This window comes from Triticum aestivum, chromosome 1D (genome assembly GCF_018294505.1).
Source record: "Triticum aestivum cultivar Chinese Spring chromosome 1D, IWGSC CS RefSeq v2.1, whole genome shotgun sequence".
In the NCBI taxonomy this organism is placed as follows: domain Eukaryota; kingdom Viridiplantae; phylum Streptophyta; class Magnoliopsida; order Poales; family Poaceae; genus Triticum; species Triticum aestivum.
Window position 1 is genome coordinate 8,089,306 of NC_057796.1, and position 72,089 is coordinate 8,161,394.

General features: G+C 44.8%; 2 protein-coding genes and 2 pseudogenes across 2 annotated transcripts; all 4 read left to right on the forward strand.

The window, feature by feature from the left end:
- The first annotated feature begins 10,572 nt into the window (after positions 1-10,572).
- On the forward strand, positions 10,573-14,112 carry LOC123156797 (disease resistance protein RPM1-like; annotated as a pseudogene).
- A 3,403-nt stretch (positions 14,113-17,515) lies between these two features.
- Positions 17,516-27,771, forward strand: LOC123156805 (trimethyltridecatetraene synthase). The gene is made up of 5 exons (XM_044574990.1): positions 17,516-17,614; positions 19,896-20,048; positions 22,561-23,174; positions 27,049-27,313; positions 27,397-27,771. The coding sequence occupies exons 1-5, from the start codon at positions 17,516-17,518 to the stop codon at positions 27,769-27,771; spliced, it is 1,506 nt and encodes a 501-aa protein (XP_044430925.1).
- A 12,148-nt stretch (positions 27,772-39,919) lies between these two features.
- Positions 39,920-40,698, forward strand: LOC123156813 (probable glutathione S-transferase GSTU6; annotated as a pseudogene).
- Positions 40,699-47,673: 6,975 nt separating this feature from the next.
- On the forward strand, positions 47,674-49,619 carry LOC123162397 (uncharacterized). The gene has a single exon (XM_044580185.1). It carries the CDS (start codon positions 48,069-48,071, stop codon positions 49,548-49,550), a length of 1,482 nt encoding a protein of 493 aa, XP_044436120.1. The 5' UTR covers positions 47,674-48,068; the 3' UTR covers positions 49,551-49,619.
- Positions 49,620-72,089: the final 22,470 nt, after the last annotated feature.

The window sequence follows — 72,089 nt, forward strand, 5'->3', positions numbered from 1 at the left end:
AAGAAGAAGAAAAACTACTACTTATGTCTTTGTGATACCTGGCAGAGCACGGTCCTCAAGGGGGATATGAGAAGCTCTGCAACAATGCCAATATATGTGTTCTTCGGCAGGCTGAACTTTGTTCATGAGAGCATGACCATATGATGCTGGAAACTCAACCTAAAATGATGTTGCTGTAAACTGAAACTGTATTTAAATGAACCCGTGATGAAATCGTCTTATGGTTAAGTAAACCGCTTGCTATTTCAAGCAGTTTATCAAAGAGCACCTTAATTATTTACCTCCGAATAGATGGCAACATGTGTGGTTGTTGTGTTGCTTTGTCATGTCACCTTGCCCTCATGGATGGTTTCACCAAGAGAAAACCAGAAAAAAGAGCAAGAAATAAATACAACAAATGGAACGACAAGGGCCCTCGGCTATCAGTGTTGTATGTGCATGCGTTGGTGTGATTTGATGTGATCGATCCTGCAGGGCCAAATTCCAACATCATCGATCAATTTATACTGTTGCAGCTTCTCTGACCCATAGCAAGGTGCAAAGTAGCAACATGCTAGGAAACACGAAGACCAACAAGAGAAAAATGGAACATGAGAACATTTGAAAACAACGTGATTTGCCAACTTTGATAGCCCACTCCATTAGAGAATTCTTGGTGGTCTGACAGGCGGGCTCGGGGTCGCTAGAGCTTCAGCATATCAGCCATTCCTGTCGAATAAAACTTAAAGTAGGGAGCCAATGAAAGTGAGAAGTAGTTGGTTGCCATGGCCGAATAGATGGCAGACACACATCCCCCTCTGTGCTAGCCGATGATTGACCTGCCAAAGACAGTGGAATACACGATTGGGCCCTCCAAACTTAACTGTATATAGGTAGTCATAGATCAGCAGGAGTTGGATCTTGGCTTAGCTTGAATGCCAAGTTAGCTCCCTCGTCTGAAGATGTAATCCCTCTCACAATGTACTCTTAGATGCATGTGTTTTGAGGTGCGCACAGAAGTTAAAATCCAATGGAAAGGCCTGTAATTCAGAGGATTGATTTGTTAGAACATGTAAAATGTACCACAGTAGTGAGTGGACCAGCCAATAAGAAAGGATAGACAACAAACACTTGTAAATATGCAAACATGAAGTTGTGGCATTATAGAAAATAGAAACCTCTAAAATAAGCAACAGTTTAGGCACGTAGCAACTAAATTTACAAGCATACAACCAGTTTGATGGACCAGGGGAAGTTTCTGCTGTATTACGGTTGGTCTTCATTTAGCGAGTCGGTGCTTTTTGTGATAAATATATTGATTAGTTCAGTTAGATGGTGGTTCGAAAGTTCCATGATGCACCTCCAAAAATGTCACTGCTGAATCTTGGCTTAGTTTTCCAATGCTTTCACACCGACTAGAAGGGAACACGTGTCTTTGTACACCAAGCTTTTTGTACCGCGTATGCAAGGGCAACATGAGCAGTGATGATGGTTGCGGTGTCTCCAGCATAAGGTTAGGGAAGGGAAATCAACTGAAGCCAAATAGTGTTTTCAGGGAACTGATAGATAGCCAGTCCCGGTTGGCTGCGATGTCACCCTTGCATTCTGGGTCACCCTTGCATTCTGGGTCACCCTTGCATTTTGGGTCTGGGTATTCATACTAGCACTGGAGCACATCTTCGGTTGCTTCACCAACTTTGCTCATAGCAGAGACCGATTAATAGCAAGATCGATGGTGAACTTCTAGAAGGACAAGTGGATGCATGGGGTTGCTGTTGGGGAACCTAGTAATTTCAAAAAAATTCCTACGCACACGCAAGATCATGGTGATGCATAGCAACGAGAGGGGAGAGTGTCGTCCACGTACCCTCGTAGACCGTAAGCGGAAGCGTTATGACAACGCGGTTGATGTAGTCATACGTCTTCACGATCGACCGATCCTAGTACCGAACGTACGACACCTCCGCGATCTGCACATGTTCAGCTCGGTGACGTCCCACAAACTCACGATCCAGTAGAGCTTCGAGGGAGAGTTCCGTCAGCACGACGGCGTGATGACGGTGATGATGAAGCTACCAACGCAGGGCTTCGCTTAAGCACCGCTATGATATGACCGAGGTGGATTATGGTGGAGGGGGGCACCGCACACGGCTAAAAAATCAATGGTCAACTTGTGTGTCTATGGGGTGCCCCCCTCCCCCGTATATAAAGGAGTGGAGGAGGGGGAGGGCCGGCCCTCCTATGGCGCACCCTGGAGGAGTACTACTCCCACTGGGAGTAGGATTCCCCCCTTCCCTAGTTGGACTAGGAGAGAAGGAAGGGGGAGAGAGGTAGGAAGGAAAGGGGGGCGCTGCCCCCCTCCTAGTCCAATTCGGACCAGAGGGGAAGGGGGCGCGCGGCCTGCCCTGGCCACCTCTCTCTCTCTCTCTCTCTCCACTATGGCCCAATAAGGCCCATACACTTACTGGGGGGTTCCGGTAACCTCCCGGTACTCCGGTAAATTTCCTGAATTCACCCGCAACTATTCCGATGTCCAAATATAGGCTTCCAATATATCGATCTTTATGTCTCGACCATTTCGAGACTCCTCGTCATGTCCGTGATCATATCCAAGACTCCGAACTACCTTCGGTACATCAAAACACATAAACTCATAATACCGATCGTCACCGAATGTTAAGCGTGCGGACCCTACGGGTTCGAGAGCTATGTAGACATGACCGAGACTCATCTCCGGTCAATAACCAATAGCGCAACCTGGATGCTCATATTGGTTCCTACATATTCTACGAAGTTCTTTATCGGTCAAACCGCATAACAACATACATTGTTCCCTTTTTCATCGGTATGTTACTTGCCTGAGATTCCATCGTCGGTATCTCAATACCTAGTTCAATCTCGTTACTGGCAAGTCTCTTTACTCGCTCCGTAATGCATTATCCCGCAACTAACTCATTAGTTACATTGCTCGCAAGGCTTATAGTGATGTGCATTACCGCGAGGGCCCAGAGATACCTCTCCGACAATCGGAGTGACAAATCCAAATCTTGATCTATGCCAACTCAACAAGTACCATCGGAGACACCTGTAGAGCACCTTATAATCACCCAGTTACGTTGTGACGTTTGGTGGCACACAAAGTGTTCCTCCGGTATTCGGGAGTTGCATAATCTCATAGTCATAGGAACATGTATAAGTCATGAAGAAAGCAATAGAAATATACTAAACGATCAAATGCTAAGCTAACGGAATGGGTCAAGTCAATCACATCATTCTCTAATGATGTGATCCCCTTAATCAAGTGACAACTCATGTCTATAGCTAGGAAACTTAACCATCTTTGATTCAACGAGCTAGTCAAGTAGAGGCATACTAGTGACACTTTGTTTGTCTATGTATTCACACATGTACTAAGTTTCCGGTTAATACAATTCTAGCATGAATAATAAACATTTATCATGATATAAAGAAATATAAATAATAACTTTATTATTGCCTTTAGGGCATATTTCCTTCAGTTGCACCCATTGCGGTGGCTCCAATGTTGCAAAGCTGGCCTGGAGGAAAAACCTCAAGGTGGCTGATGCTCTGGCCGACAACAAGTGGATGAAGGGGCTACAAAGGATAGGCAACGAAGAGCAAGTTCTGCAATTTGTTAACTTGTGGGAGCAGATCCAAGAAGTGTAGCTTTCTCAGGAAAGTGATAGCAATTTGTGGCTTTTTAACTCCAAAGGAATAAACACGGCCAAAGATGCTTATGATGCCCAATTCATAGGGCGAATTAACAAAACACTTCTGGAGAAAACTTGGAAAGTCAAAGCTGAGAACAAGATAAAATTCTATCTTTGGTTGCTGCTCCAGAACCGAAACTGGACCACAAACGGATTATCCACTAGAGGATGGCCTTGCAATCCGACCTGCTCCTTCTGTGATCAAGCCCCTGAGACTGCGATGCACATCCTTCTGGGCTGCCCCTACTCTAAAGAGGTCTGGGCAGAGGCTAGCTCCATCCACCCTCAGCTGATGGACGTGGCCCTTTTTTCCAATTCAGTCAAAAGATGGTGGCGCAAGCTGCATTTGATCGCTCCCAAAGATATCAGGAAGGAGCAGATTACGTTTGCTGCATATGTAGCTTGGCATCTATGGAATGAAAGGAACAGGAGGGTGTTCCAAAACAAGTTCCTGCTGCCTCATCAAGTTTATATGCTGGTGATCGATGATATTAGCTTATTCAGGGAGGCATTTAGAGAGTAATCCTTAGTTGTTACCACTGAAATCTGTCTTTGTTGCTTAGTGGACTAGTGTTTTTCCCTATTCCCCATGTAAACTCTAAAATGTACAGTTTTTTTCCTCTCCTTTAATGCAATGACAGAGCTCCTGTCGGTTCTGGTCAACACTGCTTCTTCCCACCGACACATGCACTCGTCCAGACCATGACCCACATGTGATGTGTGGCATCGTCTATGACTGCTGCTAGCAGACCCTGAAGTGAAGAGCGAGACCCAACCCAACAACCAGTACGTCAAGAGTCTACTTAGGGATGGGAGGCCTGGGCAAGACGACTCTTCCCAAGATGGTGTACAATGACCCTAGGGTCGAGCAACATTTCTAGTTGAACATGTGGCACTGTGTGTCAGAAAACTTTGAAGCTACTGCTCCTGTGAAGTCAGTCACTAAATTGGCTACCAAAGGAAGATGCGACCTGTCCGACTCCATTGAGCTGCTGCAAGGGCGACTTCAAGAAGTCATTGGACAGAAGAGATATTTGCTTGTCCTTGATGATGTGTGGAATACAGAGGAGAGCAAGTGGGAGGATTCGCTGAAGCCACTCTTGTGTTCAGTTGGTGGATCAGGAAGTGTTATACTTGTCCGGTGGTGGAGCTATGTACAAGTCTGGGGAACTTTGTACTAAACTATGAATAATTTTTTGGGGGGAGGACTTAGATGTGACTTTTTTTAGCATTGTACACCCTCAAACAGTCATGTTTTAGCCTTGGCCCCACAGCAGTTTCTACCTAGCTCCGCCACTGTACTTGTCACGTGTCGAAGCAAGGAAGTGGCCTCCTTAATGGGCACGCTAGGACCACATGAGCTAGCGTGTCTAAGTGAAGATGACTCATGGCAGCTTTTCTCAAACAAAGCATTTTGTGGTGTAGAGGAGCAAACAGAGTTGGTCACCATTGGTAGACACATTGTCCAGAAATGCAGGGGGCTGCCTCTTGCTCTCAAGACAATGGGTGGCTTGATGAGCTCCAAACGACAAGTGCGCGAATGCCCGGACAAAGAAAATAGCAACATTTATTTATTTATTTAGGACTGTATAACTGAACCTAAAGCGAGCCCTCTCATTCATCCTCGCTTGTGAGCCGTTGGATTTCGTGCACGAGACATTCATGGACGTTCGATCTGAATTGATGGTGCGAACTGGGCCTGGTGTCCTAATGGGCTGCTACTCCCGTTGCATTTTCGGAGGCCTGTGGTAATTTGGGTTCGCGGGTCCACTCTCGGCCGGTTACATAGGCATGGGCAATGTCTCCACACCCTAATCCCCTCCTCACTCGAGGAAGAAGAACTGGTATTTTGCATAGGATTATCCTATGTTTTCAGTTTTGTAATGTCGATGTTTATGTGCCTTGTAACCGGATCTTTGTTTTATAAATGAGACACGTATTATCATACAAAAAAAATAATCCCCTCCTCGCTCTCGCCCCCCTTTCCAGTGGATTGCGACGGCATCACCATCGCCACCCCCACCTCTTCTTACTTCTCCCTCAACCTCTCTCTGTGGGCATGTGGCAATCCCCTACGACCCTCCTTGCCGCTGCCGCAGATCCTCTTCTATCCTCCCCTGCCCCGTGCATCACTTGAATCCACAGCGGCGAAACCCTATACCCCTCCACTCGTGGCGACGTGAGGCGACAGTGATTGAGCCCTCCTCTCGTGGTGGTGTGAAGTGACAACACATAACAGCCAACCCCTCCCGATTCCTCTCCTTGCATCCGATGCTGAATCTTTGTGTTCGGCCACCATGGTTTTGTCTATGCACGTCCCCTTTGCTTGAAGATTTTTTCATCTCTCGCGCCGTTTTCTCCACTGCATGATTTCCGAGTTTGTTGCCTCAAAATTTAGTGATGATTCCAGTCAGATTGGGTTGTTGCATACCTAATCACCACCCTCTATTTTTTTGCCATATATGTTGTTCATATTGTGCTACACTCTGCACCAATTGTTGATTTGCGTGGCAGGCCGCCGCCGCCGTTGTGCCCGCGGCTCCGATCCAGTCAGTCACATCGTGCTACGATGCAGACATCCTCAAGTCTGGGTAGTGACCCAGGTAAGCAAATTAAATTTGCCTTTTTAAGGCCATCATATGCGCAATCTCATCAATGGTTAATTTTCTATTCTCAGGTTCAAGAGCTTCTTGGTCAACTGTGGGAATTGGGATCTCATGGATGCCACCGATGCATGCAATTAATAAACATATGATCATGTCTTCTTGAACCGATCAACCTCCCAAGAAGAAGACAATAAACTGGATCTCTACAATCTAATGTAACTATCTCACATCGTAAAGTACTAACGAACAAAGTTTTTAAATTTTTCAATAAACTACAATCATTTTAAAAACTCAGTCGTCCTATTGTTGCAAAGTTGTGATGTGCATATCTGATGGCTTATGATTGTTCGAAAAACTAAGTCCATGATCTCCTAAATGTGAATTTTTATTGTGAATTAGTTGGTAGCATTAATTCTTTTGTTGCTTCAGCTCAGTCCAAAATATTGGCAACTCGTGTCCAGAGCCCTTCGGTGGCGACTGGACACTCAGGTGGATGCAACGCTCCATCCCAAATTAATTGTTTCTGTAACGATTCTTGGTATGTATTTTGTTAGTATGAGAATCAATCTTATTCAATTTACTTTAATTGAATTTTATCTATGTAATGGTTTGAGCCAGTACATATTATATGGGTGTGTTCTCATGATATTTGAACCTTACAAAGATTCTGCCTTCATTCTTGAATTTTGGGAGGTGATTTCCTATTTTGATCATTCAATTATTACAATTGTATGTTTATCACATTTGTTGTAAGGTGAGCCTTAGAACATTAAAGTATTTCCAATCGCATCATGATGATAAACATATATGTTGTTCGCTGCCAACTTTTTATTTATTTTGCAGTCTAACGATTGAGTGCATCGCACTAATGATCTCCCCAAATACACTCCCATTCTTTTATTAGCTTTTTATTGGTAATCTTACGTGTTAATCAGATCTCTCATCTATTTCACATTTTCACATTACTTTCTAATTTATGTGTAACACAATTGTGATATCATACCATCTATATAAATTTAACATTTAATTTGCTTTCTCAAAGAATATAGGGCAAAAATCCCTCTTCTGGATTTCCTGCTTGTATTGCACTAAGTTTTCTATCACCATTTGTGATCTTATTCCAGGATTCATGTTATGCATGCCCATACATTTTCCTCCGGAGTCATATTGGATGACTGGAATATTAGCCCTCCAAGTTTTATCATATCATAGTTGTTTTGTACCAGCTAGTTTGATATGAGGCATACCACATTGAGTTCGGTACAATACGTTTTTTGCAGTGTGCTTCGACCTTTTTCTTCAGTTCTATTCCTTCATAGAAGTAGGCCAAATTCATAGTTTCTATACTTTCGGAGCTGTTAGTTAATTTTGCATAAGTTGTGGAGGCGGGGAACATGTGATGTCTTTCACTGGTGGGATATACAAAGTGAAACTATTTGTGAATTAAATTCAAGATGGACAATGTCTCAATTGTTTATGTTTTGTATAAGAAAGCTTCATCGGGACCATATACTCCCTGCTAACTTTTCTTATTGGATTTTCAAGGTGCTTTAGTCATTTGCACACTTGTCCCATCTGTGTATATTTGTTCAGTATCTCAAATGTTAATTTGTGGGTACATACTCATCTTAGTTCTGTAGGTTGCAGAGATAAGGACCGGTTGCACAACAGCAGTCAAGTGATGTAGCATATGTCCTCATTTCCTTGATCTCATCAAAGCATGGATATTCAAATTAATGTTGTGCAAGTATTTCATAATATATTTATTAAACTCTAAATATATTTACAACAGACTACCCTATGCTCGCGGCGTGGCGGGGGACAGGGTTTTGCTGCTGCTGTGGGGCTCCTAGAAGTTGATGACTTGATGCAGCATATCATGGTGCACAACCATGAAGTACAAGTGGCTACCACAGTGACCACACCCAACCAGCAACACGTATACATGCTTCTGTGCATCACTATGTCCTCAGGTATTTTACTGGTTTGTGTACTCATATCTCTTTTGCTCTATAGCACTGCACTTTGTAAAAAAACAGAAGAAAAGAAAAAAAGGTAGGTTGCTATGCATGGTTGGAATTTGTTTCAAGCCCTCCTGGGCACTTTTGTCGGATTGTAAATTAAATCTGCTAGCTGGGCATTTCAAACTATTGATTCTTTCAAGTCACCCTAAAGGGAGATTGACATTCAGTTATGAGATTATTGCTGAAGTTATGACCAAATGGGCGTTGGTGGTTTCCTCACTCATCCATTTTATGATTTTATCATATAATAATGATAGGGATTGATAGTTCAATCAAGGGTTCTAGACCAAACAAAAAAGGCAGCATCAAGATAATTTGCATTGTACCTGAGCTGATTAAAACAACTCTTTGATTAACCAGCTAAAAATATATTTATACAATGCGTTTTATTCGGACATTTATTAAATAAATTTCATATAATTTTATATTGCATAAATAGACGGGTGCGGCAACGCGCGCTTCAATGATCTAGTTGGTGATAGTGATAGAGGCAGAGATGAGGTCCCAAGCATATTGAAGTTGAGCTACAGGCACTTGACATGTGAAATGAAGCAATGCTTTGCCTTCTGTGCAGTCTTTCCCAAGGACTATGAGATGGAAAAGGACATGTTGATCCAACTATGGATGGCAAATGGTTTTCTTCAAGAAGAGGTTACAATTAATGGATTTAGTACAGAAAGGAGAATTGATTTTCAATTATTTGGTTTGGAGATCCTTCCTCCAAGATGTGAAGGCCGCGCCACCCGTACCTAGAGTTCGTCCGCCGGTCGTTCTGACCGGCTGCCCTAGAGAGTCTTTTTCCCGAGCCCTTGCTCCGAATATTTCTCTCTCCCACCGGCCATCTTGATTGGCGTGTTTCTTTTTGGTTTTCCGATCTATGCTTGATCGGTTTGCATCGTCCGCCGCTGTCGTCGACCCCTATCGCGCGCCTCTACTCCAACACCGGCGCGACCGGCCGGCCTCTCCTCCGACCCGGCGCCCGCGTGTGTCGAGGCGGCCCGCCAGGGCTGCCGCCGTCCGCGCGTTGGCCCGCCTTTGCCCTTCGCCGGCGTCGCCGCCTTGCTCTGACCGGACTCATGCATCGCCCCGACCCGGCAGTCTCGCACGATGCGGTGGCCCATCAATGCCGCCGTTCGCGCACCGGCCCACCTGTCGATCCACGCCGTCCATCGCCACCCGCCTCCGCCGTGTCTGCACGGCGGCCCTAAGGTGTGCCTCGCCGGCCTCGTCCCCGGTCGCTTCAGGCTCGTCGGTTGCCTCGAGCTCGGGCGCCGCTGCTCCATTGGTCGCTCGGGCTTAGCTGGCCGGGCGCCAGCGCTGCTTTGGCAGCCCGGGTGTCGGTGCTGATACGCTCCTCTGCACGTCGTCCGACGCCGTCCGTCGTCGCCGGCTTCATCTCGGACTCCGCCATCATCCTGCCTCCACCGAGCGGCGTCCTCGACCTCGCGCACGATTGGATTGATCACCTGCCAGCCGCTGCGATCTGCTACCCCATCTACGCTGCGCGACCGACCTGGCTCGTCGGTTGCGCGCGCGTCCGCAGGTCCCGTGAAGACTTTTTCGAGTACAGCGCGCCTCTTCATCGATCGAGCATCGGGCTACCACTGCGTCGCCCCATCGGGCCGCAGCACCGCCACCCCGTGGTTGTCCTCACGGCTGCATCGACTCGTACGCTGCCGCTGCGTTGCCCCTTCGGGCCGTAGTGCCGCGTTATGCGGTCCCCGCCGCCGCCCCAAGGCCGTCCCTGCGGTTACACCGACCCGCGCTACGCCGCTGTGCTGCCCCTTCTGACTGTAGCGCTGCGGACCGTGGTCCCCGCAAGCGCCCTAAGGTCTTCCGCCGTCGCCCCGACCTGCCCGCCGGCATTGCGTCGCCCCTTCGGGTCATAGCGCAACGGCCCGCGGTCCACCGCCGTCCCCGCGCATCGACCTCTCGTGATATGCGTCGTGCCTCCTCACTTGGCGTGGGCACGCCACCATACGCGCTGGTCTTCGTCATGCTGTCGGGTTCTTCGCCTACTTCGAGCACCGCCGCCACGCAACTAACCTAGCCGCCGTTGCTGTTAGGCCGCCGCCGCTCATCTTCGGCCGCCACTACCGCTACCTTCGTAGCCACCGCCGCCCGTCCACCCCCTCGTCTTTCTCCAAGCACCAACCCATCGCCAGCGTCACCGTCATCTACCCTGACCACTTCGTCTACTCCGACCACCATTGGTGACATCGGCCCACGCCGATGGACACCGCAATCGTCGTCGACATCTTCTCTGTGGGCCCCTCCGACTTCTCCAACATGGCGTACATCTTCTGCAGGTCCCTCGTCTATGCATGCCCGGTGCTGACAACACGGATGCGTGCCTTCGTCCACGACGTGTCCCCTGGCCTGGCAAGCCTAGTGTGGCACTTCGTCAACTTTGTATTCGTCTGTCTACGCGTGCTCGGTGCTGGCAACACCGATGTGTGCCTTCATCTACAACGTGTCCCTGGGTTTGGCACACCCGACACGACGCTTCATCAACACCATCTTCTTCCCGACGCACCACTATTTCGACACCATTGCGCCCATGACTAACTCGGCGCCTCCTTGCGGCCGCGGCTCCACGACGACTCCCTCGACACCGGCTACCCCGACTCGACATCGACCACGGCGTTCTTCACACGGCTAAACCACCCTACGCTCTCGGTTACCTCGACATCGGCACAAAGGGTTATCATCCGCTTGAGCAACTTGTCGGCCTCCTCTACAGTTAGCACGTCTGCGGCGCGACAACGTCCACGACGCCCCCGCTACAACTGCGGGGGGGGGGGGGGGGGGGTGTCTGCCTGTCGGCTGCTATTCTCTCTAGTCTGACCGTCCGCGACGCTCCTGTTGTTCGCAACGCTACCGCTACGACTTCGGGGGGATGTTAGAGATATATTTGGGATACATGTATTTGGTAGTCTAGGATTTGTAATCTATCTCCTACCTTATCTCCAGGAGAGGTGTTTTGCCCTTCAAGTCTTGTACTCAATATATACTCCCCTCGAGGCTCAATAATACGTCCGTCATATTCTGCCAATCCCTCGCTATCTCTTCTAACACAGTCGATTTGTTATCACTTCGAGAAAGCATGAAGTGTCACTGTCGGCAACTAGGGAGTCTGCAATTCACTTGGAACCTCTACAAGAATATCACTCCTGGCTGTTATTTTGCAATGGAGCCTTTTGGAATAGTAATGACAAAGAGTGCCCGGTGGAGCTGCAGGAATTGGCTCGTAAGTTCATAACAAAGTGTCAAGGCTTGCCTATTTCTATTGCTTGCATTGGCCGCCTACTCTCCTTGAAACCCCCAACTTATGCTGAATGGGAGGATGTGTACAGGGGTTTGGATTCTCAGTTGGCAAAATATGTCATCCCCGATGCTCATATGATCCTAAAGGTCAGCTTGGAGGACCTTCCGTATGATTTGAAGAATTGTTTCCTACACTATGCATTGTCCCCAGAAGATTATGTATTGAAGAGGAAGAAGACAATGAGGTAGTGGATTGCGGCGGGGTTTATCAGGGAAAAAGATAAGAGCAAAACATTGGAGGAAGTGGCAGAGGGATACTTGGTTGACCTTGTGAATCGAAGCCTATTACAAGTAGTGGAAAGGAATTATGCCGCACGACTGAAAGATTGTCGGATGCATGATGTCATATGCCTTCTCACTAGTAGAAAACAGGGCTTTGGTTCGGCCAGAAAAGAGCATTAATCCCGGTTGCATTACGAACCGGGACTAATGTGAGCATTAGTCCCGGTTCGAGCGGCTAGGAGACTAAAAGGTCCGATGCCCATTAGTACCGGTTCGTGGCACCAACCGGTACTAAAGGTTAGACCTTTAGTCCCGGTTCGAGCCACCAACCGGTACTAATTGGGTTTGAGGCATTAGTACCGTTTCATGGCACAAACCGGTACTAAAGGTCCCATTTTCCAACTCTACCCCCCCCCCCCCCCCCCCGCCCCCCCTGGATCGCCTTTTCAGTTTTGTAAAAAGCAAAAGAAAATGATAAAAACTTCAAAAATTGAAATCCTTCCAGATGTAGTTATGTTACTACATGTACTAGTTAGGAAAATTTAAAAACTTAAATTTTGACATGTTTTGCAAAAAGTGTAGGAAAAATGTAAAACGGCTATAACTTTTGCATATTATGTCAGAAAAAAGGTATAATATATCAAAATGTTCAGCATGAAAATCCGCATCCGATTTTGACCGCCTACGGCCTGTTTGCAAATTTTTAGAATCCTCAAATTCTAAAAGGAAAAAAAGTTATGCTCAAATTTCTGTTTTTTTGAATTTTTGATAAATCTGGTCAAACTATTTATTCAAGAAGTATTAGTGTTACTAAATAAATATTCAATAATATTAGTGTTACTAAATAATTATTTCAGTTTTTTTGAATTTCGGTCAAATGTGGTCAAACTGTGGTCAAACAATGGTCAAACTAATTATTCAAGAAATATTAGTGTTACTAAATAATTATTTTAGTTTTTTTGAATTTTGGTCATATCTGGTCAAACTGTGGTCAAACTATGGTCAAACTACTTATTTAAGAAATATTAGTGTTACTAAATAATTATTGTTTTTTAGAACAATAGTTTCAAACTCAAACAGTGAAATGTGTGACTTCATGCTCAAGCTAAATTCCTGAGGTTAATAGGATTGACATCTTACTATTGTCAGAAGAACAACAAGTGCAGACTTGGAAACGAGGGAGAATAGAACCCGGAAGTAAAGCGTGCTCAGGCTGGAGTAGTGAGAGGATGGGTGACCGTCCGGGAAGTTAGATGATTTGGAATGATGAGGGGTGATTAGAGATTAGAGGTTAAATTGAGCAGTGATGAGGGGTGATTAGAGATTAGAGGTTAAAATAATTCAGCAATTTGAAAATAAAAAAAAATCAAAGAAAAATTTCAAAAAAAATTTCAAAAAAAAATCATAAAATTTCCTTTAGTACCGGTTGGTGTTACCAACCGGGACTAAAGGTGGACCTCCAGGCAGTGGCCACGTGGAGGGCCTTTAGTCCCGGTTTGTGTAAGAATCGGGACTAAAGGCCCTTTTTCTACTAGTGTCTTGCCCTCAACAAAGCCGAGGAGGAATGCTTCCTTAAAGTTTATGATGGCTCTAGTACTAGGGCATTCTCTGTAGAGGATGAACGCCCCGTATTGGTCCAGGGGAAACCCTTGAACGACTGAGCCTGGTGCAGCACAACTCTGTGCACTCCATGCATTCGAGAGGTATATCAACGTTTATTTGCTGAAGCCTATTATAACATCTTCGAATCTGCTGTCTATGTTGGATCCGCAAGGTACCCTTATTAAAATGCTGCCCAATGAGATATTTGACTTGTTTAGTCTGCGGTATTTGGGTTTTAGAGATACCGAGATTGAAACCCTGCCTGAAGCTGTGTGGGAAGGTTAAAAAAATTGGAAGTCTTGGATGCTTGAGATTCTAAGCTGACGTATTTGCCAAACAATGTTGTAAAACTTCAGAAGTTGAGATATCTGCACTCACACACATTTCAGTGATGCATGAGATGTACATGAAATTGGAGTCAAGGTGCCTAATGGCATGCATCATTTGGCTGGATTGTGGCCTCATTTGTGCCTAGAAGCCATTCTGGAGTTTATGCATGAAGTTGGAGCTCTGATAGAGCTAAGAACACGTGGTGTCACTACTAGGGAAAAACCTAGCAGTAGTGCGGGTCTAAGGGCTATCAGTAGCACGGGGTACCGCGCTACTGATACGGCGCTATAGCTAATGTTTAGCAGTAGCGCGTTTTGACGCGTGCCACTGCTATACCTACTTAGCAGTAGCGATTTCTAAACCAGCGCTACTGCTAAGTGCCTTAGCAGTAGTGTTTTCTTGTCCAGCACTAAAGAGCGCTACTACTATATTTTCACATATCTTTTTTTTGCTACATATTTGTGATGTTTTTGTACAGGTTTTATACAGTATTCTAATCACATCATAAACATGCCATATGCTCATCGTATCATACACATAATAGTCTCATCACATCATCTAACACAAATCCTGTCGTCACATCATAATTACGATATAGCTATACAAGTTACAAGACATGTCTCGTCGTACATAATGTAGTACTTCTTGAGGCGTTGGTTCGTATCCCTCTCTTGCACTAGCGTGAACCTAAACTAACTATTTTCCGCTTCGGCTCTGCTATCGAACCCTCTCTGGCTGTCGCTCGGAAACCGGTACACCTGGGCCTGACACTCCGGCCACTCATCGTATACTCCCGGCGTAGCACTTCTTCGCCATCGATGATCTATGCACCTGCATCGTCACATGAGTCGATAATATGCAACATATATAGTTGAGCAACAGAAAGAGACAGACTTGGCAAAAATAGAAGCAACATATCATAAGCATAAATAACAAAGTTCATCATACCCAAAATGCCCTAACTAGAGTCATCTTCGCTAGTTGAGGAGGACAATTTAATTACATCACAAATAAAGTTTCATCGTGCATAACTCAAAGTTTCGTCATAGAGAAAGTATGGACTAAACGGACACATTGTCATATATCGTCAATCACTCCAACATATCGTGCCATCCATCCAAGTCTGGGACGTAGTCCCCGAGCGCAGCGAAAGGCTTCAGGTCGAGACGCTGAGCGACTACTCATGTTCGGACATCTTCCCGCGAAATTTGCCCTTCTTCGTAGAACATCCTTGTTTTTAAGGACCTCTTCATGATGATTTGGGCAAGTTCACGCTGGATGTGATAGAACTCAGCTCAAAGTCGATGACCCAGGATATCTCCTAGGTTCTTTGCCCATCGCAGAATATCGGCATCGCCGGAACTAGGTGACATGCGAAGGTTCTGTTGATCCAGTTTGTACTCCAGCATGTGGTGGATGACATAGAATCCATCACTAAGAGTACCACTCGGTTGTTGGATGCAGCAGAAGTCGGTCTTATGGCCGAAGGTGGGCGCGCGGTTCCTTGTCTTCTTCAGTGTGATCTTCCACCCCATAGGCCGTAGCTAAAGATAGCACTGTCGACAACAGACTTGATGTGGGAGCAATCATTTTTTTTCATGTTCTTAGATGAGTCCAAGTAAAGAGCGTGGGAGAATAGAGGGTAAAGGATGATGAGGACGGCGCGCCTGTCGCTGCGCAAAATAAGTACACCTCAAATTAGCCTCCACGCGTGCAAATGAATGATTGAAATTGAAGGAAGGATATCCGCGCGGATGAATTACATGGGATGATAAGGCACGCGAATCGTCTCCTTGTCCTTATTGCCGACCATGAAATCGGCAATGTAGTTACTCGCATATTCACGGTGCTTTGGGCAGACTGCAAAGAAGCCCTCGTGCATGAAGTACGGGTCAAAGACACAGATATAAGGTATCTGCTCAATCTTGATGATGTAGTTCATGTACAAGGCAAAAATGCTCAATCTTGATGATGTAGTTCATGTACAAGGCAAAAAGGCAGACAAATGTAAAATCCAGCTTTTCAAGTGAAACATGTCGAAGATGTAATCGAATCGAAGGACAAACTTCTCCGCGGGGAATGTGTGGACGTACAACCTTTGTTGCGGCACGTTAACCACGTAGAGCGGGTATCCTGGATTTTTCGAGGCGATCAGGCTTTTCTCTCTCCGCAACAGATCGTCATGAAGTCTCCTTAGAACGTCGTATATGGCCTCTACCGCTGCCTTAGGTAGGATCGGATCACCGGGATATGCCATTTTGCCTCACCTATGATAGGTATACGGTCTTGAAAACGAGGCTGCGGAGGCGGCTGGATCATAGAAGCAACTTTTCCTTTCCTCGGTCTCTTCATATGCTTCTTTGCTACTGGAAGTGAGCCTATAATACATTCATCCTCCGGCAATTCAGGCACCAACTCATCACGCTCAAACCCTGAGTAGTCATACTGCCGAGCCATGAATCCTCTGTCATCATAGGCGCCAGTATTGAGATACTTTAGAGGGTCATCGTCATCCTCGTCGATGGCATCATGCATTGCTTCTTCGACGGCAGCGACGTCATCAGCCACAAATGGAGCCTCTTCCCCACCTGGCATGACAGGCGACGCTAATTGGGTAGGTGGGGTGTTGGTGTTCATATCTTGTTGAGTCTGCTTAGTCGTGGGTGTGCTCCCAGCCGTCTCCAGACGAAGCAGACTCTTCAACCACAACAGGACCCAACGCTTGCAATCGCCAAGCCGCCGCGGAGTCTCATCGTCATCTCCCCCTAGTGCTACCCGAGGAGCCAAATTCTCGTGGCCCGGTTCGACACTGGCCACGAAAACCTTGAAGACGTCAGGGGGGATCGGCCGGCTGTCAAACAATTGTTCCTTGGGCTTCACTATTGTCGCCTTTCCCACGTCCACCTTCTGGCCGCTGATGGTGTACAGTATGGTGCACGGGGTTACGTCGGCCTACAATGACATGTCTGCGATGTGAGACATTCGAAAGGCAACGGAAACGTGAGATTATACATATATTGAAGAGGGCCCGTGTGACAGGTACCGTGAGGGCGTCTAGCTCAGCCAAGGACGAAGCCCCGCCGAGCACGCCAGAGACAGAGGACGGGCTTCTATGAGCAGGTGCGGGAGTGGGTGCGGGAGCAGGTGCTGTTGTGTGAGTAGGTGCTGAAGATGTTGGAAAGGGGAAAGTCCGCTGGCTCTTTATTTGGATTTTGCTTGCTCCAATTGACGATAGTCGGAATCAACACACCATACGAAGCTGCCATTTCCTCTCTTGCCGCAGCTACTGCTGCTTTGACTGTCTCAGCTGATTTCTTATCAACCGCAATCTCAACCTTCTTGTCGATGTTTTCTTCGTTTGACCTCTGCCTCCTTCTTTGTCAAAGTTATCTCAACAGTGGCATTCTCCTTAACAGGACTAGCCCGGTCGGCAGTCCAGACCACCTGTGGGTTCCCATGAAGGATATGGCCGCCAACTGCCAGGGTCCCTTTGTGCATTGAACACGGCAAAGTAGAACATGTCACAAGGTGGGGCACAGAAGAATCCTATGGCAAAGGACTGCCGATAGTAGGTACTTTGTGAATAGAGGAGAATGGGTCGCACTACCAAATCTCCGTCATAGTGAAACTTGTCCAGGAGTGAGGCATCGTTGTTGAACTATCGGATAGCCAAAGCTTTCTGCCATGGAGAGCAATGGTGGTGCAGCTGCAAGTAGCAGGAAGAACAGACTGGCATGACGACCCATGGTGCTTGAAGTTGAATGGAAACAGAGACTCCATGCATGAAAAGCCGGTGAGCAACTGATGAGATAAGTGCAGGGATGAGCTTGTGGAGGGGAAAGTAGAACTGATACCGAGTCAATGGAGCTTGATCACTGGAAAGAGGATCTGGGCAGCGCGGCGGTGCCAGGACTCCCAATTAGTCAACTAATCGACTATCGTCTGCCTCTCATAGTTTAAAATTTTGCACTATATGGTCGACATTATCATCATGTGCTAAAATGTTATAGGCCTATGAATTTTCTTTTCACGCTATTCGAAACATGCTTCCAATTTACAAATAAAATAAGAATTAACAACACTTACAAAAACCAAGAGTGTAAGTAAGTTGGATGTCTTCTTCTCATTAGCCACTTATTTCACCTTGGTCCAGATAAAATTGATGCTTGTGGCTAAACTCGATATGCAGTCGGATTATCTTCAGGGGCAAGACTGTATTTGTATTGAGAAATCTTCGAAGAATAGTGGATATGCTCATTCCACCGTCTATTACCTTTATCACCGTTGACATGGAAGGCCTTTGACTGCCATCATTTAGCACGCACCACATTGCAAGCTTCATCATTTGAATCACTTGCTCCTGGTGCGAGGCCATGCCGTCACTATGCTTGTCAATCAGATCACTCATTTGATTATCTCGAGCCTTTCCTCGTAACAAATTGATGAGGTGAGGCAGAAAATTATCAATATTTTTTCTCCCACTTATTAGCTCCATGACAACTACATCAAAGCTGTAGACATAAACTTTTTCAGTGACTTGCTAGGTTAACCATTCAGGTCCCATATACCCAGGCGTCCCTCTCATCATCGTTATTACCTAGCTTTGATCCTTGTCTATTAGCTTAGATAGTCTAAAATCAGCCACTTTGGCATTCAAGTTCTCATCTAAGAGAATATTTTGTGGTTTGATGTCCAAATGAGCTATCTTTCGCCCGCACTCCTCATGAAGATAGCATAGGCCTTTGGCAATATCCACAATGATTCCACAACGCGTGTGCCAATCTAGTGGGGCATTGTCGTGGCGGTAATAGATGCATCTTTCAAGGGACCCTCCCGACATATATTCGCACACAAGAAGCCGAACCATCATAGAAGAGGGTTTTAAGAAACGTGTGGCCCGGTGAAGGAGCCTTCGTTGTTGGTCCACGATGTTGAGAGCTTGGCTGTGGGATATTCGGTGAAGTTCAACTGCGCCTCAGAGAGCAATTGTGCTGAAGCTGCTACTATGATGAAGAGGAGATTGGCAGGACCATGGTTGCTGTTGGAGGTTGTAATAAGATGAATCAATTCTTGGTCTATGACTATGAGAAGCCGGGAACGAGGGGGACGAGCTTGCAGAGGGGAAAAGTTGAACCTGAAAGAAATTGCCTCCCTTGCAGAGTAGAAAAGTCCATTGTTCGGCTCTGCTGGCCCAAGTCAGTGATTGTCGGGGTTAGCTGCCGGCTGAAGCATATAGAATGTTAGTAGACGTCTGGCTCAACTATATAGAATGTCCCTTATTTTGTCGTAAAGGCATGTAAGTACTACTTAGAGCAGCATCAGGGATCACTAATTAAGGTTGTACATCTTATTTGGATTTAAATTTGCTCGAGATGGCAAGGTCTTGAAATAGTCGTTCTAGTCGTTTTTGTGACGTGACAATTTGAGTTAATAAAACACACTTTATGGGGAAAAGGCCATTCTTCTCATCCTGTAATCAGTTGCAGACGGTAAGCATTAGCATTCTTTATCTTATCAACACGAAGTGGCATGGACTACCGATCAACAGTTATTTAAATAAATGAATGAGTTGCCATTTGGCAACCATGGACAGTTTTGTTACCATTGGAGTATGCATGTGTCTCCATGATGAGGATTTCCGACCACGACGTTCCAGTTGCTCAATACCATATTATTCCACTTGCAACACAGCGCCTCTCTTCCACATTAGGCTGTGTGATATGAGTATTCTGCTCATCAGTTAGTGGTAGTTCCTGTTGCATGCATACTTCCTTCAGCATGGTCAACTTTGTTCTTGAGAGCATGGCCATGTGCTCTTGGAAACTCAATCTGGGAACGATGTTGCTGTAAATTACAAAGACTATTTAGTTTCATGATGAAATTAGGGAGCTAAGCTATACTCCTGTTATTGATTTTTTTGGGTCTTATTTGTCATATCGGAAGCAGAATTAATTCCTTTTAAGTGTTTTTTGATAGCTCCAAAGAAGGTTTGTGGCGAGCTGAGGACAATGGGTCGGACGACTGAATCATCATAGGAGAGGGTTTGTAGATCTTGTGGCCCGTGTGACCGAAAGTTTGACGCCTTCTTTGAGATCATGCTCGAGCAGGCACAACACCTCGACCACGAGAATGGTTGTGGCCTTGTCGGCGCCCTTATTGGCCTTATGAAGGATCACCAGGGCTCTGAATTCAGGTTTAGTAGAGATGTCATAAAGGGGATACTAACGGTACGTATGAATTAAGGCGGTAAACTAAAACCGCTTACAAGGAGCACTTTACTTAAATACTCTCTCCGTATTAGAATATACTAGAAGGGTTGGGCGTGCCTGGCAGCGTCATTGGTTTGCATACCTGCAGAGCATCTAATCTTAGCAACGTAGGTTTTATTAATTGTCTTTCTATTCTGGTGACGTAAGTTCCATTGATTTTTCACTTTTTTGGTGCGCACTCCATGTACTTCACTTCCCGCACTGCTTACGTCGACGAAGAGAATTCCATGTACTCCCTCCGTTCACTTTTATAAGTCATTTCAGACAAGTGAAATTGAGCTGTTTTGCACAATGTTTGAAACATCAACAAAGCCTTATAAAAGTGAACATAGGGAGTACTTTGCTTGTGTACTGCATGTTCCTTCGTTCTTCACTGTCTGCCCAAAGCTGTTTCAAAATAGTTATTGGAACAGTTTTGTTGAAAGATGTTTTTGAATCTGTTTGTATGTGTGTAGTATGTTTAGGTTTTACACATCAGATTTTTCAAACTTGTCTGAATACTTGTTCTAACACAAACTCAACAAGCAAAACCTAGTACAACGGCATTGTTTTACAAAGAAATATTCAATAGGAAATAACGTACATAAGCAAAACCTAGCAAATAGGAAACAGGGAACAACACAATTAAAGTAAAATGAAACTAAACCTAGCCCTGTTCATTTCTAGTTGTTGTATGGGATTACAGCCTTGTTCTTCTTCTTAGCTTCTTTTTCTCGTTTTGCTCTGGCTAGCCCCATTGTGACATCATAGATGATTCTCCATGACTTGTAGGTGGTGAATGCATTTATTGCTGCATACTTGATAAGCTTGTCTGGCAACAGACAAACCCCCCACAAAGTATGGTCTTCGTTGCGGTCGATTTTGGTCTTCATGACATAGTAGTGAATGTCGAGCCTGCTGGCAACGTTAGTATATCACTGCATGCCTAGCTGGATAGACTTCCACATTGCTCATGTAGGAAAACACCTAACTTGTTTGTTTCACTCCAATATCTCATCGCAGTTTCTTGTTTTATGCGTGGTTGATAATCGATCAAGGAATAGTTTGGAGTCATGCAGTAAATACTAGAATTCATAGCTAGTATTCCAGGACAACATGCTTCCATCTAAATTGAAGATACAATTAGCTCACTAGTAACTGCTACTATTCCAGGACTATATGATTCCATCTAAATTGAAGCTATGGCTGGCTAACTTGTTACTAACGCTATGTTTTAGTTGGGGCGAGGAAGATGTCCACGTTGTGATGGACTATATATATACACAGTACCAACCAAATGCCTAATAAGATCATCCCAAAGCTATGTATGTAGTCATCAGTATATCAGCGCATGCATAGCTGCATGTAATTTGTTTATGTTGTATATTATCTTCTCTTTCTCTTCACATGAAGAATGCATGCATAGACACAATATGTGTGACTCAATAGAAATAAGCATCTACGTGTTTGGGCTACTCAAAGATGTTTTTTGGATATCTCATCCGATAAGTAATCATGATTAAGCATAACAAACCTACTACATCATTTATTCTATCTTGGTTAACTTGGAAAATCACTATTTGGTCTGCTGATCTGGATGTAAATTTTATTATTTCTAGTGTTTGTTGTACTGCCTTGATTGTTGATGAATAGATCAATAGTTTTCTCGCAAAAAAAAATCCCAGCAAAGTGGCATTGGTGCAACGTGAGGTTGGTAATGACCATGGACAGAAAATGGCGGCATCCAGATCGGTGTCCTCTGAGGGATACGTATGGCCAAGATGGAGGAGGAGCTCGCGCATGAGGCTTTGGGCAGGTCAGATCGAGCCATTTTGGCGGCTCCATAAGGATGCAGCAGATGAACGCTCGAGGACGAGGCGACCAGTTCGCTCGAGGAGGAGGCGCTAGTAGGCTGCGACATGCAGTGATAGGTTCGTTTTTTATGTGTTATACTTTCTTTTCTTCATCTCCTTTTTGTCTGCATTATTAATGGAGGATGGTTGTTTCCTTCCGTTGGTCCTTTGTCCTAACACGGAGATCGGGGTAATTAGGATTCAGTTGAAATACTCTTTCCGATAGGAACATCCAATGCTTCCTCTATTATTGGACAGATACGTTGCCATAATATAATATATATACTAGAAAAATACCCGTGTGTTGCAACGGAACATAAATAATGCGATTGTGTAAATAAATGGTCATCAAATTCTGCCTGTGAATTATCTTATATTTTGATTAGTAGTTTGGTAAGTAAATTAAAGTAGAATTTGTTTAGAAGGTAAGTAAATTAAGGTGCTTGATTATCATATACATGGAAGGTTGGACGAAGGGGTGGTTGGAAGAAAGGTGAAATGGGAACCTTACGTTCTTTTTAAGTAGTATAAGAGATAAGAGATAAGTTGATTTTGTGGTTCAAATCAAACTGTCAAAACTTCTTATATTTCGATACAGAGGTAGTAATTCATAATGCTTAAATTAAATCTTGTTGTAGAACACATATATCGGAGCCGTCGACACAGGCGCGGTGACCATTATCTGGGCAATGGCAGAGCTGGTCAGGAAGACACATGTGCTGAACAAGGTGCAAGACGAGATCAGGACTGTAGTGGGCAACAAAGAGAGGGTGCAACAAGACGACATGCCCAAGCTCAAGTGCCTCAAGATGGTGGTCATGGAGACGTTGCGACTGCACCCGGTGTTGCCCCTTCTTGTGCCGAGGGAGACCATGAGGCACATCACAGTGTGTGGGTACGACGTGCCGGCAAAGACGAGGATCTTTGTGAACGCATGGGCCATCGGGAGGGACCCGGCCAACTGGGGGGTCAACCCTGAGGAGTTCATCCTGGAGAGGTTCAAGGGCAAGGACGACATGTACTTTAACGGAGGGCAGTTCGATTTCCTGCCCTTCCACGCCGGACGCAGGATGTGTCCCGGGATAGACGTGGGGGTGGCTACCACGGAGTTCACCCTGGCAAACTTGCTCTATTGCTTTGACTGGGACCTCCCGGAAGGGCTGAGGAGTGAGGATATGAACATGGAAGAGGCGGGAGGACTCGCCATCCATAAGAAGACACCTCTCTTGCTTGTGCCGACCAGATACAAGTGGTAGGGCTTGCTGATAATCTGGATCGGTGTGCCAACAGATATGCATAATCGTTAGGGTGTTCCCCTCTTTCCGAAAAAAAATAAGCTTGTTGTTGATGCCATTTATGCCCTGGTCACTTCCAGCAAGGCAAACCACAAGGCCATGATTACTTCATATGTATCACATTATGCATGCCATCTAGACAAGCTGGAGTGGTAAAGGACTTCACTACCAGTCGGTATTATATAAGTATGAATAAGAACTCTTTACTTTTGAGTGGGCGTATTACTCTTCACTTTTGTACGGACCTTCTAATCCCATGGCGTGGCTACTCCTATTATCCCTTCACATGACACAAATTCTCTCTCCCTCAAGCTTTCACTGTTAGCTAAACGCTAACCTACAGAGTAGCTAGCTCTCCCAGGATCAGACGATGAAGATCAGAGGAGTATTTTCTGCTCACGTGATAGCACAGAAGAAGAATAGAGCTGTGTATGGACTCACACATACACACACATGCAACTTGAGTAGAAGCTAGCTCACGTGCTTACCTCGTCAGGTTAAATTTCCTATTTCAGCACGTAGTTCACACTATATGGTCGAGATTACCATCATGTGCTAAAATGTTATAGGCCTATGAATTTTCTTTTCACGCTATTCGAAACATGCTTCCAATTTACAAATAAAATAAGAATTAACAACACTTACAAAAACCAAGAGTGTAAGTAAGTTGGATGTCTTCTTCTCATTAGCCACTTATTTCACCTTGGTCCAGATAAAATTGATGCTTGTGGCTAAACTCGATATGCAGTCGGATTATCTTCCAGGGGCAAGACTGTATTTGTATTGAGAAATCTTCGAAGAATAGTGGATATGCTCATTCCACCGTCTATTACCTTTATCACCGTTGACATGGAAGGCCTTTGACTGCCATCATTTAGCACGCACCACATTGCAAGCTTCATCATTTGAATCACTTGCTCCTGGTGCGAGGCCATGCCGTCACTATGCTTGTCAATCAGATCACTCATTTGATTATCTCGAGCCTTTCCTCGTAACAAATTGATGAGGTGAGGCAGAAAATTATCAATATTTTTTCTCCCACTTATTAGCTCCATGACAACTACATCAAAGCTGTAGACATAAACTTTTTCAGTGACTTGCTAGGTTAACCATTCAGGTCCCATATACCCAGGCGTCCCTCTCATCATCGTTATTACCTAGCTTTGATCCTTGTCTATTAGCTTAGATAGTCTAAAATCAGCCACTTTGGCATTCAAGTTCTCATCTAAGAGAATATTTTGTGGTTTGATGTCCAAATGAGCTATCTTTCGCCCACACTCCTCATGAAGATAGCATAGGCCTTTGGCAATATCCACAATGATTCCACAACGTGTGTGCCAATCTAGTGGGGCATTGTCGTGGCGGTAATAGATGCATCTTTCAAGGGACCCTCCCGACATATATTCGCACACAAGAAGCCGAACCATCATAGAAGAGGGTTTTAAGAAACGTGTGGCCCGGTGAAGGAGCCTTCGTTGTTGGTCCACGATGTTGAGAGCTTGGCTGTGGGATACTCGGTGAAGTTCAACTGCGCCTCAGAGAGCAATTGTGCTGAAGCTGCTACTGTGATGAAGAGGAGATTGGCAGGACCATGGTTGCTGTTGGAGGTTGTAATAAGATGAATCAATTCTTGGTCTATGACTATGAGAAGCCGGGAACGAGGGGGACGAGCTTGCAGAGGGGAAAAGTTGAACCTGAAAGAAATTGCCTCCCTTGCAGAGTAGAAAAGTCCATTGTTCGGCCCTGCTGGCCCAAGTCAGTGATTGTCGCGGTTAGCTGCCGGCTGAAGCATATACTCCCTCCGTCCAAAAATTCTTGTCTTAGATTTGTCTAAATACGGATGTATCAAGTCACGTTTTCGTATTAGGTACATCCGTATCTAGACAAATCTAAGACAAGAATTTTGGGACGGAGGGAGTAGAATGTTAGTAGACGTCTGGCTCAACTATATAGAATGTCCCTTATTTTGTCGTAAAGGCATGTAAGTACTACTTAGAGCAGCATCAGGGATCACTAATTAAGGTTGTACATCTTATTTGGATTCAAATTTGCTCCAGATGGCAAGGTCTTGAAATAGTCGTTCTAGTCGTTTTTGTGAAGTGACAATTTGAGTTAATAAAACACACTTTATGGGGAAAAGGCCATTCTTCTCATCCTGTAATCAGTTGCAGACGGTAAGCATTAGCATTCTTTATCTTATCAACACGAAGTGGCATGGACTACCGATCAACAGTTATTTAAATAAATGAATGAGTTGCCATTTGGCAACCATGGACAGTTCTGTTACCATTGGAGTATGCATCGGTAGAGAACTCGAGCCTCGCCTGTTGTGGCCTAAATTCTGCTGCTGTTTCTAATTTAGCTGAATGTGCAAAGTCCAAAGAACTTGTTTATGATTTGATATATTCCTAGGCTGTGCAGTTTAGCTGAAAATAACAACTCTTCTTGTGCATTTTGCCCAGATAGTTATGACAGTTTTTGCATACATGTACCACCAATCGCCATCTTGCCCCACAATTTCTCTGTCCACGCAATCTTGGATCAGGTCTGTCGTATCTACTGCACCTTGTTGGTTTTCATCTGATCTTACTATTGTCCTGTGTATCGCGCATGGTTCTCATCCACCCATGTCGTACCTTCTGCATAGCTGAGAAATTGTCTGCTTGCTTATGGAATGCACACAATACAATACGGTAGGCTGGCTGTGTATGTATTTATTTATTTGAGTGCTCCCTCGATTCGCCGTCATGAATGTAGCTGTAGATTCACCGCGTACAGCATAGTCATCGCCGTGGCTCTCCCCTGTACCCTTGTGAGTTGTGATGGAGTGATGGTGTCCTTGTCGAAAACATTGTACATAATGAATCTATGGATTCTGCAGGTTGATAGGGCTAACTAATTTAATTAGGTGCTTGATTCCCTTGCTGTTGATTGATTTATTTATCCTCTGCACTAATTCCCCTGCATAAATGTTGCTTTGTGTTTTTTTGGATTGCATCAAATATTCTGAGAGAATGACATGATATCAGTAATCATCACTTTGCATCTGTCGGTTCGTTTGTCTCATGCTATATGACGGACCTTAGCTACATATGTAGTTATGCTTCCCATCCACATTAACAGTATATATCCATACATGGCATGACAAATTATTTGATGTTTGTCTTTGTGCATGTCCTAGATTTCACAAAAATATTGCAAGTATCTGGGAAGGATGCACTAACTGGAGCATGAGTATTAGGTACTTGACCATTGTCATGGATGCATGCTTGAAGTTAGTGCGACTAACTAGTATTATATGTTTCATGTCCTTATCTGATATCAATCTTAAAGTTAGTTAACGATGACTGACCGGCTGGGGATGTCAAGGACTCTGCTAATCTGTTTACTTCCCAGCCTTGTTCTCCAAGACAATGACTAATGTCTCAAGAAACTTGACATGAAAGTTAACTAATCTGCAAGAAAACGACCTTGACTAATGTTGCTAAGCACTGAAGTCGTTGCCGTGGTGTTTCAAAACATGGAGATAAAATAAGTGATTATGGTACATGTGTTAAAAATAGAGTAAGCAGGAAGTCTATTCAATGTCCGGATACTAAGTGATTGTGCAAAATAAGTGTCCTTGACGTTAGCACATGCCTCATGGATGATGCATTGTTATTGCCTCCCATACCCTATATATATCACTCCACGCTCAGCCAAGCAAGCAAGCAAAACACAGTAGTTAACACTGAAGTTCAAGTCATATCCATAGGTATCACGCAAGGGAGATATGGCCGGTGAAGACGAGCTGAAGCTGCTGGGTACATGGGCGAGCCCCTGGGTTTCCAGGGTGAAACTCGCGCTCCACCTCAAGGGCTTGAGCTATGAGAACGTCGAGCAGGACCTCGACAACAAGAGCGACCTGCTCCTCGCCTCCAACCCGGTGCACAAGAAGGTGCCGGTACTCATCCACAACGGCAAGCCAATCTGCGAGTCCGTCGTCATCCTAGAGTACATCGACAATGCCTATGGTACCGTAGGCCCCTCCTTCCTGCCCGTTGACCCATACGAGCGTGCCATTGCTCGGTTCTGGGTAGACTACATTGACGAGAAGGTTTACTCTTATATGTTTTGTGTTGTTGATTTCACAAGTATGTATGTGGTGAGCTGATTAATGTTGCTATTTGGTGCATGCAGCTAGTCATCCCATGGAAAGTGGCGTTCACGGCCGACGGAGAGGAGGAGAAGACCGAGGGGATAAAGCAGATGTTGGCGGCGGTGCACACGCTGGAGGGGGCTCTCAAGGAATGCTCCAAGGGGAAGCCCTTCTTTGGCGGTGATAGCGTTGGATACGTGGACATTGCACTAGGCGGTCTCTTGGCATTTTTGCAGGGAACTGAAGAGTTATGTGGTAGCAAACCCTTTGACATCGCTAACACCCTACTTCTGCTGGCGTGGGTGGAGCGCTTCACCGCCCTGGACGCCGCCAAGGTGGCCCTGCCAGATGTCAGCAAATTGGTTGAGTTTGCCAAGACGAAGCGGGCTCAGATGGCTTTGTCTATCAAGAAGTGAACTAATCTGTCACCTGAATGGTTTAGATCGGAGAATATTTATTAAGTTATGTTTTCTAAAATACATGTGCTAGTATAGTTGTGTATTATCTCCCGTTGGTGTCCCTGTCAAACATGTCATGCATGGAATATTGTACTGAATAAGGAAGATTGAATGATCTTTTGTTATAATATCTTCTTTCTTGTTGAGACTATATTTTGCTTTCATGGAGAGGGAGTGTGGTCCGAGAGCACATCAATCTTTGTTCGATGGAGATGACTCTTAGTGCCCCAACTCTGGCAAGTCACAGAGGTATGGTACGTAGCTTAGACCTTGTCGCAAGAAATGTGCCTTTGATATATAACTCCTCTATGGCAAAATACAGGACCAGGACAGAAGGAGCTGATGGATCACTATTCCGAGTGGGCTGTCATCTCAACCGCATGACATCTTCTCTCTGTTAGAAGTATATAAACGTGTTAGTTATGGATTAGGAGAGATAGAGATAGATTTGGTTAAAACTAACAATGACTTGCCTTGTACTCCAATCCTCTTCCCATGTTGTACTCCTACATATACCCCATATTAGGGTCAGATCAATATGCAACAACAATTCCAGCCATCCTACAATTTCTATACGCTCTAGTGGGCTTTTTTAGATGGGTTTTTTCTTATTAAACCATAGTTATTTGTGTATACCATTATATCAAAATTAAGCATTAGATTAGCACCTAAATGATCACGACTTTTTCCCAAGGGAGGCAAATTTTGTGGTTGATGCATTAGCTAGGCGAGGTCACAATTTACCTGCGACGGTGGCAGACCATATTTCACTTTCGCATATTTTCTTTGGTAGTTAGCTAACGTAATGGCTTATTTCCAGTGGTTTATAAGCCCGAGAAAGGTGACTTATTATTTCTTTCGGACTTTAGCTACATATAGTTATGCCACTCATCGGCATTAATATACTCCTACGAGGCCTGGCAAATTGTTTGATGCCATGTCTTTATACATGTTCTAAGTTCCTTTTCATCAGCACCCAAATGCAAATAGTTTCAGGAGGGATGCACCGCTTGGAGTGTAAGTATTAGGTTCAGACTAGTATGTGATTACAGAGTGTGTAGTGTATCTGCCTGCCATCAACATGCATGCATGCTTGAAGTTAGTGTGACTAACTAGTATTACATGGTTCATGTCTATCTGACGTCAATCTTTAAGTTAGTTAACGATGATTGACCGGCTGGCTATGGCCAGGACTCTGCTAATGATCTTCTTCTTCAAGACAGGACTTTTTTTTCAAACATGAATTTTTTTCTTCAAGACATGACTTGTATATGCCTTGAGAAGTTTGGCAGGAGAGTTCACCAATCCGCAAGCAACGACCCGTTAATGTTGGTAAACACAAGTCCATTAAATGTCCAGATATCTTAAACTAAGTGACATGTCAAATTATATCTACTAAGATACTAAGCTCCCAAGAATTGAGGCCCTAGGAGAGCTCGTTTTTTTTCAAATGAGCCCCATTTGTTAGGGCAAAATCATTTCTGAATATGTTAAAAGTTCATGAATATTTCTAAGCTTGTGAACATTTTTCAGTTTGCTAACTACTATGTGCATGGCAAATTGTTCGATGTCATGTCTTTATACATGTCATAAGTTGCATCATAAATTCATAATGCATCCGTTTTCATCAGCAACCAAATGCAAATATTTAGGAGGATAACCAATATGCGTATGAATACAAAGTGTGTTGTGTATGATACAGCCATTGACATGCATGCTTGAAGTTTGGGTGACTAGATGGTACCCGGTGTTCTGATGTGTACCCGGTGTTCTGATGTGAGAATTGGTTGTAATATATTATTTGATGAGATTTGGTTGTCTAGAATTTAGACGCGAGAATGAAGACTACAAATACATATGCATTATTGTATTTGATTATTATATACTTGTAAAATATTTATAGAATACATTTAATATTTCTCATGCACACTGAGAAAAAAGAGAAGTAATAATAGGGTTTGGAAGTGGATATGTGCATGTTGAGAGAATAGTATATGTAGCATTTCACATGGCATGTTTAGAGAAACAAAAGTGATGGCGTTGATGAGGTGGCATGGCATGTATGATGAGGTGGCATGGCATGTATGATGAGGCGATATGTGTGCATGTTGATATAAATAGAATAGTGAAGATCAACTACTTAATTAAGTATCCCCGCAAAAATAACCTACTTAATTAAGTATATATTTTTTAGAGAACTTAATTAATTATATAGGATATGATTCATGTCATTGTATGGCGTGAATCTTACGTTAGTTAAGGATGACTGACCAGGATAGACAAGACTCTGCTAATCTGTTTACTTCCAAGCCTTCTTCTCCAAGACATTGACTAATGTCTTTAAAAGCTTAACATGGAAGTTAACAAATCCACAAGCAACGACCCACTAGTGTTGATACTACAGTCGTTGCCGTTGTGTTGCGAAACAAGGAGATAACATAAGTGGTCATGGTACTACAATCCTTCTCATCCCTCTTCGCATCCGATGAATGAATCTGAGCACTGCCTGCCGTGTATGCCGCCCAGCCATGGAGCCCGCGACAATGTACCGCATGGTTGCTCGGCTCTCTTTTGTCAACAGCCTCTCTTTTGTCGACGATGGCCATGGTTCCCCTTGCGTTTGCGTGTACCTCATCTGCTTGCCTAGTGCGCAATAGAGAGAACTTTTCCGACCCGGGAACCTCCCGCGAGCAGCCATCCCTCCTGTAGGCCATGCCGCCACCGTCGCCGCAATCTACGTCCCCTCCAGCGTTGCCAAACTCGTCTGTCTTGTTCATAATACAAAGTGTTGCCGCCGTGCGCGGCGACTTCGGTGCGTTTCCCCGGCTCAATGCGAGGCATACGATGGTCAGAGCATCTCTAACAGGCGCGCACCACACAGCACGCTAAAATAATTTTTACAGCGCCGAAATAGCAACTTTTTACGCGTAACAGAGCACTGGCTCCAGTGACCGTTGAAAAATATTGCGCACGCGAGCCGCTCCAGCAGGTGCTGCAAAAAAACGGCGCGCGCACCCAGCACAAACAACATTTGGACACTCGAATAGAACCAAGAAAATCAAACACATAAAAAAATAAATCAACGATAAATAGTTCAATTTATTACAACTCAAACAAATAGTTTATCTTCCAATACAACAAATAGTTCAACAATACAACATCAAACATACAAATCACTAGTTTCGTCGGCTATTCCATGCCCACCATTCCTTGATTAGATCCTTTTGAAGATCATCATGCGTTTCGGCACATCGAGTGGCATGATAGGAGGCAACAAATCGGGTACCCTCTCAGCCCTCCGCCGCACTCACACGGGACATCCCAAGAGCTCATACTGAGAGAAGTCTAAATCTTGCCCACGCTCATTCTTGATGATCATGTTATACATGATCACACAAGCGGTCATGATGTACCAAAGGATCTTTTGAACCCAAAAATCTAGGCGGTCCTCTCACAATAGCAAATTGGGCTTGCAAAATCCCAAAACCGCTCTCCACATCTTTCCAAGCCGCTGCCTGAGCATTGTGGAAATCTAGATTTTTCTTACCTTCCGGTTTTTTCAACGGCTTCACAAATGTTTACCACTTTGGGTAGATGTCATAGTTGTATGCATGGCCATTTGATACAAACTGCACCGATGGCAGTTTACCATTTGCAATCCTATTCATGAGTGGTAACCGATTAAGAACGTTGATGTCATTCAAACATCCAGGCATTCCAAATCCAAGTCTCTTGATCGGCCACTGCTTCAAGGATTATAGTGGAACCCCTTTTCTGGCCGTGGAATTGTCCATGCCATGTCTTAGGACAGTTCTTCCAACTCCAATGCATGCAATCTATGGAGCCAGGCATAACTGGGAACCTGCGAGCTTTGTTCATGTCCAAAGCCTTGCGGCGTCTTCAACATTGGGAGCTCTTAAATACTCCGGACCAAACACTTGCACAATTCCGACTGCAAAGCGCTTGACACACATGATGGCTTGACTCCCACCCATGGCCAAGTGGTCATCAACTAGATCAGCCGGAATACCGTATGCCAACAAACGCAAAGCGGCTGTCACCTTTTGAAAGGTACTATGCCCGAGTTCTCCGGCGGCATTCCTTCTTTGTTGAAAAAACTGATCAGGGCTCGCCAGTTTCTCTGCAATGCATTTGAACAACTTGGTGCTCATCCTAAAACGATGCCGAAAGTATGACTCGCGGTATATGGGATTCTCCACAAAATAGTGCCTCATCAATCTGTTGTCGGCATCGATCTTATCCCTCCAAATTTTCTGACGACCCATAACCGAACCACCGTGCTTTGGCTTTTTATTGACGTGCATAGCTAGGATCATTGCAAGGTCCTCCTCCTCTTGAATATCAAATTCTCGTCGCAAGAATCATATGACGAACTCATCTACAATATTGAATTTAAACTAGTATATAAAACCACAAACAACATGCACCAAATTCATCTACAAAATGTGAAGTTGAAGTAATACATACCTTGCAAGCGTTTTGTCAAACACTTGTGGGTGTCGAGCGGCAGTGGGCGGCAGGGCGCTCTTCGTTAGAGGAATGACGCGCTCGAGGGGCGGCGGCGACGAGAGGAGGTGCAGGAAGCAGCGGCGGCGCGCGGGGATAGGCCGGGGAAGCGCCGTCGGGTTGCCAGAGCAAATGGGGAGGTGCGGACGGCGGTGCTAGCGCCTCGATCTGGCAGTTGGTGGAAGTGGTGCGCGAGTCGACGATGTCCAGCGCGGGAGCGGGCGCATGAAATAAGTGGCGCGATATGCCGTTTTGCTCTGCTGAACCAACTATACCGCGCGAGCGTTTTTTACGCGTCCGCTGGAGCGCCCGTTCCAGCTGCGCGCGTGCAAAACAGGCGATTTTTTTGGCGTGGCGCTAAAATCGCGCGATCTGTTGAAGATGCTCTTTGGTTGTAGCCTCGCCGAACCCATGGAGCTCGACACCGTCACCCGGCGGCGGCAGAAAGAACAGGCGCACATGATGTTCGGCGGGGCGAAGCCGTATGCGAGCAGGCCGATATCCTCGCACCTCTCCGCGTCGAGTCCCGCGCATGTACACCATCGCGCCCTGGGATCCCTTTTCAACAAAGACGCAGCTCAACTTGGCATCCGGCGTGCCGACCAGTACAGCAACCGGGAGTATGCCTGTGAGGTGTGGGGGCCTAGCTAGATGAGAGGTAGGGAAAGAGCATGTCGACAGCCACGTCAGGCAGGCGATGGAGGCTGAGCATATGCGGAGGAGCATGGTAAGGTGGAATGTTGTATTGACGAAATCGCGACACATGGTGCCGATCGGCCACGCACGCACCCGTGTACTTGCAAACATGGCGCCGGCAGTAGGCCAACGATGCTGATGAACTTCAAGTTGGGCGTGGCATGGGAGTTGGAGACTCCGTGTGTAATGGTCTAGGAAACCAGCTTAGCATCGTTCATGGACCACAGGAGGCTTCGGGAGCTCTATGTTGTTGCCGTGGCCTTCTCCCTCGCTCGCCGGAGCTCTCTGTGCTTCTCTCTCTCACAGAGACTGAAGAAGAAAGGAGGAAGAAGAAGCTGCAGTGGACACGGTGGTGGTTTTCCCGGTGCTCGAACGCCCGCCGCACGAATGGCAAATTTTTCCCCCGCAGCACGAACTGCACCCACTGCTGAACCAGTACACGGGAGGGAGTCTTATACGCGTACGCGCACGTACGACGCTGCGCTCCACTCTCCAACGGCCACGATCCGCAAGCTCGGCGCGCGCGCCCATGACGCGCACGAACCCGTCCTACGCGGCCGGCTGCAACCCATTGCTATGCAACCTCCCGCTACTCTCGTCAACACTCACGCACGCATGCACACTTGCCATGGACTGCGCGCGGCACGGACTCACGTCCAGCACACTCACCGCACACGCACACACTCGTACACTAGCCGGACTAAGCCTAGACACTAGTCAGACTAACCCTAGACACAAGTCGGACTATGCCCAGTACATGGCCGTGGCTTATTTGCCCAACACTCTAGAACGCGGCGCTGGAGAGCTACGACAGGGGTGGGAGCTCGGCTTGAGGTTGAACCGTGAATGCGGATAAGATGTTCGACAGATATATCTGAGAGAGGAGTGGTAGTAGAGAGAGGTGTATTTGCCACGTCAGGGAAATACAATGGATACGGTACTAGTGACCTTAGAGTAACACGTCCTGGCTACCTCGGTAACCATATTTTGACTTTTCCTGAATACAGTGATGAAAGTGAACCCTAGGATTAAGTACAGGTACTATAGATGTAATTTACTCTGGTACGGGTACAACAAGTCCATTCAATGTGTGGACATCTTACATCAAGTGTTTGTGCAAAATAATTTGGCTTGAAGTTAGAATTGGCTTCATGGATGACACATTATTATTGCCTCCATACCCTCATCACCCAGGAACGAGATCCTCTGACTTGTACGTTCTACTGCCGAGGGACGTCGTTTCCGCTGCACCGTCCATCAGGCATCCAACAATGCTCGCAGAAACTACACCATGCACAACTTTCGCTCTGGTGGAAATAGAAATAAGCGGCCCATCGGCCCAGTCCGACGCTACCCATCGCTCTCGCGGTCTCACCTCACTTCATCACCATCGTTTCACTCAGAAAAAAAACTTGCCTTGGCTATGTATTGGGGACTTCAATGAAGTTCTACATCAACATGAAAACTCTGGGGCCGGCCAACGCAGGACATCTCAGATTCAGGGATTTTCGGGAAGCCATGGATGTTTGTGCCCTTCAGGATTTGGGCTATCATGGTAAGGCGTGGACCTTTGAGAAGAAGACATCGGGTGGGGGCTATTGTCGAGTCCGGCTCGACCGTGCTATGGCAAGCTCTGAGTGGATATCCCTATACCCCCAGGCAAGTCTGTTTCATGAGATGGGCGCCGCTTCAGATCATTGCCCGATCAGATTACTTCTGGAGCCGGGTGACTGGTGTCAGTCAAGAAGAAGCCGTTTAAGTATGAAATGTACTCGGAGAAGCATGAGGAATTTGGCGCATCCCTCGAGGGCATGTGGACAGACGAACCCCAGGGACAAACTGTCACAGAGCTCAGTACAAAACTTGGTGATCTGTCAGCATCATTGCAACAGTGGACTGCGGCTACCATTGGAAACATTGCAAAGGAAATTAAAAAACTAAAGAAGGAGTTGGCAACTTTACAGAATGACCCCCGTCGCTTATCACCCTCACATGCAGAGATATAAATTACGGATCGTCTAGTGGAGCTATATCATATGGAGGAAATAAAATAGCGGCAACGCTCACGTATTGATTGGCTATCAGATGGGGACCGTAATACGAAATTCTTCCAGAGACGTGCCAGCATGCACCGAAGGAAGAGTTTGCAGTGAGCCGACGGTTCTCTAACCCAAGATCTGGCTGAGATGGCTCTGTTAACTAATGAGTTCTATAAAAATTTGTTTACTTCTCAAGGCACATCAGGCATGGATGTGGTGCTTGACTCGGTTCCGGCCAGGGTCACGGCAGAGATGAATAATGGGTTGACCACTCCCTACACACGCAATGAGGTAAAAAATGCTCTTTTCCAGATGTATCCCACAAAAGCCCCGGGGCCAGATGGATACCCGACACACTTCTTCCAGAGGCATTGGGAACTTTGTGGTACCGAAGTCACGAATGTGATCCTGAGGATTCTTCGTGGGGAGGAGAGCCCCGAGGTAATCAACGAAACGATCCATGTGCCAATTCCCAAGGTTAAAGATTCCACAAATTTAACTCAATTTCATCCCATAAGTTTGTGTAATGTGCTTTACAAAATTGCGTCAAAGGTGCTATCCAACAGATTGAAGCAAACTTGCCTGATATAATCTCTGAGGAACAATCTGCGTTTGTTCCAGGCCGGCTAAGCACTAATAATATAATAACGGCTTTTGAATGCTTACACTTTATAAAGAGTAACAAAGCCAAGAGAAACAGATTTTATGTGGTGAAGTTGAACATGATGAAGGCCTATGACCAGGTAGAATGGGATTATCTTCGTGCAATCATGACCAAGATGGGATTTGCACAGTCTTGGATTAATACAGTGATGAGAATGGTATCTTTGGTAAAGTTTTCAGTTCCTTTCAATGGATCAAAACTTGATGTATTCACTCCTTCAAGGGGAATCCGTCAGGGAGACCCTATTTCTCCATACCTATTTTTACTTGCAGCGGAGGGCCTTTCGTGCCTCTTAAAAAACCAAGATGAATCATCCCAGTTGAACGGTATTCGAGTGGCCCCTTCGGCTCCGCCGGTTAGCCAGTTGTTCGTAAAAGCTAGTGCTACTGGAGAAAATGAGTTGTCTTCTTTGATGGAAAGCTATTGCAATGCATCGGGTCAGAGAATAAACCTAGCTAAGTCCTTGGAATTTTTCAGCAAGGGATGCCCCAACTCTCTTAGAGCCGAGGTAAAGGAGGCCCTAAATATTGAAAATGAATCCTTAACAGAGAGATACTTGGGGATGCCTTCAGATCTAGGAACAAGCAAGAATGGAGCTTTCAAATTTCTGAAGGATAGGGTTTGGGCCAAGATAAAGGGATGGATGGAAAAACTCCTCTCGGTTGGAGGAAAAGAGGTACTGATTAAATCGGTCGCCCAAGCGCTGCCAGTGTTTTCAATGTCCTGTTTCAAACTTCCTCGTGGCCTCAGTGAACATTTAAACTCCCTGATTAGAAAGTTTTGGTGGGGTAGTAAAGAAGGACAAAGAAAGCCTAGCTGGGTTTCTTGGAGTGCCATGACAAGCCCGAAAAATTGTGGAGGCCTAGTCTTCCGGGATGTCGAGATCTTCAACCTTGCATTGCTGGCTAGACAAGCGTATAGAATTCTGAAGGATCCAGAGGCTCTAAGCGCGGGGGTGCTAAAGGCCAAATATCATCAAAATTCAGATTTCTTGCAAGCCGAGCTTGGGTCAACCCCGTCCCAGATATGGAGATCATTACTGGAGGGGAGAGATGTGCTGAAGCAAGTCCTTATACGTCGCATTGCGGATGGTCAAACAACGAACATCTGGGACCACAATTAGATTCCTAAACCATCAAATATGAGGCCTATCGCATGTAGAACTGCTGACCCGCACCTATGGGTGGGTGAACTGATCTTGCGAGGAGCAGAATGAGATAGAGGAACGACTACTCAGGTCTTCCTTCCTACAGATGCGGAGGCCATCATGTCAATAGCCTTGTGCACACGGCATATCCAGGACTTTTGGTCGTGGGTCCATGAGAAGAACGGGGTTTTCTCTGTGAGATCAGCTTATCGGATGCTAGTTGAAACAAAGATGCGGAGAGAGGCATGGCTTGAGGGTCGACTAGCCAACTCAAACATCGAAAGGGAGTCCAAGCTCTGGGACAAACTTTGGAAAGTTGAGGTGCCGTCAAAAGTTAAGATTTTCTTATGGAGACTTGCACATCAATCAATTCCAACGGCTGATGTGCGCCATCATCGGAACATGTCTACCAGTTCGACATGTGGCTTGTGCGGCGCTGAGGATTTGTGGCAACATTCGCTGCTTCACTGCATGGTGGCTCGGTGTGTCTGGGCTCTAGAGGATGCTGATCTGGTCGAAGCCTTGAACAACACAAGAGAACCTGACGCCAAAAGATGGTTGTTTGCTGTAATTGATATGCTGTCGACTACATAATTTACTCAGGTTGCGATTACTCTCTGGGCACTCCGGTTCTCAAGGAGACAAGCTTTGCTTGAGAATATCTTCCAAAGTCCACTCTCTACACACCACTTCATTCGATATACATGGGAACTGGAAGAGTGCAAGCCGAAGAGGGTTTCAACAAACCAACAACAAGCTTCTCCGAGATGGATCCCACCTCCGCTCGGATCTGTAAATATAAAAGTAGATGGGGCTGTTTCAAGAAATCAAAATGAAGGATCTTTCAGCGCGGTGTGTAGGGATGCCTTGGGGCTATACTTGGGTTCTTCAGCAATTAGAATAAGGGGTATCACTGATCCACCAACTTCGGAAGCCCTAGCATGTCATGAAGCGCTTGCTCTGGCTACGGACCTAGCTTTAACACATGTGATCATCGCCTCTGATTGCCAAGGAGTGGTCAAGGACATTCACATGCAGGAGGGAGGGATGTACGCAAGCATTGTGAAGGAAATTGTAGAGACAGCAAGAACCATCGATGACCGCACCTTCATCTTCGAGGGTAGAGTTACCAATCTTGAGACACATAGCCTCGCTAAGCACGCATTCGGTCTGGATTTTGGGCGCCATGTGTGGCTGTTAAACCCCCCAGACCTTCGATGTATTCCCATAAACATTACTGAATTTTAATAGAGTGTGATTAGATTCAGAAAAAAACTCAGAAAAAAAACACCATCGCCATCGTCGGCCAGTCGCTCTTGTCTCTCCCTAGGGTTCGCTACGCCGGCGGTGAAGAGCAGCTGCGGTTCCATCAGGGCGCGAGCAGCGTAGCCATGGAGCGGCCGTGGAGCGGCGGAGCCAGCCGTTGCCCCGTCGAAGGTGTGACGCTCTCTAGCCCTCGAGGCGGCGGAGCCAGTCGCGGCCGCGTACAGGGTGCGACGCCGCCGGAGCCGTCGAGACCGTTGAGTCGGGGACCAAGCTGTTGGCACTGGTCCCGTACAATACGACGCCGACGAGTACTTTCCACCAGAGAGGTAAGTACACAACCTTCTGCTCGATGCGTTCTAGCCGGCCGATACTTTTGGCCAACAAGTACGCACGTGCAACACAGCAAAGCAGGCACAAAGGCAGGTGGATCGGTTCTTCTCTGACCACAGCACACGTACACGTACACGTATACCTGCAATCCGCCGGGTTTGCTTGATCAATCTAGACCAGCACAACACATGAACACGAGGCGCTGATGGATCGCAACAGGAGCGTGTCACTCCTGGGATTTATTATTGCTTTGATCTGAAGTACAAGTTACAAGGGGTATAGCGGGATATTCCCTTTTGCTCCTACGTGCATATGCACCCATTGTCGAAATACACATTTCGAAAAGTTAAAAAATTTGAAATAAAAATCCCGCGTGTATATCCGGACATTTTATGTCTGTTCACAAGGTTTCGGTGAAAAACGACGTTTTTTGTGGCTTGTGTAAAAAAGACAATTTCTGATGCTTCATTCTAACTATTCACGAGGCATTTCTTTATCTTTTTTACACAAGCCACAAAAAACGTCGTTTTTCACCGAAACCTTGTGAACGGACATAAAATGTCCGGATATACACGCGGGATTTTTGTTCCGAATTTTTCAACTTTTCAAAATGTGTGTTTTCGACTATGGGTGCATATGCACCTAGGAGCAAGAAAGCCACGTCCGGGTATAGCTAGCTATATATAATAGTTAGGACTAAGACAAGCTAACCTACACAGTTAGGACATCTAATCCTACTACTATTAGGTGACTGTCCCAAGTCCGAGCCGGACTAGGCCACACATTGTGGTTATTTTCAACACAAGCATCGTCGCCACCGCCAATTTTTTTTGGACAATTGCTCTGCTGCTTGCCTCGCGTTGCATTGGTTTGGTGCTTGCTTTGCGCTGTAGAGGTGTCTTCAGTTTCAGTTGTGCAGAAACTACAGTTTCAGTTGTGCAAACAGCAGAGAAGCGGCAACAGCAGGAGAAATGCCAAACTGAGCTTGTAATTGATGTGAATTGAGTGTACACGTCAGTGAATAGTGTGACTGAGTGTTGTATCCAGACTGTAATCATGTAATTTGAGAGTGGAGTTTACTGAATTTGAGTGTGATTATTGTTACAAAATATTTAATGTGAATCACTAAGTTTCTGTGTACCGTAAGTATTGTACTATTGTGATCTAAGATTGTCAATTTGAGAGCATAATACTGGTGTTGTTAATTAAAGTGGATAGCATCTGTTGTTCAGAATGTGAGAGCATGTCTTTTCAGGAATACACAAGTCATAATGCTTGCTTTGGCTGCTGAATGTACAATGAGCATGCATACAGAAATTTGGAAATTTGAGTATTATCTTTGAAATGCATGGCAAAAGGAACAAAGCAAAACACAAAACAACTAGTGTTCAAATCTACAGTACACCCATAGTGAGCAAGGGAGAGCACAAGGGAGAAATGGCCAGCAAAGATAAGCTGAAGCTGCTGGGTACGTGGGTGAGCCCCTGGGCTGCCAGGGTGAAACTCACGCTCTACCTCATGGACTTGAGCTACGAGAACGTCGAGTAGGACCTCGACAACAAGAGCGACCTCCTCCTCCAGTCCAAACCGGTGCACAAGAAGGTGCCCGTGCTCATCCACAATCGCAAGCCAATCTGTGAGTCGGTCGTCATTTTGCAGTACATCGATAAGGCCTATGACACTACAGGCCCCTCTCTCCTGCCTACTGACCCCTACGAATGTGTCATTGCCCGGTTCTTGGTAGACTACATTGACAACAAAGTTTACTCTTAAAGTGTCTACTTTGTGTTGTTGATTTCAATATGTATGTGGTGAGCTGATTAATGATGCTATTTGCTGCATGCAGCTAGTTATCCTGTGGAAACTGGCGTTCACAGCCAACAGAGACGAGGAGAAAACCGACGGGATAAAGCATATGCTAGCGGGGGTGAAGACGCTAGAGGGGGCTCTCAAGGAATGTGCCAACGGGAAGCCCTTCTTTGGTGGTGATAGCGTTGGATACGTGGATACTAGGTGGTCTGTTGGCGTTTCTCTAGGGAACTGAAGAGCTATGTGGTACCAAGCTCTTTGACATCGCCAACACCCCACTTCTGATAGCGTGGGTGGAGCGCTTCATCGTGCTGGACGCTGCCAAGGTGGCGCTGCCGGACGTCGACAAGTTGGTTGAGTTCGCAAAGATTAGGCGGGCCCAAATTGCTGCTTCTATCAAGAACTGAACTAAGCGGTCACCCAATTGGTTCAGATCAGAGAATAATAATTATAGTTATGTTTGTTGAAGTATATGTGCTGTATAGCTATGCACTATCTCTCAATTGGTGTCTCTCCCGCACATCTCATTTATCCAGTACTGTACCGAATAAGAAAGATGGAATGATCTTTCGTTACAACAACTTCTTTCTTTTCAAGATTTTTTATTTTCCCGCAGATCAAGGAGTAAATAATGGTCTTTTACTATGATTCAAATCTAGACTTGGATGCTCATTCTTTTGGCGTAAATATTGTCAAACACTTTGCATTTTACTCTAACTGTACATTTGGCTGGTTTAGTTTCAAATAATCCCTCCATTTTTGTATACAAGGCCACTATCAAAATTACAATTTGCAGCTATACAAGGCCACTAACACCAATCAAGATAAAATTGATGAAGTTTGCCTTGTACTAGCAACCGAGGACATTAATACCCTATGCATGCATGCGGGGGTGAAAAGGTTGGTTTGAATGCACCGAATTAATCAACCAACGAGGAGTGAGAGAGTTGTCTTGTTGTGCGTTGGAGAGAAAAAATATGCATTAATTAACACGTCAAGCGAGGAGAAAAGACTAGTTTGCAACATTGGCTTAAGTGGCCATTAGTTTCTACCTGGGTACCTGTAATATAGTTTGTGGCCTTGTATACAAAAATGGAGGGAGTATCATATTGGTAAAGCACAGAAACCCAATCCCTAGTAGAGAAATGCCAGTCAAAATTAAGATGTACTGACTATTAATCATAGTATAAACGTTGTGTACCTGATTTTGGTTCAAACTATAATATGTTGGAAAGATCTTGGTTCAATCCCTAGTAGAGAAGGAAAAGGAAGAGACTAGTACATAGATGGATTTCTGAGGGTTTTATTCATGACAAGGATGGAAAGATCTTGTTGAATTAGGAGATACATATTTCCATGAGCTCGCTAATGGAACTTTAATACACCCAAAACAGTGGCCGGCAGCACGAATCTCACAATGAATGTACGCTATGGATAAGGGGGTGTAGATGGGGTGCAGCTAGCATTGGTATAGCCTCTACTTCCCCAAATTATAATGGTAACATATAATGTTGGGTTGGGGGAAGGGGGCCCATTGCCCCCCCCCCCCCCCCCCGGCAGGCATATCATAATTGGTGAAAGATTTTTATAGAGGTTTACATTAAGGAGAGTGTAGTCATTTTACATGTCTGAAAAATATAATTTGTCTACATTGTTAAACAATAAAGCAATGGTAGATCGTAAGATTCGCCGACTCTTTCTAAAGGAAATGAAGATCAAGGAATTATCAAGCAATTCAATTTATTACATGCTTGATCACTTAGTGTCTTTATGCCTACCAATCAATTGCCTTCTCTTGTGAAGTCAGATGCTTTGCATGTGTTATACCGTAGCCATTGTGAAGGATTCGGAAATCATCATGTCAAAGATATTAGAAGACTTATTCAGTTGAGATAGATGAACATAGATGACACACACATATATAACCGAGCTCCCTAAAAAAAGGGCGACTTTGGAGTGTCTAGAGATGCTTGCTAAAGATTCTACAGTTTTCTCTGTGCTACTTAAATCAGTTAGTCGGCTAAAAATCTGGTAATCTGTCTGTTGCAACTTGCACTAAACTACCAAATGTGATATAGAAACATGGAGAGCTTGAAAGATCTAGGGGGTAAAAACCCATTTGTGCATCACTAAAGTCGAAGAGCTAGGCTAACTAGTAAATCCGACGAGGCTGAGAATTAGTTGGTACACCGGCAAGTCTGGCAGTGCAAGCTATAAAGAAAAGTTAGTATCCTCACTTTGTAAGGTAGATAACTTCAACATTGGAACCCCGTGTATTACTTTTCACTTTGAAGAAGATGATGGCTTCATAAGATATTTGTGCTTTCCAAGCCTCAATAATGTCAGAAACATTTGTCTCCTGAAAGGAGATATCCGTTTGATCGTCAAGTGGTTGCTTTCACGTGCCAACCTACAAAATTTGTGCATCATTTAAAGGAAGATAGAGCGACAGCAACTTGAGATGGTAGGAAGCATATCTAGCCTGGTCAATTTTCAGTTTTGGTCTGATTTTGATGATTGTTCCATCAACATCATTAGTGCGGGATTCTGACGGTAATCTTTTTAGCCTAGCAGTGGTTTTTATTTTGGCATCCAACACCTCGCCAGCCTTGCTACCATCCATGTTTGTATATATTGCACTGGAGTCAAGGCTGTGGATGTGAAGGTTGTGGAGTTTACTTTTAAGAGCATGTCCGAGCCCTGTGACAGGGAAACTGGTCATGTAGTTTTTTTTTGTTTTGGTAGAGAACTCGAGCATTGCCTGTTGTGGCTTAAATTCTCCTGCTGTTTCTAATTTAATTGAATGTGCAAATCCTCCCCCTCAACTGTAAGGCTTGACCATGTAAAGTTGAATGAACTACTTCGTGATTTGATAGATTCCTAGCCTGCACAATTTAGCTGAAAATTACGATTCCTAGCCTAAATAACATAGCAAAACACTTCAAACAAATTCTAAACTTTGTGGGAATGATGACCAACAAATGTTATGGGTTCTTGCAAATTTTCGTGGTCAAATAACATTAGAGGAGCTCTGTACAAAAAAGAAAAAAAATTAGAGCTGCTCGAATGTTATTTGACCACCAAACTTTGCTAATCGTTCCGCTCTTCTGTGGCGGAGCCCCAGTCAAGGTTCGTGTCTGGGATGACACTCGTTGATTGTGGTTGCTCCTGAGTTGTGCCATGGGGGCCGGTATGCCCGCCGATGCATTCGGCTGTTTGCAAAGTCCTGGTATTGTGATCTCTCGACGACACCCCACATCTACTTGTGTCTCTCATGGTGATGTCTTATGTCTGCCATCTCGGTCGTGCCTTGTTCGGTTTTTCGGCCCGGTTTCCCTTATAAACGGGTCAATTTGTTAAGGTTTTTGATCCGGTTTTCCTTATAAACTGGATCACTACTCAGGCTTTTTGGCCACTTTGAGCAATATATTCAGGTGGGGAAACCCCCCCCCCCCCCCCCCCCCCCCCCCGGTGATTCTAAAAAAAAACCACCAAACTTTGCAAGCGCCAATAACATTTGTTGATGATCATTCCCACAAAGTTTCAGAATTTTTGGAAATGTTTTGCTATGTTTTCTTGCGTGGGTGCACCATGGGTGCACCGAGCTAGGGTGTAGAAAAACCACACTCTTTCCCCAAATGGTTAATCTTTCCCCACAATTTATCCGTGGATGCAATCTTGGATCACGTCCGTATCTTATGCACCTTGTTGGTTTCTTTTGATCTTACTCTTGTACTGTGTATCGTGCATGGTTCTCATCTACCCACGTCCTACCTTCTTTTGCCATCATTTAGATCTTAAGACGTACCTTCGTTTGCCATCCAAATCTTAAGAAACCAGACATGCAATTATGCAAAGGTGAGAAATGGTCTGCTTGCTTATGAAAAGCACAAAACAAATGCATTAAATAGTAGGCTAGCTTTGTATGTATTTGTTTGAGCCCGGGATTTGCCGTCATGAATGTAGCTCTAGATTCATCGTGTACCCTTGTGGTGGGAGTGATGGTGTCCTTTGCCAAAATATTGTACAGAATGGATGTATAGAGTCTGGTTGTTAATTAGGTGCTTGATTTCGTTTACACCCGTGTTACTTTTTTTCCCTTGCTATTGATTTATTTATTTGCCCTATATGCTTTAACTTCGTTATAGGAGACGGACAAATTATACACCCTATGTTCCTAAATATAAGACGTTTTGGCAGTTCAATTTAAACAACCAGAATGTCTTATATTTAGAAACCGAGATAGCATTTGTGTTAGGCACTGTCACTTTGTTTGTTGGACTGCATCAAATATTTGGAGGATTGTACAAAATAATAACATAGAAGTAGGGGAATTCTTCATGTTTGTCGCGTGAGGAATGAACAAAATATTTGGAGTACATATTATGCTTATGGTATTTGTGCTTTCCAGCGTGTGCGGATTCAAGTCCTCGCGGACTCGAATCCGACTCCTATTTGTGCTCTGTTAATATAATTTATAGTTCCTCCTACGTGCATGCTCACTCATTTACAGTCTATCGAAGAGAGTGGAAGCGTGCTATGTACTTATCCTGCATTAGAGGTTGACTTGACTCTGCAGTTTACTAGCATTGACAAAGATACGAAGATTCATTCACTCCCCTTGCTGACTGACTGGCTCAGCTTGTAATTATTATCAGATTCTGTGCTGCAAAGCAAGTACATTTTGCTCACTTGGGAGGAGCCAAGGATCATCCTGTTCTGCTGACTGTCCTCACATCTCTTGCTCAAAAAAATTCTGGGCCATTCATTGTATTACTGTACACCGAGACAAGTCAGATGGCCGCTAAGATTTCTTAGCTGCAAGGAAGAAATGGAACTATGCGTTCTATGCTGCCGACTGTTCGGGTGTGATGTTTTGAACGTTAGGCTGTGTGAGACGAGTATTCTGCTCATCAGTTGGTGGTAGTTTCTGTTGCCTGCATACTTACTTCGGTGATACTTTGTTCTTGATAGCATGGCCATCTGCCACTGGAAACTTGATCTGAAAACTATTTTACTGTAAATATAAAGACTGTTCAATTTGGTGATGAAATCTGGGAGCAGAGCTATGATCTTGTTATATATTAAAAAAACTTCTTATTTGTCGCAGAGGAAGAAGAATTAATTGCCTTTTGAGTGCTTGTTGATAGCATGAGTTGGACATTGAACTTTTTTTTTTGAGAATCACCCGGGGGGGGGGGGGGGGGGTGAGCTCCCCCACCTGAATATATTGGTCTAACTGCTGCAAAAGCAGCAGGTACAGAATTACAGAGGCACGGTACAACGTGCAGAGAGGTAGGAACGCCACGAGAAGACGTCCTCTTTGTCACACGTTTCGACAAGACGGTGTGACCAAAGGTCTAAGTCAGAGACAAGGTTTCTCAGGGTTATGACAGAACATTGATCAATATTCCTAAAGAGCATGTCATTACGTGCTGCCCAAATCTTCCAGAGTAGTGCGAGGAGAACGAAGGGCATTCTTGGGGAGGTGTTGAGGCAGCGGAGTGTCCCAGAGCTCATTGATGTCGTCGGCCGAGGGCAGGAGACCTACACGTTGCCATATCCTGTTGGCAAGAGGACATGTGATGAAGAGATGAATGGAGTCTTCAGGTAACATAGCACAACGGGGGCATAAATCGGAGGAGATTATATGCTTGTGAGCAAGATTCACTCTAGTGCTGAGGCGGTCTTTGAAGAGAAGCCAGGCAAAAATCTTTATTTTGCGAGGAGCCTTGGTGCCCCAGATGAGAGGGGCAATGAGATCTCTGTCTGGCCTGGTCATGAGGGTGCCGTATGCTTGCTTGGTGGAGAAGTCATGACCCCTGAGTAGGAACCGTTGATCTTCCTCTGTCGAAGGCGTGAAGTCCTGCAAAATAGCCAAAAGCGAGACAAGCTCTTGCTCTGCTGTAAGAGAGAGACGATTACGGATATTAGCTTCGATACCGAAACGCAAAATGTTAGCCACTTTAACCAGCTGCAAGGTGGAGTATGAGAAAAGGTGCGGGAAGGTGGTAGCTAGGGGTTTTGGGGTGATCCAGGTATCCATCCAGAAATATGTGTGTGTTCCACTGTTTGTTAGCACAAAGGAAATTGACTGGAGGGTTGGGATTTGTTGGGAAATCGTGCGGCACAAGAAAGAGGTTTGGGGGGCCGAGGAGACTAAGGCGCTGGGGTGTTGGAGATCTAGCCAATCTAGCCAAGGTGCCTGTGCGGAGGAGAGTGCTTTGGCAGCAAACTTCATTAGGAGGCAATTATTTTGAACATACAGGTTTTGAGCCCTAAACCACCAATTTTTTTGGTGAACAAACGTTTTTCCACGAATTCCGGCATTGAGCCCCTGAGCAAGCATCTTCTCCGGCCCAGAAAAATGACCTTCTCAGTGAGTCAATGATTTTGAGGGTTTTCTTTGGGATGCGGAAGACGGACATAAAGTAGGTAAGGAGGGAGTCGAGGACCGCTGAGATAAGAATGAGCCGATCGCCTCTGTCCAAAAGCTTGGCTCCAGTTGGACATTGATTGAAACAGGATTTTTTATATATACAGTATCATAGTTGAAACAGTTATTTATATAATATGGCACATCGAAACCCGGGATTAATTGTTCATGAATTCTAGAGTAATCAAATGCTCCCCACTTTAGGACTTGGTAAACGAGACATATGAGTATTTTACAAACATGCATGCACGAAGTAAGAAAACTAATAATTTTATCCACGTGAAAAATAATGTGAATGTTTTTATTAGGCAGCAAGACAAATGCTTGCAATACTGTCCCTGTAATCGTATCAGCAGTAGTATACTACCTATTTTTTCAGTGATGTATAGTTTCCCTGGTAAGGTAACTTATATCTATGTTGGTTCTCAAAAGGACAAATTGAAAATCTATGTTGGTTCTCAAAAGGACAATTTGGAAATGTCACATTTAATTTGGGAAATGTCCCGTGTAAATATCTGGCTATGTAGGAAGGATGCGACAGCCCAACTCATTCCACCAGTCAGCAGGATGCCTTGATAAGGAAAACGGACGGCATCTAATTGTCGACGGCTTCAAACATGATTATTGGCCGCTAGTGATAAAAGCACAGCTTGTTCTAGCAAGTATAACCATACAATATATCATATGATAACCATTCGTACCATATATATATCACATCGATCAAACAACCATATTATATGGAACTCAGCTGATCTAGAGCATCAAATTTGGCTAGTTTCCAGAGACGTCACACCAACCGGACGCAATATTTAGTGGTTTCTTCCTAGTACATCCAAATTTTATCTCTTGAAAAGACAAACACAATTTGGATACAGCTGGTTGTCACATGCATGCCAGACCAATCAGCTAACTATATTATATAGCATCAAATGAGGATCGTCTCTGATGTTCTCTTGACCAAAGATGTTTAAGCTTACTACTAGAGTTGAACATGTGAAGACCCACCGTGCCAACGTACGACAGAGGTACATTGACCAATAAATAATGCCATCAAGCAACACCAGTTGCAGACACAATGGGCAATTTTCCAATGAGATTGATTCTGGACCAAGGCCGAGCCATGTGTGTACTGCATAGATAGATTCCGAGACACACATGCATCCAGCAGCCGGGAAATTGTCCGGCATGGGCGACGTGGCTGGTTGATTGGTCTATAAGAGGAGAGTCAAGGCTATGTGCTTCTTTGTTCCATGAGTAGTTCATTCATCTATGCCACTCGGCTGCGTTTGTATTTAGGTAGGTAGCTAGTCCACTCCTTGAGTACTCTTGGGCAGCTGGGCGATGAGCATGGAACCATCTAGGGTCGTAACTTGCGGCCCGGGTTGGTCCATGGAAGAAGCAGCTGCTTGGAGTAGTGATGATAGAATTAGTTTCCAAACATCATTGCCTAGCCATAGTGATAGCGTGCAGCTGCAGGTGGTTGAGTATGCAGCCCCAGCCCCAGCCCCAGCCACACACGATAAGGACTGTAGTTATCCAATCCAGGTGTTCAAGGAAGCAGAGCAAGCGTTCCATGCTGACTATTCCCTTGACAGTATGGAACAGAAGATACACAGGTTCCCTCCAAGCCTGGTGGATGTCCTCGACCGGTACAAGGTCCCGGTGACTGTGGCCATCGGCCCTTACCACCACGGTAGTCATTCCGGCGTGATGGAGGCGGAGAGGGTGAAGCATATGGCTGCTAACCAATGTATCAAGGACTCAGGCCGCTCACTCCAGGAGATGTACAACGAAGTCTCCTTCGTGTCACAGGTCGCCCGCAGCCGCTACTACGACGTGGCGAGTCTCAGGGAGGACGACTTTTTGCCGATGATGTTCTTTGATGCTTGCTTCTTGGTGCAGTTCATGCGTAGTTATGACGAGGACAGCGGCCACATGGATGACGCGTTGCTCGGCTATTTCTACGCCAACTTCGAGCGCATCTACACTGACATCATGATGCTTGAGAATCAGATCCCTTGGGTGGTGGTTAAAACCATCTTGAGCTTCATGCTGCCAGAGCCCTCTCTCTGGCCCTTGAAGAAGTTCATCGTTGCGATGAGAAGCTGCCTGAAAAACCAAGGCGATGAGAAGCAAATCGAGAAGGACGACATCATCGTAGATCCTGGCTATGAACCGCCGCATCTCCTCGGCCTCGTCTGGTTCTACATCGTGGGAGAAAACAAGAAGGGCGAGATGCCCATTGGAGACCAGCCCATGTCATTATCTATGAGCGTCGCCGAGCTTCTCGACGTTGGTATCACGCTCGTACCAAAGACGGAAACAGAAGCAGGGCTAGTGGACATGGGCCTTGAAAGGAAACATCACTTCTTCGGCGTTCTCTCCGTGCCGCCCCTGTGCCTGACTGACGCAAATGCGACCTGGCTCGTCAACATGGCGGCCTTCGAGTTATGCAGGACCTCAGATTTCGATGAAATTGATGATGGAAATTCTGCTGTCTGCTCTTACCTCCAACTCTTCGTCATGCTGCTGGACAAGAAGCAGCACGTGCATGACCTGCGAGAAAGAGGTGTCATCCAAGGAGGAGGACTCACCAGCAGTGAGACGCTCCTCTTCTTCATTTGCATTGGCAAGAACATGCGGGTCGGAAGGAACTACCTCAAGATAATGGTAAAGGTCGAGGACTTCAAGCAGAAGATGACATGTTGTGTCAAGCTGTGGCTCTCCATTAAGAAGAACAGGACTAGAATCGTGACGGTGATTTCAGCCATTGGTGTAGTTATCGGCATCTTGTCGTCGCTCCCAGCTCTCAAGCCACGCTAAGACGTACCGGACATGATTCTAGTACCATTAGCATGCATGTTCTACTTGTACACCTTACTATTCACATTGTAAAATTCCTTGTATCTCAACCCTATTTCAATTGAAATTCTTTGCATTTGAATGACTACAAGCTGCATCAAGCAATTAGCATGAATTAATTGCATGTAAGTAGATTTAGTATGATATGTGGGTGCTCGAGCATTAATTAGCCATCAGGCCCTAATTAAACAACCACTTGGTACATAGTAGTATAATGGGACGAGTTACAGGATGTAATATGGTTGGTGTTATATTAACTCTTGTAGTGAGTGAGAGGCATCTACCTATATGTATGAGGAGGTCATTCGGGCTCAGGTCGTACCTCTACATTATCAAGCACTGCACTAAAATCATAGCGACGGTCTCAATTAAAATCATGGCAGCTACCTAGATGTATGAGGATGTACTATTTACGCCTATTAGTGTTCACATTGTAAAATTCCCTATTACAATTGAAATTTGTATCTGAATCATAACAAGCTGAATCAAGCAATTAGCATCCTTTTATGACCTGGATATTTGAAGATCTGTATCTTGAGAGAAAACATAACAAAAGCTACAACTTTGAACTGATGGAAGTACAGTGACATATCAAGGAAGGAGAAAAAGCCAACAATGTAAATAACTTATCAAATGCACCTATCAAGATTACTGGATTATAACTAGGATCCACTGCTATATATAGTTCAACAACTTTGAACAAATGAAGACTGTCCCTGTAATCACGTCAGTAGTATACCACCTAAGTTTTCAATGGTGTATTTTTTTCTTGTCAAGGCAACATCTGTTAATTAGTGGTATGCAATTCTACATATGTTGCTGGTTCTCAAAAGACCAATTTGGACTCATATATGTTGGCACAGACCCGTACACCGAGTACTTTCCGGCGTACTTTGTTCGACGTGATTCCGGCGGCCTGTGCTTTCGGCCGTCTACCAGACTACCACACGTACGTACGAGTAGATGAGATACACACACGTAGTACCAAGCAAGGAGGCACACAACCTGGTGGATGGATTCCTCACGTACGTAGCTAGGTAACTAGCACACGCACAAACGAAACAACCAGCCGCCAACGCCTTCGATCGTAAGTAGCACAACTCACAGAGACACACGAATACGCCCGCGATATTATGGCCACGGGAGCGTGTCGCTCCCGTTTGATTACTTTGTATTGATCTGAGTTATGATTACAGGGGAGCTAGTACAGATATCTATAGTAGTACCTAATCTATCTAGTACAAGCCGACTCGGCCAGGTTGTCCGGTCCGGATTCTTATGCCTAATCGTGATTAGTTCCAACAATATAATTTTGGAAATGTCCATTGTATTTGCAGGACTAGCTAGGTAGGAAGATGCAACTGTTTAGTTCATGCTACCAGCCAGCAGGATGCCTTTGAAAATGACAGCTCACTCTTGCAAGTATAACCATACAATACATCATATGAAAGCCATACATGCCATCGATCCAACAGCCATATTATATGGAACCTCAGCTGATCTAGAGCCTCAAATTTGGCCGGTTTCCAGAAAAGTCACACCAACCGGACGCGATCGATAGCTGGCCGTCAGATGCCTGTTGTATCAGGTAACCATATTATATAGCATCAAATGAGGTTGGTCCAAAGATGCTGCCGTATTGCGATTCATTATAAGGTTACTGCAGTTGAACATGTGAAGACCGACAGTGAAGTAACTTGAACATCTGAACGACCAGCCAGCCTGTTTGGCGTCTGTGGCGGCCAGGAGCTAGCCAAGGTATAATGGACCGCGTGTGATTAGTTATTATTTCAGTTGTCATTAATTGCATCATTTGACGCTAGCTCCACTCTAATGGTAATTGGTAATCATGCAAGGTTCAGGCTCGCCCCATCCACCCACACCCAAGCCACAAATGCCCGTTTGGGGTTGGTCCATTAAGATGAACAGGAATAAAGTCATGGCAGTGATCTCGGTGTCATTGTTGCATTTGTCAGCATCTTATCGTCGCTCGAAGCTCTCAAGACATGCTATGATGTACCGGACCGGATTGTACTTGCATGCTTGCATGTTCTACTTGTACGCCTTACTCTTCGCATTGTAAAATTCCTTGCATCTCAATCCTAATTCAAGTGAAATTTGTATCTAGAGCACGACAAGCTGCATCAAGCAATTATCATGAATTATTTGCAAGCAAGTAGATGTAGCATTAATTAATCGCCATGCCCCAATTAAACAACCACTTGGTCGGAGTAGTACTATGGTCCAACGGGTTAATAGGATATAATATGGTTGGTGTATAGTGAGAGGCAGCTAGCTTAGTACGACCAACAGAACCTGCATGCATCTGGACCAACGTATAAACAACCGAGGTGATAAACTTATGACGCGTTTGGTTCCGAGAAAATAGCGCGGTCTCCGATTGCAGCGTTTCCTGAAACGGTAGCGGGCGTTTGTTTCGCGTACGATGTTTTCCGTCGCCGCGCTTTCCGATACTCCGTTTCGTAAAGTTGAAACCGCCCGAACCGAAGTGAATCAGAAAACGGCACTCTCAACCCGAACCAAACAAAGGCTGTCTTAGGTAAAAATGATTGGAAATGGTGCTTTCCGATACGAGAAAACGAATATATTACGGGAGCTGAACCAAACGCGTCGTTAGTTCGTCAGGCAATGTTAGATGCCAGTGGTACTCCATATATATCTGTGATGGGCCAGGTGTTTTTATGGCTTAAATCAATATTTTACTTACTCCTATTTTAATCTAACATTTAGATACCCTATTTAACCATATCATACAATGAGTCCAGTGACCTATAAAAAACCAAATCGGAAACTGGGAGGAATCGAAAATGTAAGCAGTGGTGTGGCGCACTAGTACCTCTTGATCTTGGACGTGGGGCGATGGTCGGGGATCAGCTCTCGGCCGGACGCAGTTGCTGCTGCTGGTACTTGGTTGGGGTGATCTGTACATGCTTGCCGCCGTTGGTAGCGGATGGGGGCGGGCCTGGGGGAGGCGGCTGGCGTCATCGTCGGTTGCGGTGGGACGAGAACTGGCGATCAACGGCTTGGACGGAACTCGAGTGCGTAAAAGGCCCCCCATTTCCCTTTGATTTTCCCATTTTATTTTTAGGCAATGGAATTCTATCGCTTAATTACAATTGGGGGCTTACAACACTATCAAATGTCAGCTTTCAACTAAGAAAAACGAAGTGTCTGGCCCCCTCCCCTCCCCTCCGCTCGCGTCGTCCTCCCTGGGGCGACCCGAGGGCCCCTAGGGTTTCCCTAGGCGCCGCTCCCTCCACCCCTCCTCCCCTGCCGTCACCCGAGGGAGTCGTCGGGCTTCGCCTGGGCGACTGCTGATGACGGTGGCGGCGGGGCTTCGTCGCTTCGCTCGCTTGCGTCGGACCCCGGAAGCCGGGCGACGGCCCGGTTGGTGAGGCGGCGTCGTCCTTCGGCTGGCGGCGCGCGCGGGAGGTGCGGGCCGGATCCCTCGGCTGCTCGGGCAGTGAGAGGTCCTGGCGGGCAGTGGTCGCGGCGCGGCGAGGTTCTCCCTCCTCTGCTCCAGATCTGAAGGACAGGTTCTCCCTCTCTCTGCTCTCCCTTGCTGGATTCGCCCGATTCCGGGCCTCGGATCCCCGGATCCTGTGCCGGCGGGGTGCTCCCTGAGCTGGTGGTGCTGGACGAGCCCGGGGGAAACCCCTGTTGGTATTCCCAACACGGCGGCGGCGGCGCCCCTTTTGCGTCGGTCTGCTCGTTGGAGTCGCAGCCGTGGGCTCCCATCCACACCCCGGCCATGCCTCCCGGGCGAAAGCTCAAATCCCGACGTGGGATGGGCGGCGGCGGCGCCTGGTGCGTTGTGTCCTCCTTGGAGGCGCCGTCTGGGGAAGGTTGGTGCTTTGGGGGCGTGTACCAGCTGCAGGTGGGCGCCTGGCGTCTGTAGAGTCGATGGCGTATATATTCGGTGTAGGTTTCAGATCCAGCCACAAGTTGCTCAGCGGCGGTGTTTTGCAATGCCCCGGCGGGTCGGCGCCCTCGAGACAGGGCGGAAGGGGATCGGGTTCCCCTTCCTGGCAGCAGCAGCGCCGTTGGTGCCGATTCGGCTGGTTCTTGAGTTCCTTGGACCTAATCTTCGCCATGGGGCTTGACAGCTTCTTCCTTTCGGTGACTCTCCCGGCGGCTTACCCTCTTCCATCGGTTCCCTACGGCGTCTGCATCGCAGCCTCCATGTGTGTGCTCCGGCGTGATGTTGGTTGTGATCCATGGCTGGCCCGGACTTGAGGCCAACCTTGCTTTAGCTCTCGGGTGAGCGTCTCTACACTTTGACGGTTCGGCGCCTTCGAGCCTAGGCGAGGGGAAGGGCTCCCCTTCGGTGTTAGAGAAAGCATGTGTTATGTCATCTGCAGTTCCTGGTTTCAGTCATGTGCCCGACCTATTCTAGCAGCTGCAGATCCTCGTGGCTTCTTCCGTAGTCGTTCAGGGCCTTTGTGTAGTGGGCTTATCCTCAATTAGCTGCACTTCAATGTAATTTTCCGTTCGCTGGTTGTAGGTGTAGCGTTGTAAGCTATTCTGCTTTCTCCCTTGTATCTTTAGCCGTTGCTTTGTTCGTGGTCTGCTCTTGTACTCCTGGCCGGTTGATGGCTTTGTTAATTCAAAGTCGGGCTTCTGTGGAGCCTCCGTTCCAAAAAAAAAGTGTCTAGTAATATTACGGTGCCTACGACACGACTCCTTTTCACCTTCGTCTTATAAAATTTTCATAAGCATCTTGAAGGAGGAGGAGGGGGGGGGGGTGGGGGGGGCAAAGCTCGAAGCGCGTGTTGGTCATGATAACCTTGTCACAACAAAGCCTACGGTGCAGCTCCTACTTGCCTCGGCCTCGTTAAATTTTCATAAACATCGATGGGGGTTATAGGTAGAAACACATGTTGGTCGTAATAACCTCGTGGCAACGGTGCCTATGGCGTGGCTCTTGCTTGCCTATGTCTTGTTAACATCATCTTTTTCAAGAACTAGCAAAGTGGCCCGCTCTTCGCGCGGGCTAGTATTGAATAATATAGTTTGGCTGAAATAAGTTCGTATTTACCAATTCTTTGGGCTGTTCGTTGATTTTAAGGATATAAGAGTTACCCCCTTTAATGTTTTGGGGAAATATCTGTATGCTATGTTGTCGTTGAATTTTTTTAGTGCTATGTGCTCAAATATACGAGTTTGCCTAATGCCGTTGAAGTGACGTGCATATCATGTGTGGCTGGCTTGACATTCCTGTTTAGATGTATTAAATGTTCTTATTTTTAGTATATAATGTTTCCCTCAGAAGTATCATATGCACCAAATTCGAGACAATATGGGTGATTTTGTAACAATTATATCTTTTTGTTTATTCCCACGAGGTTTATGTTAGCATGGATTCATTTTTTTAAAAGGTTGCATCACCAAAAATACATAATTTACGCTTTAAATAAATACATGCTCTATACTTTTTTCCCTAGATGATATACATTAATCATAGGTGTTTTTTTGTAACTCCGGCGGCAACAACCTTGCGACCAAGATCGAGGAAGTTGGTGGATCACAGGCTTGTACGTCCGGTGGCAACAACCTGGGTGCCAGGATTTATGAAGCTAGTGGATCGGAGGCTCGGACATGGAGTAAGAATAGTGGCCGGGAGAAGAGTTTTTTTTTACCCCGGAGAAGGAGATCGGGAATTGATACCTCGAACATAGATTTTGTTTCTATAAAAAGGGATCAGGAGTTGATAGTTTTTCTTCGTAGCTAGGCGGCAGCAAAGAATTGGATCCTGAAGCAAGACCGGCAGCGCTAGTGCAAAGACTCATTGTGAGACTGATTAAGACGGCCGCTACGTGAGATCAAGGACGCAGGGGACGGTGGCTGCGTGTGTTTTTTGTTTTCTTAGGGACGGTGGCTGTGATCTATATTGTAGGACTGAGCCACACACATGTGTATGTTTTCTGAAGGATAGCGACAGTTTCTTTCTCTTTTTAGGATGGAACAATTTTTTTCCTTTTTGAGATAGAGCGCTCTTATATAGATCTAACAATCCATTAATTACGTATGTACATGCTAAGGATAGCTCTTTTTTTCTTTTTGAGATGAAACATACGTACATGCTAAGGATAGCTGCAGTTGTTTTTTTGAGATGGAGCGCTATTAGATCTACCTTGCTTCTTTTATTGATACCTTGCTACCTTGCTTCTTTTATTGATATTGCGTGCAATGCAAATATTCGACAGTTAGAAATTGAATGCTTATTGAAGCATACACATTAGCCACTGAACACAAATATTAGTTTTAATATATTATACTTTTTGGTCTTGAATACTTCCTGACTCGTTAGTCATAATTAACTCACTACAATGATAATGAACTAAATTTCTCGTTGGTCTTTTGAGCACACATGCGTCTCACACAAATTACATAATTTTTTCCTTTCCTGATGTATCAAATATTTTGTTGCATTGCAACATTGGGAAGTTTCGTAGATGGCTGCAAAGTTAAAGGTGCCTCTCATGTGTTACTTATATCATGATTATTTTCCATAGATGGATGCAAAGTTAAAGATGCCTACAAAGTTAAATGTGCAAAAGTTTAAGTATTTTTCATTAGGGCAATGCATTTGAGATGAGAATCCATTATTAATCGGGCGCAGCCGCCGGGCCGCCATGGCCGGCGCTCCTCCAGCCGCCGTGGTGCCACCGCTCTCTTCGCGAGCGTGAGATGCGGGGGGTCGGGGGAACTGAACTAGGGTTCTGGATCGGGCGGCTGTTTTGTTCCGATCGGGAGCGATACGGACCGTATGATTCAATCGAACGGCTGTAAGCGACACGCGGCTCCCAGCCGGGCCGTCGGGTGTTTAACGGGCCATATCCGGCCGCGGGCTTCAGCCCAGGTAGTTTCAGTCCAGCCAAAAAAACATTACGCTACTGGACTGAGCTGCATTTCGGACAGCCGTTGGATTTTTGGGCCAAAGTCACTGTCGCGATTTTCTGTTTTTCCAGTGCGTTTAAGTTAATAGTTATTATGTTTTTGCACCGTTTAAAACAGAAAATGCCTAAAAATATAATGAACACATTATTATTCTGGGTAAAATTGAACCAACGAGATATTTTATTCAGGATTTATTATGTGTTTTGCATGATGAACTTATTTAAGCATCAAATAATGATATTGTTTTTTTATGTTGATGCTTAAATTGATAATGACATGACTCTAATTTTATTTCGGACCAACGTTGTTTTATTATTATGAGTCATCACTTATGATATTTTAATTCCATGTTTTTTCTGCCCAACGGTGTTTTGACATGGAGTTGAAATTAAATCCTTGGCATGTTTGTTCATTTACCAACGTAAATTTATAATCATGCAAGTTTAGTTATGAATTTTTATGATAATTTCAGCTTCCGCTCCATTCCGGTCCGACACGATCGAACCACTTACGGGGAGTAACTTCCCTCGTTGGAAGTCCCAAGTCGAATTATGTTTAGGTTGTAATGAGTTTGACTGTGCTTGAGGGAAGAAAAACCTGTGACACCTGTGGCAGGTGCTACAGGGTATGCAGAACTCAAGAAAGACTATGATGTTAAGATGGAAAAGTGGAACAAGTCCAACCATATTGCGCTTCTCATCATGAAAGCGACAATATCGCCGGACATTTCTGAAGCACTCCCTAAGAAAGACACTGCTAAAGAATTCCTCACTGAAATGGAGGAGCAATTTAAAGGCTCCGACAAAGTGTATGCTCATGAGCTTTTTGCTAAGCTTCTTCAGAAATACACTATTGATGGAAACGTTAGGCAACACATATTGAGGGTGGTAAATGCTTACACCAAACTTAAGGCTTTGGAGTGTTCTTTAAGTGAAGCCCTTCTTGTCATAATTATTCTTGAGTCTCTTCCAGGAGAGTTTGAACAATTTAAGGTCAACTATAACTCTCTAAAGGAAAAATGGCAACTCTCTGAGATGACCGCAAGGATCGTCCGGGAGGAAGAGAGGATCATGAGGCAAAAGAAAGACCATGTTTTTCATGTTGGCTCTCACAAGAGAAAGCATGACAGGCAAGGTTTTCCCAAGCCTCGGAAAAAGCAAGTCAAGAAAGAAGGCACTAAGCCATTCAACCCTAAGGCATTCAAGGGTAAAGAAGCCGGCAGTTCTTCTTCTGCTCCTAGCAGCTCCACTGTTGGAGAAAATGCTTGTAACTTCTGCAAAGTGGAGGGACACTATCAAAGGGACTGCCCAGGCTTTCTAAAATGGATGAACAAAAGAGGTATTGATGAAATTACTTTTGTAGATGAATCTCTTTATGTCGATTTTTCTATAAAGTCATGGTGGATTGATTCAGGGGAAACCACTCACGTTGCTAACTCTATGCAGGGATTCGATACGATCCAAACTATAAGAGGAGAAACAAGAAAGCTTAAGGTTGCGAACGGAGTTGAGGCCGATGTTGAAGCTGTGGGATCTCTCACGTTGGAGCTACACACTGGCCACACTCTTAGATTGAATAATGTTATTTATGTGCCTACCTTAAGTAGTAATTTGATTTCAGTTTCTCGTTTAGATGATGATATGTATGAGTGCCATTTTGCCTAGAAACAATTTGCTTTGATCAAATGTAATAAGAATGTAGGCATCGGTGTTAGACGAGGCCAACTATACATGTTATCTCTTAATAATGATTCAATTATGCATGTGAGTGATGAAATTAATGTTGAGAAGAAATGGAAAGGAGTTAGTAATTCTTCGAAATTGTGGCATTGTCGTTTGGGCCACATTTTGAGGGGGAGAATGGAGCGCTTAGTAAAAATGAAATACTCCTCCCATTAGACTTCTCAGATGCAGGCAAATGTGTCGACTGCATTAAAGGAAAATTCGCAAAAAAAATTAAGAAAGGAGCAGTAAGAGCCACATGGGTTTTAGAATTAATTCACACCGACATATGTGGACCCCTTAATGTTAAGTCTGTAGATGGTTTTGATTCATTCATTACATTCACGGACGACTTTTCCCGCTATGGATATATTTATCCCATACGTGACCGATCAGAAGCTTTGGAGAAATTCAAAGTCTATAAAGCGGAGGTTGAAAATCAAATGAACGCAAAAATCAAAGTTGTACGGTCTGATCGCGGGGGAGAGTATTATGGTAGGCATGCTCCTTATGGGCAGATTCCTGGACCTTTTGCCAAGTTATTATCTGAAAATGGAATCATTGCTCAATACTCAATGCCTGGTGAACCACAACAAAATGGTGTGGCCGAGCGTCGCAACCGCACCCTTACGGATATGGTGCGAAGCATGCTTAGTCACTCGAGTTTACCAGTAAGCCTTTGGATAGAGGCATTAAAGACAACTGCACACACACTAAATCTTGCTCCAACTAAATCAGCACCGAACACACCTTACGAGATGTGGGCGGGAAAGAAACCGAGCTTGAATTACTTACGGGTGTGGGGTTGCCCTGCTGAAGCTAAAGTTTTCAATGCACAACTTAAGAAATTGGATCCAAAAACAGTTAGTTTTTTTTGTTGGATACCCTCATAGGGGAAAGGGATATCGTTTTTGTTGTCCAAGTCACACCACCAAATTTGTGGAGACTAGACAAGCGGTATTTTTTGAGGATAATGAGGTCACAAATTTAAGGGAGATCGATCTTGAGGAGAAGCGGGTTTGTATGCCATCCCCGACTATCCAAGAGATTGTTTTTCCAATACGAAGAAATGTGACATCTAATGATCCTGAATCTCACGGTTCAGTCTCTCAGTCGAATGGTGATCCAGAAACTAATAATGAGAATCCAAACACAAATGAGGATCTCCAAGAAAATAATGAAAATGATGATGTTCCACCACCACCTCTGCCCATGGGTAGACCACGGCGTGAGAGGAAGAAAGCCATATCAGATGATTATATCACTTTTCTAATGGAGGACATGAATGATATGGGAAAGGTGGAGGATCCAACCTCCTATAAGGAAGCCATTAAAAGCGAAAATTCGTCCAAATGGTTGGTTGCCATGGAAGACGAGTTGAAATCTATGGGCTCAAACGACGCACGGGACTTAGTAGAAGTTCCCGATGGAGCTAAGAAAGTAGGCTGCAAGTGGGTCTACAAAACCAAGTATGATTCCAAAGGGAATGTCGAACGGTTCAAGGCAAGGCTAGTGGCAAAAGGGTATACACAGAGAGAAGGCATTGAATATAAGCAAACCTTCTCTCCTGTGTCAACCAAGGATTCTTTCAGAATCATAATGGCATTAGCAGCTCATTACGACCTAGAACTACACCAAATGGATGTTAAAACGGCATTTCTAAATGGTGACTTAGAAGAAAATGTTTACATGGCTCAGCCAGAAGGCTTTGTTGTGGAAGGGAAGGAACATTTAGCATGTCGTCTATAGAAATCAATTTATGGCTTGAAGCAAGCTTCAAGAGAGTGGTACCTCAAGTTTGATAAAATTATCAAAACTTTTGGTTTCACCGAAAATGTTGTGGACAACTACATATACGTTAAGTTTAAAGGCAGTAGGTTCACATTTTTGGCATGTAGCGATAAGGATACGCTTCATGAGACCAAGAATTTTCTGTCATCCAGTTTTGAGATGAAAGATCTTGGTGAAGCCTCATATGTCCTCGGCATCGAGATTCATCGAGATAGGTCCAGAGGAACGTTAGGACTATCTCAAAAAGCATACTTTGAGAGAGTACTGAAAAAAATTCAATATGCATAAGTGCTCACCCTCACCTGCTCCTATAGTTAAGGGCGATAAGTTTGGGACATTTCAATGTCCGAGGAACCAATATGAAACTGATCAGATGAAGTCGGTTCCTTATGCTTCAGCTGTCAAAAGCATAATGTATGCTCAAGTGTGTACACACCCAGATTTTTGTTTTGTAACAGGGATGCTTGGCAGATGCCAATCAAATCCAAGACCGGACCACTGGAAGGCCGCAAACAAAGTCTTGCGTTATATGCAAGGAACTAAGGATTTCATGCTTACATATAAAAGAACTGATAACCTAGAAATTGTTGGTTATTCAGACTCTGATTTTGCCGGGTGTGTGGATAGTAAGAGATCCATGTCAGGTTATATATTCACACTCACGGGAGGAGCTATATCGTGGAAAAGCTCCAAACAAACATTAACTGCTGGATCTACGATGCAAGCAGAATTTGTAGCATGTTATGAGGCCACCGGGCAGGCTGTATGGCTAAAGAATTTTATTCCCGGACTTAAAGTGGTTGACAGCATATCTAAACCAATTTTATTGTACTGCGATAATGAACCAGCAGTTTTCTATACGAGTAACAACAGGTCAAGTAATGCTGCCAGGCACATTGACATAAAGTATCGTGTTTTGAAAGATAGAATCCAGGATCAAACAGTTGATGTTAAACACATAAGAACGAAGCATATGCTTGCGGATCCGCTAACAAAAGGCTTACCACCCAGTATTTTTCGTGAGCATGTTGCCGGCATGGGACTACTGGAAGCCTTATGATTCTGGAATAAGAGGACCATTAAAATAAACCACTCCCCAATTAGCAAAATGTTTTCCATTTCGAAATAGGAGGGTGTGCTATAAGTGTTGAGGTTCTATAGCGTTTCGAGCTGTAGTAACACCTCACTTTGGTACATCATTCCTATGCAGAATGGGCGAATAAAGTTAAGCCTAATGATCAAGGGGGAGAATGTTGGTTTTGATCTGACGGCTTAAACAGGCCAGTTAGATCTATTAGTCTAACAGAAAAAAATGAAGGGATAACGAAGTGAAGGGGTCCACGTACCAACGTACGTGAGCCTCGATCAGAACTAACACGCCCTGATCGGGGGCGCCCAAAAACCAACTCAGGTTTTGGGTCCCCTGTCGCTAGCGCCATATTAAAAAGGATACGGGAGAGAGCTGGCCACCTGCGAGATCACAATTCACGTAAGGTTTACTCTCCTCCCGATATTCTCTCACCCCATCCGATTAGGGGGAGTGCTGCAGCGACGGGAAGACCTAAGCCAGCCGCCGCCGCTGTCCCTGGGCAGTGCAGGTGGCGTCCTGAAGGAATCAGGACGTCGAGGAGAACCTCTACCTTGACTACATCACCCCTGCATCAAGCCTGCACCAAGCAGGCAATCATGTCCACTGCCGTGACATGTAATGATCCCCTAAACCCTTCTCTGTTCATGCTTTTAGGTGATCTAGATGCAATCAGTTCCTGCTAATGGTATCCCAGAGATGCATAATTAATCCAACAAACTATACTGCAGGTACTTGATTGTAATTGATGATATATGGCATATGTCAACATGGAATTTTTTTGGAATGCATTTTTGTCAAGAGTAGTCGTGGCAGTAGAGTAATGAGCACAACACGCAAGTATGATCTAGCAAAATCATGCTGCTCTTATGACACGAATCTTGTCTACAAAATCAAACCACTTAAAGCTATACTTTGACCTTCCACTCCATCTAAGAAGTTGCCTACTGTACTTGAATCCAAAGGAAGAAGCTAGTACATAGATGGATTTCTGAGTGTTTTATCCATGACAAAGACGGAAAGATCTTGTTGAATTAGGAGATACATATTTCCATGAGCTTGTTAACGGAATTTTAATACATCCGGTGACCTTAAGTTACAATGGTAACATATCATGTTGGGTTGGGGGAGGGGGACAATTGCCTCCCCCCCCCCCCCCCCCCCCCCCCGCAGCCATAGCATAATTGGTGAAGAATTTGTATAGATGCTTAAATAAAGGAGAGTGCAGTCATTTAACATGTCTGAAAAAAGAACTCCTCTACATTGTTAAACAATAAAGAAATGGTAGATCATAAGATGCCGACTCTCTCTAAAGGAAATGAGGATCAAGGAATTGTCAAGCAATTGGACTTATCAGATGCTTGGACACTTAGTGTCTTTATGCCTACCAATCAACCGCCTTCCCTTGTGAAGTCAGATGCTTTGCATGCGGTAGGCCTTAGCTGTTGTGAAGGATTGGGAAATCATCATGTCAAAGATATTAGAAGACTTATTCAGTTGAGACACATGAACATAGATGAGATGCTTGCTACAGATTCCACAAATTTCTCCGTGCTACTTAAATCAGTTAGTCAGCTAAAAATCTGGTAACATTTCAGTGAAGGAGAAAAAAGCCCGTAGTAAACAAGCCCACTAGCGGCCATATATTGGCAACGTAGCCTCCAACCTAATCTCCTGATATGCATCTTTTGTCCATGATTGGCCTGCAGTTGGTTGGATTAGATGCTGCTGCAGCCGCCGTGTGCCCTTGCCGCCATCTGCCTTTGATCTCCTTGCCCTAAGTACTGCTCATGATCTGATTCATACGGCCACTCGGTGGCTCGACAACGCAACAGACTTCATTGTTTCTGCCGACGAATTAGCAGGTTAACACATCACACTACGCCTAATCTCTCTCAATTCTCATCTCGTAACAGTGTTGAAATTATACATTAGATTTTAGTTGTTTTGCTATGAGATTTGAAATGCTATCAAGAATTCATATTTTGTACGTGTCCCATAAATTATCCTGATCCAAATTATCTTGTACCAGCTCTTATTTATGATGCAAAATTTTCCTATCTCGACCATATACAGTATAGCTAATTATGAAATTGAAATTCCTCAATTACGAAGAGAAAAAAGCCCTGCCAAATACCATTAAATTTAATTTGGTTTCTAAACCCGTTCCTTCTGAAATTAAATTCCTCAACTATGAAGCCAAACACCTTTAAGAACAATTATTAGCTAAGCTGGTTGCTTCGAAATCTCAGCATACTAAAATTGTTAAGGAGGCTGATGTGCAAGTTCTCAACCTGTTCTCTGTAATTATCACTGGAATTTTTTTCTACTATGTAATTGTCATGAATTTTTTTCTAATTCGCTTGGCCCCCCTATACCTAAATCCTGGCTCCACCCCTGAGCTCGACTAACTCTTCACCTGTCCTCGCAAAAAACAAAAAAAGTGCATGTTTCCCAGTCAAACAGTACGTTGCAAAATCGCCATCCTTTTAAACGATAGAAGCGTATGCCACTGACGAATTTACATGTTGATATTCATGCGTAACTTTCTTTCTTACCTCCCAAATGAAAATGAATTTTAACTTCATTTTTCACATGTTTATCATGTTTGCATCGAACCATTTTCTTTTGAGAAAAAAATAAAAAACTTCAAACGTGTTTTTTTGTGAAATTTGAAGTGTAATTGATTTCACCGGATACTTAATTTCTCATAAAAAATCACTCCACAACAATATAGTTGTGAAATAAAAAGCACATGCTTCTGGTTCAAAATGGATAGAGTACTTTTCTTGCGAGGTGAAAAATGGAAACAGTTGTGGTATCACCCTAGAAAAAATATATTGCCATACAAGAATTGATTAGTTGAGAAATCTACAGGCTGGCTTCCAGCTACAAGCATGACATATTGCATATTCTAATCTTTTACATGTTATAAGTAGGAACCAAGTATATGAATAAAAGAGGAAAATACTAGATGGCTAGTTTTAGAAGGATTTTCAGAGTAACCACACAATTATTAGATGTGTGTTTCATCAATTTACAAAGAAGTTAGCACATGGTAGGAAAAGTGGACGTACAATCCCGCCAGCGTGTTCAAATCCTCATGTACACGAATTTATCTTATGATATAATCATTATTCTTAAAAAAACACATATTGTCTGCAGCTAAAGAAATCTGATGATTATTGTAGATCACAAAATTAGCGGAAGATATGTATCACGACAGGATGATTGGTGAGGTGGACACAAACACTTATCATTCTACTCCTATCATTGTGGTTGCACAAGACGAAATGTGAAGATTTTTCAATCCAGCTGTTGCTTTCCTGATCAAATCACTAACCACATTATTGCAAATCATGTGCGCTTGCCATCTATTTTCTGTTTTGCAAAAGTTGACTTGCAAGGCTTGTTTGGCCTTCGTATCGCCTTCCTTTGTCTTTTACGCCAATACTTTTGATCTATCAAGCCTTCTCTTACACATCATGTTTTCCTGTTAAGATTGATGCCAAGAAAATGACCCTGCAAAACCAACATGAAAACAACCATTATGACTGGCATAATTTTGTATTCCAAAAGTAAAAAAAATCATGGATATATCTCACATCAACCTATGTTCTGATGGACCTTGTGTCATATCCCGTAGAACCGACGTGCCCACACATCACCTTGTTTCACGTCCGGCAGGCACCAGTGACTGCAAGATCAACCTTATCGGCCACTGCCATCGCCACCACCGGAGACGTAGCCATGGACAAACAAAGATACTAACTGAAAAAACCTAGACTATTGCACAGATGCGGGACAAGATCTCAGGGTTCCCCTTCCCATTGCCGCCGTTAGAGCAGCCCCCAGAGGTGAGGGAACCCCGGTGATCTCGGGCCGCCTTCTCTTTTCTCCTTCTTTAGGAAGGTTAATTGTCCATGGACACATCAAATATGAACTGCATCACATGTCACATGTAAAACATGAATTGCATTACATTTCCCGGTTGGCATCACATCGCAAACATGTTTTTCCTGTAGTAATGTCACATAATATTAATATCCATAAAAATGTAAATATCATGGACTTTCTCCTTTCACCTAATGAGAGAGTTTTGTAGAGCAGATTTCCATAGCTGGCCATCAGATAGATTTTGGATCACCTATCCAGGCTGAGCCATTTGTGGGCCGTGATGGACTACATAGATTAATTCGGAGACACACATCCAGCTGGGATTTAGGGCAGGTCTTTTGCGGCTTATGAGTTGTTGTCCAAATAAGCCACCCTTTACCCAGCTTAGTCTGGCAGCCCAACCTAAAATTTTCTTTTAGAGGCCTACTAGTTAAGGGTTAATTAGTATGCTTTTAGAATAAATATTTAGGTTGGTCTGCTAGAATAAGCTTGATAGGGGCAGCTTATTTTGGAAACCACTCATAAGCCTCAAAAGAACGGGTCCTTAATCAATCGTCTGTGTCAAGTGGAAATCGTACGTGGAGTGAATGAAGAGACCAGCATGGGCAACGTGGCTGGCTGGTTGGTCTATAAATGGAGCTACAAGGCTATGTGCTTATTTGTTCCATTGGTAGTTCATCTCTGCCACTCTGCTATGTTTGTGTTAAGGTAGACGATGAGCATGGAACCATCATCATGGTTGGTACCTTGCGACTCGGTTTGGTCAGAGAAAGAAGCAATTGATAATTACAAACTATCAAGTTTTTATATGAGGCGATTGCCCATAGCAAGGTTCCTGTTGCTAACTAAAAAAATTGGAAGCTCAAAATTCCTCTTTGTGTGAAGTTATTCATTTGGTTTCTAAACAGAGGTGTGATCTTGACCAAAAATAACCTGTCACGCTGTAGTTGGCAAGGGAGCAAGACGTGCGTCTTCTGCCAACATGACGAGTGTATTAAACACCTTTTTTCGTGTAAGTTTTCTTGTTCAATGTGGGTCGTAGTTGAAGTAGCTTCAAATATTTACCCCCACATTGTGCGCGTAATATAATCGGCAATTGGTTGCGGGATATTGATAAATACTTTTCTTCACATATCTTGTGGGGGCGTCAACATTATGTTGGGCTTTGTGGCTTTGTAGAGATGATGGGATTTTTAACAAAAAAATGTGCTTCATTGTTGTGCAAGTTACACATTCACTCATGTATGTGATGGCTCTGTACTTGGTCTATCTTGGAGAGGCCGGACGACGATGACGACTTCTGTATGATGGCGTGTACCTGTCTGGAGCATACGACTAGGGAGGTTTTCTCCCATCTTAGATGGCGGTGTAATCTCCGGATAGAATATGCCCAACCTTAGGCTGAACCATTTCAGTTTTCTATAAAATGATATTTTGTTTTTGGTTGTGTCAGACGTGTTGACTGTGTGCAACGTGTTATGCAGAGCCCAGGTATTCGCTCAATGCGGTTGCATCACCTTGATATTTTTTTCTGAGAGCTAGTGTCCAGACTCAGGCAGGGTTACAATCAGAATGTACTAGATGTGTTAACCTATCCGGAACATTTGCAATGATCAACTGGTCTCCACTTTCTGTCCCTTCAGCCGCAAGTTCATGAGCAAGCTGGTTGCACACACGGGTAGCAAAGCGGACTTTGTATTCTGAGAAGACGGCGAGCGCAACTTTTATGTCCCCGGAGAATGCCATAGCACGGGAAGTGGATTTTCATATCTGCAGTGGCCACTGGCCGTCCACTGCATGCGCCGTTCGATGGGAGTACGAGGCTTTAGACTGGCCAGTATTTGTACTGTCTTGCCGAACTCCGACAGCACATTCAAAGCAGCATTTCTCCACTCCTCTTCGTACCTTTGTAGAAATAGCACCAAACCCAAGATTGATTCTTTGCCGGCTCCAGGCACGCAGTCCTCTCTCATATGCCAGCATTGCTAGAGCAGAAGCAAAATTTTAGCACGCAAATCCTGAGAACCGAATCCAACAACACCTGCAGCCAATCACAAGTTCACAACTCGTGTACGGGAATTCCCTTTCAGGTGGAATCCTCCAATCATCTCTCAACGCATGTCTTAGGAACATGCGATCACCGCATGGAATTCGTCTTCCTCCCCGTTACCGTAATTAACCTTGATATATTGATTGAGTGAAATCCCCTTTATCAAAAAATACATAGTTCACTAGATTGGAACAGCCGAAGATTGTCCCTGTAATCATATCAGTATACGACCAATATTTTCGATGATGTATTTTTTTTCTTGGTAAGGCAACATCTATCAGTGATATGTATGCACTCACTAGTAGAAAACAGGGCATTGGTTCGGCCCTCGTAATACCATTAATCCCGGTTCGCTCACGAACCGGGACCAAAGAAGGCAACTGTCCCGGTTCGTGAGCCCGGGGGGCCGGCCGGGCCATGTGGGCCATTGGTCCCGGTTCGTCTGGACCTTTTGGTTCCGGTTCCACGCACGAACCGAGACCAATGCGCCTCGCCCCTGGCCCATGACCATTAGTCCCGGTTTGTGCCACAAACCGGGACTAAAGGGTTGGTCCTCGTTGCGGTCAGAGTTCAGTCCCACCTCGCCAACCGAAGGGCGCTCACAGCGGTTTATAAGCCCGTCCCTCTCTGCCTTGTTGAGCTCCTCTCAAAGTGAAAATAGATGCCCTTATACAGGGAATTTGACCTAAATTCAGAGTGAATTTCTTTGAAATTCATAGAAATTTATTATGAATTTAGGTTGAATTCTCTCTATAGGCACATCTATGCTCATTTTTTTATGTTGGGGTTGGCGATCTTTACAGACTTTTTGTGTGTTGAATATGCACCATTCAAAATCAATCTCTGCTTTGAATGGTTCATTTTGAACACACAAAAAGTCTGGAGTCCAAATAAGTTCAAGAAAATGAAATCCCTTTGTAACAGATGAGTTTTCATCCGAAACCCTGATACTTCGAAAGAGATTGTCCATTTTGTTCACGAAGTGCATCCATCTTTCGCCGTAACCCTCTCAACTTTTTAGCACATGCTATGTGGGTGAAATGATGATACCATGCCAACTTTATACCTTTTCAGAGCTCATTTGTAGGGCTTTTCAATTTCAGGGTCATTTAGCTCAAAACAATCCGTCACTGCATGAAAAATAACAAATGAAGTCAGAAAGGGTTGAAAATTGATGATGTGGCTTTGAATGATTCATTTTGAACACACAAAAAGTCTGGAGTTCGAATAAGTTCAAGAAAATGAAATCCCTTTGTAACAGATGAGTTTTCTTCCAAAACCTTGATACTTCGAAAGAGATTGTCCATTTTGTTCACGAAGTGCATCCAGCTTTTGCCGGGACCCTCTCAACTTTTTAGCACATGCTATGTGGGTGAAATGATGATACCATGCCAACTTTCAACCTTTTTAGAGTTCATTTGTAGGGTTATTCAATTTCAGGGTCATTTAGCTCAAAACAATCAGTCACTACATGAAAAATAACAAATGAAGTCAGAAATGGTTGAAAATTGATGATGTGGCTTTGAATGGTTCATTTCGAACACCCAAAAAGTCTGGAGTTCAAATAAATTCAAGAAAATGAAATCCCTTTGTAACAGATGAGTTTTCGTCCGAAACCCTGATACCTCGAAAGAGATTGTCCATTTTGTTCACGAAGTGCATCCAGCTTTTGCCGTAACCCTCTCAACTTTTTAGCACATGCTATGTGGATGAAATGATGATACCATGCCAACTTTCAACCTTTTCAGAGCTCATTTGTAGGGCTTTTCAATTCAGGGTCATTTAGCTCAAAACAATCCGTCACTGCATGAAAGATAACAAATGAAGTCAGAAAGGGTTGAAAATTGATGATGTGGCTTTGAATGGTGCATTTTGAACACACTAAAAGTCTGGAGTTCAAATAAGTTCAAGAAAATAAAATCCCTTTGTAACAGATGAGTTTTCCTACGAAACCCTGATACTTCAAAAGAGATTGTCCATTTTGTTCACGAAGTGCATTCAGCTTTTGCCGGGACCCTCTCAACTTTTTAGCACATGCTATGTGGGTGAAATGATGATACCATGCCAACTTTCAACCATTTCAGAGTTCATTTGTAGGGTTTTTCAATTTCAGGTTCATTTGAAATGCTTTTGAATTTTAGGGTCCCACTAGTAGAAAATAGGGCTTTGGTTCAGGCTGGGTCAGCCCATTAGTTCCGGTTCAGTCCAAAACTGGGACCAAAGAGGGCACTGGTCCCGGTTCGTGAGGCCAGGGGCCTGTCGGGCCTCGTGGGGGCATTGGTCGCGGTTCGTCTGGCCCCTTTGGTCCTGGTTGGTGGGACGAACCGGGACCAATGGGCCTCGCTCCTGGCCCACCACCATTGGTCCCGGTTGGTGGCTTGAACCGGGACCACAGGCTGCCCTTTAGTCCCGGTTCATGCAACGAACCAGGACCAATGAGGTGCCTATATATACCCCTAGCCCGCGAGCAGAGCACTCCAGTGCTCTGTTTTTCTCTGGCTGGCGAGGGGAGGGCTTTGTGGTGCTCTAGCTCACCTCCTATGCACATGAGGTGTTTGATGAAATGCCCGAGCCACACTAGTTAAGCTTTCTCCTCTCGAAGCTCGACCTCAAAGCTCCATTTTTCTCGAGATTTGTCTAGGTTTAGCGGCCCGTCACGTCCCATTCCCGTCTTCACCGCCGTCGATCGCCCGCGCCGATCTCGTCGCCGGCACCACCGTGGTGAGCCTCTTGTTCTTATCTTCTTTCTGAAAGAAAAAAATTCTTACTTTAGATAGATACTTGTCTAATTTTCTTACTATTGTATTGCTTGTTATTGTATAGTGCGATGGTTTTGGTATCCGCCCCCGTCGGCCCTCGTCCTGTCTATGATTCAGATGTGGTATATATTATCTTTATAACTATTGGTTCATTTATTGTTTATGAAAATTATGCCGACCAACGTGACATAGATTTTATTTATCTAGGAGGTATGTGAACCGAAAATTCCAACCGACCCTATTGTCGAGAGGTTAAATTTAGTTGAAGAAGAAAACAATTTCTTGAAGGGAAAAAAATTTGAGGAGGAGAAGATGATATTGGAGTTGCATGTTGCGGATGTCGTCGATGATCACAAGATCAAGATGGATGCAATGCGCTTGAAGATTAGAAAGATTAGAAAATATGCCATTCATACCGAGGCTTGGTATCATTATGTCGTTGGATCAAGTGTTACCTTGGTTGCGATTATGATCGCATTTGTTTTCGCATTGAAATGTTTTACATAGTTTCAATGTATGGTTTAATTAATTAGATGCTCTCGAGAGCTATATGTTGTTAGATGAGAACTATGTATGTACTTTGGTTTTAATGTGATGATGAATTTCTATTAATTTGGTCACTTAATTATCTATTCATGATGTTCTGTAATAGTTTTTGACACACTTAATTATATATAATGCACGCAGATGAACCGGCAATGGATGTACGGTGACAGACACACCTCCGAGTACATTAAGGGCGTGCATGATTTTCTCGAAGTGGATGAGGCAAACAAGCAGAATGGCTTTATGTGTCGTCCATGCCCTAAATGTGGGAATACGAAGTCTTACTCTGACCGGAAAATCCTTCACACCCACCTGCTTTACAAGGGTTTCATGCCACACTATAATGTTTGGACGAGGCACGGAGAAATAGGGGTTATGATGGAAGACGACGAAGAAGAAGAGGACGATGACAACTATGTGCCCCCTGAATACGGTGATGCCGCAACGGGGGAAGCTGCTGAAAATCAAGAGGAACCAGACGATGTGCCCAATGATGCTACAACGGGGGAAGCTGCTGAAGATCAAGAGGAACCAGTGCCCAATGATGATGATCTCCGCTGGGTCATTGTCGATGCAAGGACGCAATGCGAAAGTCAAAAGGAGAAGCTGAAGTTTGATCGCATGTTAGAGGATCACAAAAAAGGGTTGTACCCCAATTGCGAAGATGACAACACAAAGCTCGCTACCGTACTGGAATTGCTGCAGTGGAAGGCAGAGAATGTTGTGCCTGACAAAGGATTTGAGAAGCTATTGAAAATATTGAAGAAGAAGCTTCCAAAGGATAACGAATTGCCCGACAGTACATACGCAGCAAAGAAGGTCGTATGCCCTCTAGGATTGGAGGTGCAGAAGATACATGCATGCCCTAATGACTGCATCCTCTACCGCGGTGCGTATAAGGATCTGAACGCATGTCCGGTATGTGGTGCATTGCGGTATAAGATCAGACGAGATGACCCTGGTGATGTTGACGGCGAGCCCCCCAGGAAGAGGGTTCACTATTAGGAAAAGGGCTATAGATGGAATGGCCACTAATGGCGCACCAGACATGTGGTGCGCCACTACTATATAGCAGTGGCGCACCATGTGCTGGTGCGCCATTAGTGTGAAAGACACTAATGGCGCACCAGACACACGGTGCGCCACTAGTAACAATTTTTTTTCCAAACATACTAATGGCGCACCAGGGCACAGTGACTAGTAATGGCGCACCGTCCTCATAGTGCGCCACTACTATATATTTTTTTTGCAAAACTATTAATGGCGCACCAATGTATAGTGCGCCATTACTAGTTTAAACTACTAATGGCGCACTGTTCCCTAGTGCGCCATTAGTGTATATTTCATGGACACTTGATCTCGATCCCCCTCCATCTCGATCGCTATCCCACCTCGCCAGATCCGGTCCCCCTCGCCGCCGAGCACCCCCCGCTCCACCGGCCGCCGCCGTCGACCCCCCGCACCCTCCCCCGCTCCACCGCCGCCGACGACCCACCGCACCATCCCTTGCTTCAACACCGCCGACGACCCACCGTACCCTCCCCTACTCCACCGCCGCCGACGACCCACCGCACCCTCCCCGGCCCGCTCCACTGTCACAAAAAATTATTACTGTTTCTATAAAAAATTATTACAGTTTCATATTCATATTCATTTTCTAAAAAATTATTAGATGTAACAAAAAATAATAATAAAAAATTACTAATGGCGCACCTCTGGCCGGTGCGC

What these genes read in the sequence shown, in the direction of transcription:
- LOC123162397 (XM_044580185.1), top strand. Translation starts at nt 48,069, where the DNA reads ATGAGCATGGAACCATCTAGGGTCGTAACTTGCGGCCCGGGTTGGTCC.
- LOC123156805 (XM_044574990.1), top strand. Translation starts at nt 17,516, where the DNA reads ATGGTGGTGCAGCTGCAAGTAGCAGGAAGAACAGACTGGCATGACGAC. An exon ending in ACTCCATGCATGAAAAGCCG is followed by an intron (nt 17,615 to 19,895) that starts GTGAGCAACTGA and finishes TGTGACCGAAAG; the next exon opens with TTTGACGCCTTCTTTGAGAT. An exon ending in GTGCCGACCAGATACAAGTG is followed by an intron (nt 23,175 to 27,048) that starts GTAGGGCTTGCT and finishes CTGGGTTTCCAG; the next exon opens with GGTGAAACTCGCGCTCCACC.